This window comes from Stegostoma tigrinum, unplaced genomic scaffold (genome assembly GCF_030684315.1).
Source record: "Stegostoma tigrinum isolate sSteTig4 unplaced genomic scaffold, sSteTig4.hap1 scaffold_307, whole genome shotgun sequence".
Lineage (NCBI taxonomy): Eukaryota > Metazoa > Chordata > Chondrichthyes > Orectolobiformes > Stegostomatidae > Stegostoma > Stegostoma tigrinum.
The window spans coordinates 71,360-126,159 of NW_026728235.1; the positions used below are offsets into that span (position 1 = coordinate 71,360).

Genomic DNA, 54,800 nt, shown 5'->3' on the forward strand with positions numbered 1-54,800 from the left:
GTCTGAACTAGCCCACGGTGTTTTAGAGTGATTTCATGATCGATCTGATTCATGAGGTGTCCAGACCCACCCCTCTGGAGCATGTGGGGCTCGAACCCAGGGCCTCCTGGCCTGGAGGTAGGGGCACTACCACAAGGGCGCACACCACCGCCCCCCCCCCCCCCCCCGCCCCCACCTCACAGTTTTACCAGGGTGGTGGGAATCTCGTCCAGCGAGGACGAGAGGGCGGATTTGCTCACAGACCGGCTCCACGGCCCACACAGCGGGGACAGGCTGCACATCGGGCCTGTGTCCGTCATCGCCCACGTCTGCCTGGTGACCACAAGCTACCTGGGGAATGGGGCTTTCCCGAAGAAACCGAAGACTTAAAACTCAAACTGTTTTCTCCATTCCCCTTCCTTAGTGAAAAAAAAACCTGTAGTGGCCTAGAACACGCCTCGAAGGCCCCATAGTTAAGGTTCAGTTCACCTCCAGGAGCTCGGAATTATCTGGGACGCTGCTCCAGGTTAGACTGGCGTGTTGGAATGCCGGATTGATCTGACGCTAGAGCTGTGCGATCACACCAACCAGTTACCTGGCAGCAGAGAGTCTTTGAATGCCAATCTGGGGTGCCTAAGGCCACGGCCTGTCATCGAAAGGTGCCGGGGGTTGATCGCGACCCACACAGGCCTGACACCCGCCCCAACCTGGGGGGAGGCAGGAGTGGCACAACGGTTAGCACGACTGCCTCACGGCGCTAGCGGCCGCGGTTCGATTCCACCCTCGGGCAAATGTCTGTGCGGGGTTTGTGCGTTCTCCCCCACTCCCCCCCACCGTCTGCGTGGGTTTCCTCCCACAGTCCAAAGCCGCTACATTGACCCTAGTGACAAGGGACATGCAGGCTAGTTGTGTTAGCCGTGGGAAATACAGGACTACCGGGGGGGGGGGTGGGAATGCTCTTTGGAGGGTCAGTAAGGACTTGACAGGCTGAATGGCCACTTCCCACACTCAAGGGATTCTGTAATTCAAAGGAGGTGAAGGAGAGCTCAAAAGATCAGAATAGGCCCCTGCCCAGTTGCCCAGCCAGGCTTTTCTCTCAGCTGAGCTGATACTTCAGGCTAAGTTGCAGGATATGCACATTCTCTATGTGAACAAGCTTCACGTGCCTGGGAGCCGTTGTGATACACAACACGAAACAGGCCATTTGACCCAACTGATCCATGTTGGTGCTTCCTGTCTTCAAAAACCATTCTTCCGCTGCATCAAAACATCCCTGTATTCAATTCCTGCCAAATATGCTTATTGGGTTACAGTGTACCCCAGTGAGTATAAACCCCGCACAGACATTTGCAAAGCCCACCACACACAAGGAAAGTCTCTGCATCTACCCCGTCAGGCACCTTTGAAATTATATTTTAAAATAAAATGTTCGTCTGGTCACCCCCACAGCCTTCTGCTCCTGAGGGGCAAGAAATCAGTGATAATGGGAACTGCAGATGCTGGAGAATCCAAGATAATAAAATGTGAGGCTGGATGAACACAGCAGGCCAAGCAGCATCTCAGGAGCACAAAAGCTGACGTTTCGGGCCTAGACCCTTCATCAGAGACAAGAAATCAATCCTGGTATGGAGGTGCACAGCCCAGATAAAGGCCCTTCAGCCCATCGGTTCTGTGCCTGTTTGTATCAATTGCCTCCTACTCTGACGCTGTTTCCCTGCACTCGCCCCATAATCTTTAAATGGCGAGCGCACATCTAAATCCTCACAGCACACAAACAAAGCCTTCGGTCCATGCCGACTAGATACCCTAAGTTAATCCAGTCCCATTTGCCAGCATTTGGCCCCTATCCCTCTAAACCCTTCCTATTCATGTCCCCATCCAGATGCCTTTTAAATGCTGTCCCTGTACCAGCCCCCACCCCTTCCTCTGGCAGCTCGTTCCACACACGCACCACCCTCTGTGTGAAAACGTTACCCCTCAGGTCCCTTTTAAACGTTTGCCTTAAACTTGGGTCATTTGGTTTTGGGTTCCCCTACCCTGGGGAAAAGCTATCCCCTCTCATGATTGTATAAACCTCATTCTCCTACACTTCATCGGGATAAAAGTCCCAGCCCACGCAGCTTCTCCTTATAACTCCAACCCTCCAGCCCCACCAACAGTCTGCTGGATCATTTCTGCACTGTTCCTAGTTCAGTAACATCTTTTCTGTAGCAGGGCGAGCAGAAGCACACGCAGCATCCCAAACATGGCCTCAGCAGTGACCACCGTTTGAACATAATTAAATACTCAGAAATCAGGAGACCGTCTCCTGCCCTATCACGGGTTAGTCCAGAGAAGGAAGGGGAGAACGAACGCTAGCTTTGTTGAGAACTCAAAACACCAGACACTGAAAGTTTATAAAAAAGGAGTTTATTTTGGTCAGGAGTCAAATTATCAAACGCGTCCCAAGCAGCTCAGTTAATTTTGTTCTTACATTCATTCGATGCACACATTATAATGCACTCAAGGAAAAAAAAAATCAAACTGGAGAGAAAGAATGGTATTGCTATTTTCATACTTTATGTGCAGGAAAACCGCATAAATCAAATGGTCACACAGAAATCGCTAAACAGCCTGCACCAGTCTCCCCAGCAATGCCAGCCAACATCCGCCAGAGGCTTTTAAAAACAGAAATAAACTTGTGCAAAGGTTCCTCATCGCAGGAAACAGTCGAGCCAGTCCCTGCAGCATTGCTCCTCATAAGGGCAGGAGTCAGGCCCCGAGCCGAACAGAGTGGTTGGGAGGGGGGGGGGGGTTCTACGCCAGTATTTGACCCGAAAAGCCAGCAGCACACATGACATTGGAATGAGGTACCCCCCCCCCCCCCCGCCCTCGAGATACAGGCTGGGGGAAGCGGGGGGTCAGCTGGCCCCTCTGTAGCGAGCTGCAACAGGGTTTTGGCTGCATGACAACACATCGGGGGGAGACCGCACCCAGAACCAACTGGGCATTAGCTCTCAGCGTTCCCTGTTACCCCAAATAATAGTGTTCTAGCAAAAAACAAACTTGAAATGAGGCACTCAACTGCACCAGCCTTCGGTGCCACCCTCCCCAAAATTCTCGGAAGGAATGGGGAAGGGTCTCGTCTGCGTGTGACAGGAAGGACCAAGTCAAAAGGTCTTAGTGTGAGAGTCAAGCATCATATGGGGTTAATCCCATACAGAGGCAACAACGAGGATGAGGCCATGTCCCCCATTCCCTGTCCTTTTGGCGTTGCTGGGAAGAAAGCCGCATTTACATCAAAGTCCCTTAGCTTGCCACGAGGCCCACTCCATGGCTCCTTCCTCACTGGCAACATCTCAAGCTGGTCACAGCCAAGGTGCCCGCTTTGAAACTGAAAGCGAGGTCTGGCAGTTAACTGCCGGTCATCAGCCTACTGGTGCGCTTGGCAGGGGTGACACCTCTCGCCCAGCCCATTTGGCAACCAGCTGGCACACCTCCTCTGGGACAGCACAAGAACTTCTATCCCAGCCCCTGCCCAGCAGCAAACAGGGAGAGAGCATTGCAGGCACCGGCTGTTCAGAAGTTACAGTAGGAATCTTTCCCTCTCTCCCAGCTCCTGTAACAAGCATCTGCATTGCTAAAGCACTTGACCTCTACCGCATGAGCGTTTTCACGAGGCCTCCTTCCTGTGCATCTGATTCTCTCCCCACCCCCCCAAACCTCGGATCACTTGGTGGAAAGCAGGAACGCAGTGAGGAGGGACAACTTTGGAAGAGGATGGGAGAAGTCAGGCGTGAGAAACAGTTCACGCCCCCAAACTGAGTGCCTAACCCAGGATGAGCTATCTCTCAGCACAGCGGGCTGAGGGTCACCAGGTGCCACCCGGAGCAGAATCGTTAAGGAGCTGATCCCAAGCAGCTCTTCGCACAGCGTGTACGAGGTGCTGTCCTGGTTCTTGCTCAGAGCCCACCGGGGCTGCGCCGGTCGCATCCACGCTGTTACCTTCAGTGCAGACGGAGGCGGGCATAGCGGGGGGCTTGGCCCGAAAGTCCCAACGTCGAGCAGGCAGGCCATCAGAGCCCTTGGCAAGCAAGTTTCGATGCCTCTCAAAAAAAAGTGTCAACACCGTTTTACCATCTGGCATCAGTGGGGATTCTGCAACTGCTTGTAAATCTCAATATATTAAAATTATGTAAAACAATGTACAGTCAATGTAATGTACAACAGCAGCCCTAAACTCTGTTGAAGGACCATCTGCCATTCACCAAAATGTAGTCTGGCCCGGAGAGGAGAAAGGTTGGATGAGTCCGGCATGCAGTTAAAGGCTGGGCATCCCAACCTCTTCTGTTCTGCTCAAAGTTTTTAAAAAATTTCAGTACCTTTTATAAAGGCTTTTCACAGTGACCGACCCCACACTTCTCCAAACTACAGCCTCAAATCCATTTGTATTACAGTGGAACGCTCCAAATTAGTTACCAGATCAATGAGGTTCGAAGGTCAATTTGTTCACATCAGGACTTCATAGTTGTCATCCCATCTGGGCATGGTCTGTACCATCATTATTCTTTTTCCCCCCAAAACATTCTTTCACAAGGTCTCCATTTTCTGCCCCATTCCCTCCGAATTGCCCCCTCCCCTTGAGAAGGTGGGGGTGAGCCGCTGCAGTCCCGTTTGCTGTAGGGACCCCCACATGGTGCCCTCAGGGAGGGAGTCCCAGGATTCTGACCCAGCGACGCTGAAGGAACGGCCGATATTTCCCAAGTCGGGGATGGTGAGGGGCTCGGAGGGTGAGCTTGCTGGGGGGGGGGGGGGGGGTGTTCCCATGTACCTGCTGCCCCTTGTCCTTCTGGATGGAAGTGGGTGGTGGGTTTGGAAGGTGCTGCCCGAGGGGCCTCAGACACTGCTGCGACTGGCTATCACAGCAAGTTAACTCTCTTCCCGACAGATACCTATAGAGACCCCTTTCAGACAGATCGGTGAACCACAAAGGTTAGTCAGCAAAATCTTAAAAATTGAGCATCCTCAAAAAATAAATTCAGGACAAAGACGTATTATTAAACACTGACCACTGCCCACTTGCCTTCATTTACAGAGAAAGACATCAGATTTGAAAAAGATCAGAGGGAAAAAGTGCCAAGAGATTCACAGTGGAGTAAAGTGGACACTAAAATCAGCTCTGAGGCAACCAATCAATACTCACCCATTTTAAAAATCAGACCTTTTAAAGACACACTCTTCTAAAAAAAAATGTTCACGTACAGAGTGTAAAATGCCCCTCTTGGCTCACAAAACCCCAGACCACTTCCCGAGATGCAGAAAGCTACAAAAGCTTTAGTATGCCACAGGAGTCAAAGGGTACAGGTCCAGTAAGAATTGTCAGGGTGGGGAGATAATTATTAGCAGCCCCACCACCCCCACAACCAACTCCGAATTTGAGTGTTTCTACAGGAGAACGATCCTTGTCTGATCCTAACCCCTCAGCTCCAGGATTGCAGGCGAGGAGGCTGTGTTGGGTCAGATAGAACAACTCGGGAGTGAGTGAGAGTGTTTGTTTCGGGTTGGGGGGGCGGGCTGCGGTAAGCTGTGCTTTCATCGGGAGACTGGAGGAGACTTGGACTGGGGAAGAGAGCAGGAGTTCATACCCCAATGCATTCGACACAGGTCAGGCAGCAGTATGGATAAAACTCAAACCACGCTCCAGCCCCAGGGTCTGTTAAAAAGGCAGGCTATGTAATCGATCAGGTAGCAGCACAGTTGGGATCAGCTCCCCCACCCCTCGGTCACACTCGCTCGGCCTTCCTGGGGGGTTGGTAGGACACCCTCAGGATGTTGGGCGTCTCCTCCATCACCCGCACCAGCAAGTTATCGATGTAGTTCTCCAGCTCCTGCACATGGCAGTCCTTCTTGGAGATTATCTCCTTCTGCTTCAGGACCAGCTGGATCAGCTCATCGTGGGTCAGCAGGGAGTAGGCAGCCGCTGGGTCGGACGGGTCACAGTCCTGCAGCCAGGGGGAGGGAGAGAGGGGGAGGGGGAGATAGAGAGAGAGAGAGAGAGAGAGAGAGAGAGAGAGAGAGAGAGAGAGAGAGAGAGAGAGAGAGAGAGAGAGAGAGAGCGCACGAGAGAGAGCGCGTGCGAGAGAGAGAGAGAAAGAGAGAAAGAAAGAAAGAGAAGAAAGAAAGAAAGAGAGAAAGAAAGAAAGAAAGAAAGAAAGAAAGAGAGAGAGAGAGAGAGAGAGAGAGGAAACAGGGCGAAAGATGGGAGAGCATGAAAGAGGGGGAGCGAGAGAGAGGGTAGGTATGCATGGGGGGAGAGACAGGTGGGAAGAGAGGAGGAGAGGGGGCAGAGGGAGTTGAAAGAGGGAGAGGAGGAGAGGGAGAGAGGAAAGAAAGATGTCAAACTAAAAAAACACACAATTTGCTTTTTTAAATATCAGAGAATTGTCGCACTGCAGAGGGTCTTTGAACTTGCTGTTAAACACCTGCCTTCTCCCCTTAACTCTGCACATTTTCATTTTTCTCCCAAAGATGGAGAAAAATACTTAGTAACAAGGTTTAAAACTGAATTCTGTAATTTATTACCAGGGTCAGAATGACTTTCAGATGAAGACTTTTACCAAGATGTAGCAGGAGATGGCTATTCAGCACACTGAGTCTGCTGTGCAATTCAAAGGCTGACTTAAATCATCCCCAAGTATCACCTCCTTGCCCTTTCCCCCTAACTCTTCATTCCCGGCCGGACTAAAACACCCGGATCTCAGCCTCGACTATACTGGACAACCCAAGCTCTGCAGCTCTCTCTCCAGGGAACAGCTGCTCACGTTCGTGAGGGGAGATACATTTGTGATCTATGCACAAGGACTCCCCAGTCCCTCTGTGTCGTTATCTTTCTGTGGTCTCCACCATTAAACAAAATGCAGCTCCTCTCCTCTTCCTGCCACCATTAAACAAGACGCGGCTCCTCTCCTCTTCCTGCCACCGTTAAACAACATGCAGCTCCTCTCCTCTTCCTGCCAAAGTTCAGCACCTCATTTCCCTGTATTCTGCCAAGTTTCTGCCCACCCAGGTACAGCCAGTGACACCTTCACTGTATTCTCCCGTCTATTTTGGTCTCATCAATATACATTATAAATAACTCTAGCCCCAGCTCTGATCCCTGTGGCCCTCCACCAGTTACCGGTTTAATCCTGAACATACCCTCCTTACCCCATTAGTTCACCAATCCTCTATCCTTACCAATCTATAATCGCCAACACCACAGGCATCTTACCATCCTGAGTCACTTAATGCATGGGACCTCATTCAGTGTGAAAAAACCAAATGTATCATTCTAACGGCTCTCCTTTAATTTCCTGCTGGTTACCTCTTCGAAAGAATGATTATGTATTTTAACGGACATGAACTCCCCTTCGAGAATTCGTGCTGTTTATTTGATTTAGATTATGTATTTGTAAGAGCCATATCACAGAGTCGTGCAGCACCAAAGGATGTTGTTAAACTTGAAAGGGTTCAGAGAAGAATTTGCCCTTACTGACCAGATATCCTGAATTAATCTAGTCCCATTTGCCATCATTTGGCCCCTATTGTTTAAATTCTATTCATGTCCCCATCCAGAGGACCCCACCACATCCTCTGGCAGCTCATTCCACATGCACACCACACTCTGTGCGAAAGCGCTGCCCCTTAGCTCCCTTGTCCCTCTCACCTTAAACCTACACCACCTGGTTTTGGACTCCCCTACCCTGGGGAAAAAGACTTCGGCTATTTACCCTATCCACACCCCTCATGATTTTGTAAAAACTCTATAAAGGTCACCCCTCCGACGCTCCAGGGAAAATAGCCTCTCCCGTCCTGGCAACAACCTTGTAAATCTGTTCCGAGCCCTTTCAAGTTTAACAACATCCTTCCTGTAGCAGGGAGACCAGATTTGGACGCGGTACATTTTAAAATAGACTCTAACATCAACCCTTCATTGACAGGCATTAACGTAACTCACCGGGAGTTACTAGGAACGTGGCCAAGTGGAGACTTGGGGGATCTATTAAGAAATTACATTTTTTTTGAGAGAGGAAGAACACAGCAGGATTGTAGAGAGGTGGTGTGGAAGAATTGTGGGTGTAGAGAGCCGGCAAAAACATGATAGTATAGAAAGAGGCCATTTGGCTTGCCCCACAGCTTTGGTGACGTAAACCAGCTCTGCACAGCAAGCTCCCACAAACAGCAACCCGATGGCGACCAGGTAAGTCGATTTCATCGTCACGTTGACCCAGAGCTAAACGCTGGCGCCAAAACTGGGGAGAGCTCTCCTGCTCTTCAACAAAATAATGCCATTATACCTTTCACAATTAGTCCAGCAGAGTGCTGAGTATTTCAAAACAGTGCCAGAGACTAGCCACACTGTACAAGACTTACCACTGTATTTTTTTTGTAACAAGATTCACGGGATAATGAACTAATCAAGTCGAGCACTGGTCTCCCTATTTAAGGAAGGATGCAGGCAAATTGGGAGCGGTCCAGAGACATTTTAGTAGACTAATCCCTGGAACGAGTGGATTGCCATGTCAGGAAAGGCTAGGATGAGGAGTCTCCGGAGTTTAGAAGAGTCGGAGGCGATGGAAATGAAACATAAAGGATCCGGAGGCCAGGTATGGGGAAAGATGCTTCCCACTGCAAGAGAATCGAGAACTAGGGGTCACTGTTTAAAAAGAAAAAGACAGGGGCTGGGGGTCCTCTTGTAGCACAGTGGTAGCACCCCTAAGCCTGGGCCGGGAGACCTGGGTTAAAGTCCAAACTGCTCCAGAGGCATGTAGCATCATCTCTGAACAGGTTAATTTGGAAAAGTAGGGTGAATAAAAAAAAAGAACAAGAGGGCCATCTTGTGACACATTGATAGAGAGGAGACTCGGGTTCAAGTCCCACCTGCACCAGGGGTGTGGAGTACCATCTCTGAACAAATTGATGACAGGGGTGTGGAGTACCATCTCTGAACAAATTGATGACAGAAATAGGTTAAAATAGACAGGGATGAGAAGAGAGATGACAAGGTGTACAGTTGGATGAACAGAGCAGGCCAAGCAGCAGAGGAGCAGGAAGGCTGGTGTTTCGGGCCTAGCCCTTTTTTCAGAAAACTGAAGACTTCAGCTTCAGACCTTTTTTCTTCAAAAAGAGGACCAAGCTCCTTTGTAACTTCCTTCTTGGGAAAATGTGGAGGAAGCAGTCTCTGAAAATATTTAAGACCAAGTTGGGTAAATTCTTGTGTTGGGGGGGGGGGGGGGGGGTTGGTTAGGTGGGGTGAAGGGAAAGGTTACGAGGGGAGGCAGGAGCTCGGAAGGGGTCATATCAGTCATGATACGGTCGGACTGATAGAAGCAGAGTTGAGGGTGCTGAATGGCCTCTGCCTGCCCCTGGACTTGACCAATGTTGCCCACTGCTCCCCCACCATCACCGCGCCCCCCCCCACCCCACCACCCAGAGTTGGTCGCTGTCAAGGGGCCTTCACTGATTCAGGAGACTTTGCTGAAGCAGACAGGGTCGGGAAGTTAGCGTCTCCCACAGGGACTGACTGCGACCTTCCGAAAGCACGGGATCCAGGCCCACGTTGGGAATGTTAACACTGAGAAAAATGAACCTTCCTTTAAAAAGGGGAAGACTGTGAAAGATTTCATAGAGGATCCTCTGGCAGTGTGCCTACTGCATGTCTGATCTATCCATGGGGTAGACAATACACAATAGATGCAGGAGTAGGCCATTCGGCCCTTCGAGCCAGCATGACCATTCATTATGATCATGGCTGATCATTCACAATCAGTATCCTGTTCCTGCCTTATCCCCATAACCCTTGATTCCATTTATCTTTAAGAGCTCTGTCTATCTCTTTCTTGAAAGCATCCAGAGAGTTGGCCTCCACTGTCCTCTGGGGCAGAGCATTCCATATATCCACCACTCTCTGGGTGAAGAAGTTTCTCCTCAACTCTGTTCTAAATGGCCTACCCCTTTTTTTTTAAAACGGTGTCCTCTGGTTCTGGGCTCACCCATCAGCAGAAACATGCTTCCTGCCTCCAGATTGTCCAATCCCTTAATAATCTTATACGTCTCAATCAGATCCCCTCTCATCCTTCTAAACTCAAGGGTATACGAGCCCAGTTGCTCCAATCTTTCAACATATGACAGTCCCGCCATTCCGGGAATTGACCTCGTGAACCTACGCTGCACTCCCTCAATAGCAAGAATGTCCTTCCTCAAATTTGAAGGCCAAAACTGCACACAATACTCCAGGTGCAGTCTCATCAGGGCCCTGTACAGCTGCAGAAGGACCTCTTTGCTCCTATACTCAATTCCTCGTTATGAAGGCCAGAATGCCATTAGCTTTCTTCAGTGCCTGCTGTACCTGCATGCTTTCTTTCATTGACTGATGTACAAGAACACCTAGATCTCGTTGTGCTTCCCCTTTACTTAACTTGACTCCATCGAGATAGTAATCTGCCTTCCTGTTCTTGCCACCAAAGTGGATAACCACACATTTATCCACATTAAACTGCATCTGCTATGCATCCGTCCACTCACCTAGCCTGTCTGAGTCACACTGTATTCTCATAACATCCTCCTCACATTTCACACTGCCACCCAGCTTTGTGTCATCAGCAAATTTGCTAATATTACTTTTAATGCCTTTGTCTATATCATTAATGTATATCATAAACAGCTGCGGTCCCAGCACCGAACCTTGTGGTAACCCACTGGTCACCGCCTGCCATTCTGAAAGGGACCCGTTTATCAATACTCTTTGCTTCCTGTCAGCCAGCCAATTTTCAATCCAACTCAGTATTTTGCCCCCATTACCATGTGCTCTAATTTTGTTCACCATAGGTACATAGAAGACAGGATCAGGTGTAGGCCATTCGGCCCCTCGAACCTGCTTTGCCGTTCGATGAGGCAACACCTGCCTGTCCTGCCCTCCTCAAAAATCTGAGAGAACTTGAGGCGAAAATCAATGATGACACAGTCCCACGCAGACCACCCCCAACCCCCTCTAGGAAGGGGTGTAATCATTGCTCCTCCTCCCCCCCCCCAATCTACGATCAGACGGCCCCGCATTCGGAGACCAGAGGGAACATCCTCTCACTCGCTGCCCGCCCCCCACCCCCCACCAACCCTCTTTCCTGAAGGCCCTTCCCAGGGTCTTGCCGCTCTCAATAGTGGAGAAAAATGGAAAACTCTGGATCTTAGGTGTGCCCAAAGCCCACGCCCCAGGGAACGGGCAGGGGATTCTGCAAAGGACGTCCCGGCCTCACCTTCGGAGAGGTCAGCCTTTCGCCGAAGGTCACCGCCTGCCCAGTTGCAGGTCTGGTCACGACGGTGTCCACCACCTTGAGGCGGGCCTTGAGGTTCTCCTCCGAGCTCACATCGTGGATCTTGGGCTCGGCCGCGGTCATGGGTTTCACAGGATGGGGCCTGGGAGGGGCGATTCAAAACCAACAGGGTGTTTAGGAGAAAACCCGCACAGCGCTCAGTGATTCAGCCTGTTCCACTGGCCATCCAAGTTTGGTGCTCCAAATCCCCTCCCTCGCTCCCCCACCCCCACCACCTCCCCACCACCATCCATCTGGGCTACAACTCACCTAAGGGCGCGTTTTATTCCCATCGCTTTGGAAGCATGCGGCAACGCGATAAAAAAATGAAAGGGTGACCCCACCCAGCGCAGGACTGACGGAATCCAACATTGCCACGGCACTTCATGCGAGATGTTAAAATTGGACCTCAGCTCACTCAATCCGGGCAGAAAGGGACTTTTCTTAAATGGAAAAAGCAACTCACGGTGGCTGCCTCACGGCGCCAGAGGCCCGGGTTCGATTCCACCCTCAGGGCGACTGGCTTTGAGGGGAGTTTGCACATTCTGTCCCAGTGTCTGCGTGGGTTTTCTTCAGGTGCTCTGATTTCCTCCCACAGTCCAAAGATGGGCAGGTTAGGGTGGATTGGCCTTGCTAAATTACCCATAGTGCCCAGGGATGTGCGAGTTAGTCTGGACTGGCCGTGCTAAATTACCCATAGTGCCCAGGGATGTGCAGGTTAGGGCGGATTGGCCGTGCTAAATTACCCATAGTGCCCAGGGATGTGCGGGGTTAGGGTGGGTTGGCCGTGCTAAATTACCCATAGTGCCCAGGGATGTGCTGGTTAGGGTGGATTGGCCGTGCTAAATTACCCATAGTGCCCCAGGGATGTGCGGGTTAGGGTGGATTGGCCGCGCTAATTACCCATAGTGCCCAGGGATGTGCAGGTTCGGGTGGGATGATCCAAGGTTCGGTGTGGGCGTGTTGGGCCGAAAGGCCTGTTTCCACACTGTCAGGATTCTATGATTTCTACGACATGGCGGCACTGAAGGTATGCCCCAGCTGATACTCGGCCCTAAATCCTTGTCGCAGACCACTCAGTATCTGGCCGCCACGGTGCGCAACACTCGAGAGCTTTCTGCGTGAAAACTGGCTGTCAGGCTTTATGCGCCGAAAAGCCTGACAAAATATTTTGCGTTGTTCTGAGGCTGAGCGAGACCGCAGTAACATGCGTGTGGGGTGTTTTGTGTTTGAAACAGCAAAAAAAAAAAGGGGATGCTGGCAGAGATCTCAGTTTGGCAGAAACAAAAAAACAATACTTTCCACTGTACTGTGGCACAGAACAAATCAAATCAAGTCAGTTTCGCGCTTGCTAAGAGCTTGTCTTCCTGTTCGCCCACCCCACCAACACCTTGCGAGGCTCAACATTACATGAACGGGAGACATTTAAACACCTAACATCTACAAATTTCCCAGCCCACAGACTCGGAATCCTAACTTTGATTGAAGAATGCAATGCCCGCTCTGTGGGAGAGACGATAGTGGAATGGCTCTGAGGGAGGAGTTAATATTTGCCGGCCAGGTGACTGAGGCTTTGTGTAAGGTGTTGAGCCCCCAAGGAAGAGTCAGTACCACTTCTGGGGCCCTCCTGCAGTGCAGAGGTAGAGTCACTATTCTGGATCAGAAAGGCCCAGGTTCATGTCCCACGTGCTCCAGAGCTGTGGTGCAATATCTCTGAACAGGCTGATTTGAAAAATAGGTTAATTTTTTTTTTAAGAAAAAGCAGCAGACTGCTGCCTCACAGCGGCAGGGACCTGGGTTTGATTCCACCCTCGGGCGACTGTGTGAAGTTTGTATGGTGTCCCTGGGCCTGTGTGGGCACACTCTGGGTGCTCCAGTCTCCTCCCACAACTGTATAAATAATTTGGATGTGAACATAGGAGGTGCGGTTAGTAGGTTTGCAGATGACGCTGAAATTGGAGGCTGTAGTGGGTAGTGAAGAAGGTTACCTCAGAGTACAACGGGACCTCAATCCGATGGGCCATGGGCCGAGGGGCGGAGGATGGAGTTTGATTGAGATAAATGTGAGGGGCTGCGTTTTGGAAAGGCACATCAGGGCAGGACTTATACACTTAATGGTAAGGTCCTGGGGAGTGTTACTGAACAGAGAGACCTGAGGCGGGGTGGGGGGGGGGGGGGGGGGGGGGGGGGGGGGGGGGGGGGGGCGCAGGGCAGGTATATAGTTCCCTGAAAGTGGAGTTGCAGGTAGACAGGGCGGTGAGGAAGGTGTTCGGTACGTTCGCCTTTATTGGTCAGTGCATTGAGTATAGGGAGTTGGGAGGGTCATGTTGCAGCTCTACAGCACATTGGTTAGGGCCCCCTTTTGGAATAAATTCTGGTCTCTCCGCTGTAAGGGAGGATGTTGGAAAACTTGGAAGGACGCAGAAAAGATTTACGAGCATGTTGCCATGGAGCTGTAGGGGGAGGCTAAATACGCTGGAATGTCACAGGATGAGGGGGGTTGACCTTGTAGAGGTTTGTAACATCATGAGGAGCATGGACAGGGCGAATAGTCAAGGTCTTTTCACTGGAGTTGGGGGGTGGGGTCCCAAACTGGAGGGCATAGCCCCTCATTGTCTTTTTTAAAAACTTTCTCCCCTCATCGTACACATATACCCCATGGTCTCGAAATCCCACACCCCAGGGAAAAGGCACTTAGCATTCACCTCATCCAAGCCCCTCAAGATTATGTAGACCTCTGTAAGGTCACCCCATACACTCCAGGGAAAAGTCCCAGCCTATCGCTGGTCAGGGGATTTCCCGCCCACACCACCACCCACCCCCCCCCCCCCCACCACCGCCCCCACCAACATGGACGGACGACGTTTTGGGAGAATGAAGCTCGCTTTCACACGACGCCCAGACTAACCTGACCTCACCTGCGCCTGGAAGGTACTGCTGATTCACTGCTCTGGGGCTCGATTGGCTGTGTCTCCGTGGGCAAGACATTAGCCTGAGGCAGCCTCTTCCGGTCAGAGATTCCTGGCCCAGAAGGATTCACCGAGTGAGCAGCGCTGATCATGGGGGAGAGGACGGGGAGAGGAGAGGAGGGGACGGGGCCGGAGGCGAAGGAGGACGAGACGACTGGAGGAGGGTGGGAGCGCGCCTGGGTGGGGGTCTGCTCTGGGGGAGGCCTGGGCACGGGCACGGGCTCGGGCTCCGGGGCTGCGGGGGTCTCGGGAAAGCCAACCCCCAGCCCCGGCTCCTCCACTGTCCCAGTCGCCATCTTGTCCCCATGGGCGTCGCTGGCCGGCAGCTGGGGTGGATCACCATCCCGGGGCACGGGAGCTTCCTGTTGGACATGAGGCTCCTCGGGAATACCGGGAAGCTCCAAGGCGTCCGGAGGCTCCCCTGCCCGTTCTGAGCTCTCCAGGGACACAGGCAAGCCCAGGCCTAGATGTGGAGGGCTAGGGGGAGGGGAAGGGCCCGTTTGGGGCACACCCCTGGGCGCCGGGTAGGGAGCCCCAATTTGGAAGCCCCACCCCTCGGCAGCACTGTAGGGGGCGCCCTGGGGGAGGAGGAGGGCGGGGGGAACTCCGGGGCTCCAGGGAGCTGGTTGGACTGGGATCGCGGCACGGGACCTGGGCTCCCCCACCCTCCAAGCCCTCTCCTGCTGCCCCCGGGCTCCCGGGTGACCCTTGCCCTCCCCTCGTCCCCTGGTGCCCCTCCCAAGGGGTCCCTTGCGTCAGGTCCTTGAAGGTGTCACAAATGGGTGCCCTCTGCCTGCTGAGCTCGTTCGATGCCTCAAGGTCTCGGAAGGGCAGGAGGAGGAGGAGTTGGGAAGAGGGGATAGAGAAGAGCCCCATGCCATTGTCCCCATGTCTGGGGAAGGGGATCGCGGAGACAGGGCTTCCCGGAGTGCCAAGTCCCCAAGGCTGGCCGAGCTGGGGCCCCTTGATCCCACAGGAGGAGCCAAATGGAAGGGGTCAGCCTGAGTTGTGTGGAAGGGGGGAGGGGACGACGAGGTTCCAGCTCTGGCTTCGGCCTTCGGAGACACCTCCAATCTGCTGAGAGAGACACAGAGAGAGAGAGAGAGAGAGAGAGAGAGAGAGAGAGAGAGAGAGAGAGAGAGAGAGATGGAAAGAGAGAGAGAGAGAGAGAGATGGAAAGAGAGAGAGAGAGAGAGAGATGGAAAGAGAGAGAGAGAGAGAGAAGAGAGAGAGAGAGAGAGAGAGAGAGAGAGATGGAAAGAGAGAGAGAGAGATGGAAATAGAGAGAGAGATGGAAAGAGAGAGAGAGATGGAAAGAGAGAGAGAGATGGAAAGAGAGAGAGAGAGAGATGGAAAGAGAGAGAGAGAGAGAGAGAGAGAGATGGAAAGAGAGAGAGAGAGAGAGAGAGAGAGAGATGGAAAGAGAGAGAGAGATGGAAAGAGAGAGAGAGAGAGAGAGAGAGAGAGAGAGATGGAAAGAGAGAGAGAGATGGAAAGAGAGAGAGAGAGAGAGAGATGGAAAGAGAGAGAGAGAGAGAGAGATGGAAAGAGAGAGAGAGAGAGAGAGAGAGAGAGAGAGAGAGAGAGAGAGAGATGGAAAGAGAGAGAGAGATGGAAAGAGAGAGAGAGATGGAAAGAGAGAGAGAGATGGAAAGAGAGAGAGAGAGAGATGGAAAGAGAGAGAGAGAGAGAGATGGAAAGAGAGAGAGAGAGAGAGAGAGAGAGAGAGAGAGAGATGGAAAGAGAGAGAGAGATGAGAAAGAGAGAGAGAGAGATGGAAAGAGAGAGAGATGGAAAGAGAGAGAGATGGAAAGAGAGAGAGATGGAAAGAGAGAGAGAGATGGAAAGAGAGAGAGAGATGGAAAGAGAGAGAGAGAGAGAGAGAGATGGAAAGAGAGAGAGAGATGGAAAGAGAGAGAGAGATGGAAGAGAGAGAGAGAGAGAGAGAGATGGAAAAGAGAGAGAGAGAGATGGAAAGAGAGAGAGATGGAAAGAGAGAGAGATGGAAAGAGAGAGAGATGGAAAGAGAGAGAGAGATGGAAAGAGAGAGAGAGATGGAAAGAGAGAGAGAGATGGAAAGAGAGAGAGAGAGAGATGGAAAGAGAGAGAGAGAGATGGAAAGAGAGAGAGAGAGATGGAAAGAGAGAGAGAGATGGAAAGAGAGAGAGATGGAAAGAGAGAGAGATGGAAAGAGAGAGAGAGATGGAAAGAGAGAGAGATGGAAAGAGAGAGAGAGATGGAAAGAGAGAGAGAGATGGAAAGAGAGAGAGAGAGAGATGGAAAGAGAGAGAGAGAGAGAGAGAGAGAGAGAGAGAGAGAGAGAGAGAGAGAGAGAGATGGAAAGAGAGAGAGAGATGGAAAGAGAGAGAGAGAGATGGAAAGAGAGAGAGAGAGAGAGATGGAAAGAGAGAGAGAGAGAGAGATGGAAAGAGAGAGAGAGAGATGGAAAGAGAGAGAGAGAGATGGAAAGAGAGAGAGAGAGATGGAAAGAGAGAGAGAGAGGACAGAAAACTCATCAGAGTGTAGCCTGCTTCTCCCAGGAGCGTCCCTGCCTCAAGGGGACAAACAAAAGTGCAGGGGATCAGAACGAAGGGAATGGGAGGGAAAAGGAAGAAAAACCACTAAATAGCATCTTGCACTACCCCCAGAGCAGGAACTGGGGTGGTTTTGTTCTGTCAATCCCAGGCGGCATGGCGAATTAGAGAGAGAAAAGAGGGGAGAGAGAGAGAGAGAGAGAGAGAGAGAGAGAGAGAGAGAGAGAGAGAGAGAGAGAGAGAGAGAGAGAGAGAGAGATACAGATGAGAGAGAGAAGTGAGAAGAGCGGAGAGAGAGGGAGAGAGAGGACTGAGACGCGGAGGAATGTGGTTGACATGTACGTGACTCGTACATTGTGGGCAGCTGCGGCAAGTGGCTAGGAAGGCTAATGGAATATTATCCTTCATCAAGAGGTGGGGTGAGGTCATTAAAGAGAAGGGACATCTTGTCACATCTTCACAGGAACTTAGGACAGCTGTGGTCTCCTTGGGGTGGGAGAAAGGATGGGAGGGCACCAGGAGCAGTTCAGATACAGTTCATGGATATGATGGGAAGGGATTCTGTTTTCACTGCTCCAAGGAGGCAACTTAGTGAACCACTCCTCCACTCCCCCCAACCTGACACTGGGAGGGTGCCTTCCGTTGTGCTCCATCGACCAGCCCACCGCTCCACCCCCATCCCAAACCGCCCAACAGCAGAAAGGGGTAGGTGGATGGAGCTTGAGATCACGAGAATACAAATAACCAAGATGCGAACCGCAGGAGGATTAAATTCCGACTATTGCCGGGCCCTTGGACTGGGCGGGAAATGGGCATCAATATTCGCCCCCAAATTGGCAAAGCTTACTTGGGTTTGATGGCCGCCATCCTGTTTGCCCACACCGAGGTGCTCGCTGGCTTCTTCACCTCCCCCCGGCCCTCCTCTGAGGTCCTGCGGAGCTCCTTCCCCTCGAGGGCTTTGGGGGCCTCCGTTTTCTTGGGGAAGAGGGACATCAGGCCCCCTCTGCCGGCCTCCTCCTTCTTGGCCTGGGGCCTGGGCTCCTCTGGCATCGCCTCCCCGCTGCCCACCTGCTCCTCTTCTTCTTCGTTGGCCTCGAAGGGGTTCAGCGACTGCACGCGCTCCTCGGGAGCGGGGGCCTGCCCTCCCGACGCCGGGGTCCGGGCTGCCCACGCCTCTCTCAGCCGAGGCAGGGCCTGGGGTGTCAGCTGTGGCCCGGGGAGGGGTCTCCGGCCTCGGGTCCTCTTCGGGGGACGGGGCGTAGAAGCGGCTCCGGGGCTCGGGCCTTGGCTTGGACGGCACAGCCTGGCTTGGCTCCTCCGTGTAGACGTGGGAGCCGTTGATGCAGAGGTTGGACTGGGACACAGGGTCGCTCTTGGGCCTCAGACCCCCGAAGAGTGACAGAGGCTCCTTCCTCGGGTTCCCGGGCAACGCCAGGTCCAGTTGCGTGTTGTCGGTGCTGGCCGCCCGCTTGTGGCTCACAATCGTGGGGACCTGCAAGCCCTTGCCTGAACTCTCCTCTGCAGAACAATGTTCAACAACAACAGGAAAAAAAAAGGACAAGATTTAATCCCTTCTCAGTAACAGAACACAACCAAAAGGCTGTGGGAGATGGCCACATTCTGGTTAACTCAGTGGAGGGTAATGTTGTGCTTTCACCCAAGGCTCACTATGTCTTAGAGGAGGAGAGTTCTTCATGACCACCTTAGCCAGTGATGGAAAATGAACCCAACACCCGCAGTGGCCAGAACTGTACGCAGTCCTCCAAATGCAACCTCACCAATATCCCTCCCATTCTTTAGATGACATGTCCATCCTGGGCCTCCTGCTGTGCCACAGCGATGCCACCCGAAGGTTGCAGAAACAGCAACTCATACTCCGCTTGGGAACCCTGCAGCCCAATGGTGTCAATGTGGATTTCACAAGCTTCAAAATCACCCCCTCCCCCACTGCATCGCAAAACCAGCCCAGCTCGTCCCTGCCTCCTTGACCTGTCCGTCTTCTCTCCCACCTCTCTGCTCCTCCCACCTCGCTGACCAACCTCCACCCCCACCTCCTACCTACCAGCCTCACCCCTGCCTTCTTGACCTGTCCATGTTTCCTCAACTGTCCAACCCCCATCTTAACTCCCCTCCTACAATCACCTTTACTGGCTCCATCCCCGCCTCCTTGACCTGTCCGTCTCCTCTCCACCTATCTGCTCCTCTATCCACCTTCCATCATCGCCTTGCACTCCCCCCCCACTCTATTTATTTCAGAGTCCCCTTCCCCTCCCCTATTTCTGAAGAAGGGTCCAGACCCAAAACATCAGCTTTCCTGCTCCTCTGATGCTGCTCAGCCTGCTGTGTTCATCCAGCTCTACACCTTGTTATCTCAGACTCTCCAGCACTTGCAGTTCCTACTATCTCTCACCGAGATCCTGTACAGCCGCATGATATCCAAGCTTCTATACTTACTGACCTGGCTGATGAAGGCAAGTGTGCCAAATATCACCTTCACCACTCTGTCTGCCTGCAGCTCCAGTAAGGAGCTGTGTATGTGCACCCCAATGCACTCCCCAGGTCCTTACCATTGACTGTGTGCAAGCCCTGCCCTGGTTTAAAAGCAACACCTCACCTCATTTATCTGAATTAAACGCCACCCGCCAAACCTCAGTTAACATTCTGTCGACCTCTGGTCATCTGAATCCCTGCTGCCCCCCATCTCCCTTCACCAAACTCATACCCAGCTCTGTCCACCCACTGTGCCCTGCCAACGCTTGATAACAGAAAGGGGGCAAGATTTCTAAAAAAAAATAAAGGTTTTAAAGAAAAAATCCAGCACACTGCACCCTCACACCCTTTCCCCCACCTCGCCTCCAGGAACCGCCTGACATCTCCGGCCAAGCAGCAAATTATTTTCCACTGTAAAAGCGAAACAAGAAAAGGCACCACGCCAACGCACCTCCCGCCGAGTCGTCCAGGCGTATCTCCGTGAAGCCCCCAGGGCTGGCGTTGCCAGGTGGCGAGGATGGGGCGGTGGGGATGACGGACATGGACTGGGAGAGAGAGGTGCGCTGCAGGGTCGACTTGGGCAGGAGCTTCCTGAGCCTGGAGGTGGTGGCAGCCCTGGCCGCCTCTTCGTCCTCCTCGTCGCTGTCCCCGACGGCGCCAAGGCTGGGCACAATGGCGGACGCAGAGTCCGAGAAGCCGTCTCTCTTCTTTCCCTTGAGCCTGTCCTTCAGTTTCCCCAGGGCGGACCGGGACTTGTCCTTGGCCGACAGGTCGAACATGCTGGCCGTCATGTTGTTGCGCACAAACTGGATGTCCGCCTCGATCTCGCCCCTCTCCTTGTCCACCTTCCCGGTTTTGGAGTGGAGTCTGTACCACCTGGACGGGAGAGGGCACGCAGACAGAGAGAAACCCGTCAGAACGAACCAGCGCACCCCCCCCACCCAGGATGGAAAACAAATAAAACAATCGCCCACGGTTACGGGATCACGCGGCGCAGAGACAGACCCTTCGGCCCGAATCTCCCGTGCTGACCAGCTTTCCCAAAGTCCCATTTGTCTCCGCTTGGCCCACATCCCCCCTAAACCCTTCCCATCCGCGTACCTGTGCAAGTGTTGCACGTGGGCAGATCTCTAGGGGAGCAAACAAAACAGGAGGATGCAGATACAGACGCTGTCAGGGCACGTGAGAAGACATTTGGATCGGTACGTGAATTAGGAAAGGTTTAGAGGGACAAAACTAGCAAATGGGGCTGGTTTAGCTAGGGAAACCTGGACAGCACAGATGTAGTGGGCCAAAGGGTTGGTTTCCCTGCTGTACAACGCAATGACTGAGAGCCACAATGACGCCGCACACAAACTGGAAGAGCTATATCTCACATTCCACCTCAGGGGCTGACAGCCCGGAGGCTTCAACATAGAATTCATCAGTTATAAAATCTCCCCGCCCCCAGGCCTCACCCCCACGTCCAACCCTCCCTCTCATACCCTCCTCCTCGACCTGACACAACCTGTTCACACCTATCAGCCCCACCCTACACACCGACCAATTCCCCACCCACTTTCGCCAGCCCCACCCCTCCTCTTTCTCTGTTTATTTCAGAGCCCCCTTCCCACTCCCCCATTTCCGGAGAAGGGTCCCAAACCGGACCGTCAGCTTTCCTGCTCCTCTGAAGCTGCCTGGCCTGCTGCGTTCCTGTAGCTCCACACTGTGTTACCTCAGACTCCAGCCTCGGCAGTTCTTGCTGTCTCCACTATGGGCAGATCGCCTCATGAGGAAAGCCTGGGCCATATCCTTGGGAATTCAGAGAAATCAGAGGTGACTGAACAAACAAGATCCTGAGGTTGGAATGGAAAAGGATGCTCCCTCTTGGAGGACAGAGCTGTACAGCACCAGAACATGCCCTTCGGCCCACCATGTCTGTGCTAACCATGATGCCATTCTCAACTAATCCCATCTGCCTGCACCTGGTCCATATCTCTCTAGTCCCCGCCCGTCCACGCGTCTGTCAAGTTGCCTCTTCCTATTGTATCCTGCTTCTACCGTCCCCTTCTGGCAGCTTGTTTCAGGCACCTATCACCCTCTGTGTTAAAAAACACTTGCCTCGCACATCTCCTATAAACCTCTCCCCCCGGCTCACCCGAAACCTTTGCTCCCTAGTGTTTGACGTTTCTACTCTGGGGAAGAGACTCTGACAAGCCGTGCCCCTCGCAATTCGAAAGATTCCTTTCACATCTCCCCTCGACTTGCTGTACACCTCCTTTCCCACCTTATCCGCTCGTGTTGTCACTTACAGGGGGCTAGGGACATCCGCCCCAAAATCCCGCTGTGCATCAGCGCTCCTAAGGGTCCTACCATTTACAGTATACTTTCCTCTTGAATTTGGCCTCTTGTGGAATTAGGGGTCGCTGTTTAAAAATAAACGGGGTGCCCATTTATTACAGAAACGAGGAAACATTTATTTTCTCTCAGATGGTTGCATTTTTGGAATTCCTGTCCTCAAACACTAATATAGATGCAGAATCTGTAAATATTTAAGGGGATGAAAGATTATCTTTGAAGGAAGGTAGAGTGGAGGTTGAAACTCAGCAATCTTATTGAATGGGACAGCAGGCATGAAGAGCCATTCCACCTACCCTAACCGCCTATCCCAGTGCAGTGAGCCCACGGCACTGCTCCGCCAGGATTCAAACCAGCAACCTCAGGATTCAGAGCTCGAGTGCTACCCAATGAACGTGCGAGAGAGGGAGAGAAGGAGGGAGGGAGAGAGACGGGGAGAGGAAGCGGGAGCGGGACGGGTAGCGGGAGGGAGAAAACGCATGCCATGTTATGGACAGCATCTATAATTGAGTAGGTTTACAGAGGAACCAAGCCTTGGAGGTACACGCCTCGACAAGGTTTTGTAGAAAGCCGTTTTCGGTGCACTCCTAAAAGCCACACACACACACAGACCAGGCATTGAACTCCAACACTAACCATCCTAGCACTCACAAACGAAGCTGCGTGCCAACACTATTTAAAAAAGGGCAACAACACACTTCAGCAACATGGAACTATGCCAAGAGGAGGAGGAATACCTCTTCCAAGTGTTCAAGGATAATGGATATCCAAAGAACTGGGTCAGGAGATGCCTACAGGAACAATATCAGAAAGATTCTACACGCCCCCAACACACTACCCTACATCAGGGATACCTCCGAACTCACCACAAGACTCCTATGACTGCTGGGCATCAGAGTGGCACACAAGCCCACATCAACTCTATGACAAGTGCTCACCCGAACTAAAGACCCACTCCCCAATGGACAGGACCAACGTCATCTACAAGATGCCCTGCAGAGAATGTGAGAAACGTCGGACAAACAAGAAGGAAACTAACAATAAGAATACGTGAACACCAACTGGCACCAAAAGACACGGCCACACGCACTCATCTCAATCCACGTGGACAAAGAGACCTATGACTTCAACTGGGACAACACCAAGATCCTGGGACAGGCTAGGCAGAGACAAGCACAAGAATTCCTGCAAGCATGGCACTCCACGAAGCATGTTATTAATAAACACATTGAACTCGACCCCATATACATTCCACTACGGAGGAAACCCAGAAGTGAGGCAATCCATTGGAATGGACCCCAGAGTTTAAAAACCAGGCGGGAAAACACACTGACGCTTCATCAGAGGCTGCACTGAGGATGTTACCAAGCACAGTACCGAAACATCTGTGGAAATACAAACCATCTTAGCGAGCCAACCAACCTGAGCACCCACAACCCAAGCTACAGATCTACTCCAAAACCTTAGGAATCTCAGGATCTGATACTGTGATGGGTCAGGAATTCCTCCAACACTGTTTGCTCCCTCCCTTGGTTGAAAAGATACAGCAGAGTTCACTGCACCTCATTCTTTTCTAACTCCATGGCAGAATTCAATTTTCTAGTAACCAGTCCAGTGAACCTTCATTGCACTGTCTCTCCAGGGCAAGACGTTTTCTTTAAATTCATCCAGGGGTGTGGGTATCACTGGTAAAAGTGGTGTTTATTGCTTGTCCCTATTTGCCCAGAGGGCTGTTGAGAGTCAACCACGCTGCTGTGGGTCTGGAGTCACGCATAAACTGACCAGGTAAGGATGGCAACTTCGGTCGCTGAAAGACATCTGTGCATCAGATGGGTCTGTCCGACAAATCTGCACAGCCATCTCAAATTCAAATTTTCACCATTTGCTGCGGCAGGATTCAAACCCAGGTCCCCAGAACATTACTTGGGTCTCTGCTGCATCACAAAAACAAAGTTGCTGGAAAAGCTCAGCAGATCTGGCAGCATCTGTGAAGGAGGAAACAGAGTTAACATTGCGGGTCCGGCGACCCTTCCTCAGAACGTCAGCAGTCTGGCAATCGCAGCAGTAGGCCTCCACCTCCCCTAATTTCCTTCTTTGGATCAAGAGGCCAACACTCCTCAGCGATGGTGATCAAAGCTGCCGAACAGGACAGTATGTGACCTGGCATTTGTCATTAACTCTCTCTACCTCGTGAGTGGTGTAAACGCGGAACTCGCCATCACAGAGCAACTGCACAACGGCACGCCTTTTTTAAAACAAAATTGGCAAAGGGAATGAAGAATTAAGAGGATACAAAAATTCCAGGAGAAGTGGGGACCAAGTTGCTGAAGTTTGTTACTCTCCATGACTCAGGACAAACAGCAGGGGGAGCCCTGGCCCAGTGATATTATCACGAGACTGGTAATCCAGAGACTCGGGTAATGCCCTGGGGACCCAGGTTCGAATCCTGGCAGGGTAGGTGGTGGAATCCGAATTCAATTTTAAAAAATCTGGAATCAAGAGTCTAAATGATGACCATGAATCCATTGCCAATTGTTGGAAAAACCCATCGGGTTCACTAATGCCCTTCAGGGAACGGTCCTTACCTGGACTGGCCTACATGTGACTCCAGACCCACAGCAATGTGGCTGGCTCTTAAACTGGGTAATTAATGCTGCCCCACATCCACACAAGAAACGGTTGAGGTTGTACAGGACATCGGTGAGGCCTCTTCTGGAGCACTGTGTCCCGTTCTGGTCCCTGCCCACTTACACAAAGGATATTATTAAACTGGAAAGGGTTCAGAAGAGATTTACCAGGATGTTGCTGGGAATGGAGAGTTTGAGATATAGGGGTAGGCTGGGATTTTATTTTCACTGGAGCGTAGGACCTTATAGAGGTTTATAAAATCACGAGGGATACTGATAAGGTGAATGGTAGATGTCTTTTCTCAAGGCTGGGGGGATTTTAAGACTAGGGCACATATTTTTAAGGCGAGAGGAGGAAGATTTAAAAAGGACCTGGGGAACAACTGTTATTTTTTACACACAGAGAGCGGTCTGCATGTAGAATGAGCTTCCAGAGGAAGCGGTGGACGGGGTACAGTTATAACATATAAAAGTCATTTGGATAAGTACATGGATAGGAAAGGTTTGGGGGGATATGGGCCGGGGGCAGGCAGGTGGAACTAGATTAGTTTGGGATTGTGGTCAGCACGGACTGGATGGACCGAAGGGTCTGTTTCCGTGCTGTGTGACTCTATGACTCCAATTCCAAAGGCACAATGTGTGAAATGGTTGATTTAATACTTCAGCCGGAGGTCAGCTGTCAAGCAGCCTACATCCTATGCTGGTTAAATTGTTGCGGGAGTCTGAAAATGTGGAATTCTCTTATTTTGTCCTGGTGAGGGTGGGCTGAAAAGATTGGAAAAGCTCTGAGCTGCCCAGCGACTGTAATACATAAGTAGCGAGGGCAGAGACAGAGTGACACAGCGCGACACAGAGCGCAAAAGACATCAAATCTCCACAGTAACGTTCACTGGGTTCTGCTCAAGAGGGGTGTTCTCCTCCAGTCAAGGGTACCTGCCTACTTTCTCCAAGATGGCAGAACTGGCATCAAACGATTGGGGGAAGGAAATTGACACTGCTGTTGAGAAATCAGAATGGAGAGTCGCATTCCACAATGTCAATCCTCAAAATGAAAATGTACCACAGTTTACAGGAGTGAAGCTGGGAACAAGCTGCCAACTCATCGAGGCCAACGACTGCATACACTGACAGACAGACCGAGGTCCCTGCAGGTGAAATGTTAGCTCTCTTACAATACCGTGGCTATCTTATCCTTCTGCTTTCGAGAAGGGACCGAGTGTCTCACATTACCAGGGTGCGAGGCACAAACTTGCAGCAAATCTCCCCGTGCCCCCTGCCTCGCTCTCTCTCTCCCTCGCCAGCAATCCCCAACCCACACCCACCTCTCGAAAGGTGGTGCCTAGAATGCACACCCTTGCCTTGGGGTGGAGTCTGCATTTCCTGCTGCACATTCCAGGCAATTCTCACATTTCAGACCAGGTTCAGTTATCAGCAGATCACAAACTCTCCTTTGTTAACTCGGCTCCACAGAAACTGAAGCACAGAGGTGGAGCTGTAAACAAAATACCACTTCATCGCCAAGAGATTATAATCACACAAACTATTCAGCTCACAACCTGATCACAGGAATGGATAGAGGCCATTCAACTCCTCTAACCTGTACCAACATTCAGATCAATTGTGGTTGACCCGTCCCCTAACCTCAAACTGAGATATACTTTTAAATTTATTATTTTTGTGTGAGTAAACATCAGATTCATAGCCAAAACCAAATCTGTAGTAACCAATGGTGGTATCATCACCGAATCCCTCACTACCAACATCCTGGGGGTTACCACTGACCACAAACTGAACAGGACCAGCCCCACAGAAACACAGCGGCTACAGGAGCGGGTCAGAGGCTGGGAATCCTGCAGCGGGTAGCTCCCCTCCTGACTCTCCGCACCCCCCCCCCCCGAACCCTGTCCCACCATCGACAAGTCAGGAGGGAGATGGGATACCCCCCCACTTGCCCCGGATGGGGGCAGCTCCAACGACACTCGAGAAGCTCAACACCATCCAGGGACAAAGCAGCCCACCCCCGTTCGATCGGCCCCACATCCACAAACGTCCCACTCCGACTCCCCTCCACTGACGCTTAGTCGCAGCAGTGTGTACCGTCTACAAGGTGCCCTGCAGTGACTCACCGAGGGCCCTCAGGCAGCACCTTCCAAACCCACCACCCACTTCCATCCAGAAGGACAAGGGGCAGCAGGTACATGGGAACACCCCCCACCCCCCCGCAAGCTCACCCTCCGAGCCCCTCACCGTCCCCGACTTGGGAAATATATCGGCCGTTCCTACAGCATCACTGGGTCAGAATCCTGGGACTCCCTCCCTGAGGGCACCGTGTGGGGGTCCCTACACCACACGGGACTGCAGTGGCTCACCCCCACCTTCTCAAGGGGTGGGGGGGGGGGCAATAAATGCTGATCTTGCCAACGACACCCATGGCCTGAGCGAATTTGAGAGAATGATTTTAAAAATAATAAAGACTGCCAACAGATGGATTCCGGAAACCAAACCACACACCTGAAACATTCTGTCTCTGTGTGTCATTTCTGGTCCCCAGGATAGTCTCCTACACACCCAAACAGCAAGAGGTAATGAAGGGAACGACTGTGCCACCTCCCCCCCCACCCCGGTCTGGGTAGAGGTGTGCCGAGAGACGGTGGTGCTCAGTGGAGAACACCTCTAGCTCTTCTTCCGAGGGCTTGGTCTCAGTGTTCAGTACACACTGGCCATCACCAACACCCCTCTGCCTGCTCGTGACCCAGGTCCGACGGTGTTTCATCAGCAAGCAATCTTTGGAGGAATGCACTCTGCCCATGTGACAAACCAAGCTTGGCCGGGGGGGGGGGGCGCAGGGTAAACAGCAGGTGGTTCCTAAACAAAGGAAGGTCGCAACTAGCTCTCGTGTTCGCATGTAACCTGTCTCATCCCAACAACGGAGGTACTGACGCTGTCTCTCAGCCTATCTCCCCTCTGCCGCAAACATAAACCAATATCGCACGGGTGAACAGAACCAAAAAAAGCTCTGAAGAGGCCTCACCAGGCCCGAAACTCTGATTTTATTTCTCTCGCTCCAGAGATGCCCGCTTGGCCTGCTGAGCTTTTGCAGCAACTTCTGTTCTTAGTCCCGATTTACAGCATCTGCAGTTCTTTCGGTTTTTAATGGTACGGGTGAACCCCTGTGCCGCAGACATTAAGCGGAAGGCACATACCACTCTCCCCGGGGGCGGGGGATCCCTTTTCAAGAAAAGGGGGACACACACACACAGGGGTCCTTTACATCTACCTGGTACAGGAGTCAGTAGTTTGGAGTGGGGGGGGGGGGGGGGGTGTGGGAGAAAGGGAACAGACAACACACTTTTTTGCTGAGACAAGACCAGCACAAGGAAACTCTAGCGTCTCCTCAGGCTTCCCAGCTCTTGAAATAAAACAGGAGGAGACCAAAGATCTGGAGAATAGGGAGTCGCTCATTTAAAACTTAGAATGTAGTGAAATTTCTTCTCCCAGAGGGTAAGCACCGCCAGGGACCCCTTACCTCAGAATTATGGAGGCCAGATCACTGGAAGTCTTCAAAAGACGAAGGAGGTAGATTTTTCGGGACTTGAAAATTAATTCATTTGTTGGATGTGGGCGGCACTGGCTGGGCCCAGCATTTCTTGCCCATCCCTAGTTGCCCCCCTAGAGAAGGTGGGGGTAAGCCGCTGCAGTCCCGTGTGGTGTAGGGACCCTGACGTGGTGCCCTCAGGAAGGGAATCCCAGGATTCTGACCCAGTTACACTGAAGGAATCGTTGATGTATTTCCCAAGTCGGGGACGGTGAGGTGCTCAGAGGATGAGCTTGCCGGGGGGGGGGGGGGTGGGGGGGGGGGGGTGGAGGAAACGGTGGTGGAGGTGTTCCCATGTACCTGCTGCCCCTTGTCCTTCTGGATGGAAGTGGGTAGTGGGTCGTGGGTTTGGAAGGTCCTGCCTGAGAGGTCTTGGTAAGTCGCTGCAGTGCATCATGTAGATGGTATACACTGCTGTGACTGAGCCTCGGGGGGGGCGGGGGGGGGGGTGCTGGTAGTGGGATGTTTGTGGATGTGGGGCCAATTGAGCGGCGGGGGTGGGGGGCTGCTCTGTCCCTGGATGGTGTTGAGTGTTGTTGGAAGCTGCCCCCATCCAGGGCAAGTGGGGGGCATTCCATCACCCTCCTGACTTGTGCTTTGTCAATGGTGGGGCAGGCTTTGGGGAGTGAAGGGTGAAGAGAGGCGTGAGCCTCGTAAGGCAGTGCGGACCTAACAGGCCCAAAAGCACATTTCTGTTTTTGTTTCTTAAATACAAAGGCACATACTTTTGAAACAGGATCGGCAGCTCTTCACGTTCAGGGACACAGTAGCCATTGACGTCACCCAGAGATGGTATTTCAGTGATGAGAGGTCGCTCTATCTTTCTGTACTGCCCCCTCCAATGCAAACGGAGGCAACACTGCTCACATCTCAAGGCGCGTGTGAGCACCGGGCAAAGTAACCTGGATGTGTAACTCTCCCACAAGTGGGAGTTTAACGAAACCAGCAACGGACAACACCCAGAGGCTAAGGCACCGAGACTAGACACCAAGCCGAAACCAGGACTAACAGGGAAGAGAAGGGTTTGCCTTTTGGAGGAGGGCATTAGAAAGGGGAGCCGAGACAGCTGAAGACCGAATCAGAGGATCCCAGAATCTGGAAAATCCCAGTCACAGCGAACAGTACGAATGCAGCCCTGCGCTGAAGGAGGGAGTGCAAGATGTCAGCTGGAAGGCGCTGCCAGCGTGCACACCTGAGAGAGTGACAGTGTGTACGTACACATATACACACACAGACAGACACACTTTCTTGTTGCTCCTTAGTATTCAGTACAGGGTCAGTCCCTTCCCCTAGGTGCTGATCTGGATCGGTGTGCAGAACAGCAGAACAAAGTGAGCTGCGTTTTATTACATGTGTTGTTTGGTATGCGAGACGCCTGTGTGGGGCCCTCGTATTTGTTTATACAGCAAGGCCTTCGCACAGTTTTCCACTGTGCGAGAGAGGGAGAGAGAGAGGGAGGGAGAGACACAAAAAAAAACACACGAACAGCAGATTGCTGCGGCACAGGGCCAGTACCCTGACAAAGCACATGCAACGCTTTCATTACTCATTACAACATTCGGGAAGAATTCTTACGAGTCAGCTGTGTGGAAGAGGGGCTCAGGCTCGGGCAGGTTTACAACAGCAGATCCTGGCCCCCAAACCCGTCCCCTCTATACCTGTCCCAGGATGCTCACAATGGTTTGTTTTTCCAGCATGGTCTACCTGGCCAGGGACAAAAAGGTATTCTGGATCAGTAAAAAAAAACAAGACAGGTCACTCAGCGAAGGAAGCGAACAGAGTGCTGCAAAACTGAATTACAACTCATTCCTCAACTGGTGACCTTTAAATCTTTCACAAAAATACAAAACTTGTGGTTACGCACCCTTCGTTTCAGTTTGACTGTAGGGTGATGGATCATTCTGTGGAGATCACTCACATCCGGAAACAGGCCACTCTGCCCATCTAGTCAATGCCGACCAGCAATCCTCCTCCTATCCACCTCTTCCCTCATCCTAGGATACACCACTGTTTCTCCCCTCCACCCTGCTGCAGAGAGAGCTCCATGCCCACCATCTCGGACTGAGGCTTAGGAGAGACTGCTTCATGCTTATTGCAAGCCTCATCAAAGGGTCTCACTTCCCAGCCTTATCCCACCAACTCCAACATGGTTCACACCTCTACCCTAATCCAGAACCAGGGGTCATCTTCTACGGATGCACGAGGTCATCTTCAGACTGAGGAAGGAGAAGAAACATCTTGCTTGAGACAGCGGTGAACCTGTGGAATTCTCTGACACAGAAGACAGCGGAGGCCATTTGAAGCGTTAGCCTAGCGGTATTAATCGCTGGCCTGTCAATCCAGAGACCCAGATCATGTTCTGGGGGCCTGGGTTCGAATCCCGCTGCGGCAGATGGTGGATTTGAATTCAATGAAATATCTGGAATTAACCATCTAATGATGATCATGAATCCAGAGGCAATTGTTGGAAAAAAAACCCATCTGGTTCACCAATGCCCTTTAGGGAAGGAAACTGCCATCCTTACCTGGTCTGGTCTACATGTGACTCCAGACCCACAGCAATGTGGGAGACTCTTAACTACCCTCTGGGCAATTAGGGATGGGCACTAAATGCTGGCTAGGCTGGGCGATGCCCTCATCCCATGAATGTTTACTTGTTTAATTAATTGTACAATTTTAGGAGAATGAATTGGATATAGCACTTGCTGTTAAAGGGGTGAAAGGACATAGGGGAAGGCAGGAACAGGTTACCGAGCTGGATGATCACCATGCTCATTGTGAATGTTGGAGTAGGCCCCAGAAGGCCAAATCCCGCTTCTATTTCCTCTGTTTAACAACATTAGAAACTTCCAGCAGCTTACTTGAAACAGACTTAGCAAAAATCTGTTGCAGTGCTGAAAATCCAAACCTTCAGCCCCTCCATTACTGATTTTTGACTGTTCTCACGACAACGGCAGATGGAACATCGAGCAGCTACATCCATCCTGTTCCAGGATTATGACCCACAAAGAACAGCCGATATATTTCCCAAGTCGGGGACGGTGAGGGGCTCGGAGGGTGAATCCGCAGGGAGACGTGTTCCCATGTACCTGCTGCCCCTTGTCCTTCTGGATGGAAGTGGGTGGTGGGTTTGGAAGGTGCTGCCTGAGGGGCCTCGGTGAGTCGCTGCAGTCCATCTTGTAGACGGTACACACTGTTGTGACTGAGCATTGGTGGTGGAGGGGTCAAGTGGGATGTTTGTAGACGTGGGGCCAATCGAGCGGGGGGGGTGCTGCTTTTCCCCTGGATGGTGTTGAGCTTCGAGTGTTGCTGGAGCTGCCCCCATCCGGGGCAAGTGGGGGGTATTCCATCGCCCTCCTGACTTATGCCTTGCCGATGGTGGGACAGGCTTTGGGGATCCCGAAGGCAGTGAGCGCTGACCCATGACGTTGAAGCAGAGATTTCAACACGAACCAGAATCGCTGGCAAACGACTGACTGGAAGGAGGAGGGAAGTGGTCTCCAATTCAGGATGGCCATTGGCTTGAAGCAGGAAGTGCTCCCACCTATCTGTTGCCCGTGACCTTCTAGATAGATCGTGGAACGTACTGGCGAAGGAACCTTGGTGCGTTTCTTTGGTGGAACACGCTATGCGACTGAGCACTGGTGTGGGGGTGAACTTGTATGTCCTTAGGAGGCTCCAAGTCAAGTTTTGAGATGTTCCTGTCAAGAACCTTGGGCTGTTTCACTACCTTAAAAAAGCACTAACTACTCTCACTTTAGTCTGGTGTGACCTTGAGGAGTGGTACACTGGGTGCTAGGACTATGATCGACACCGACGTTGGGTCACTGCTCCTCAAGCAGAAGCTGAAAAGCCTTGGAGAAGAGTTCATTCTGCAGCCCACAAAGAAGCATTACGTCAGCCACGTCCACACTGCTCATTGCAAACGTGGTGTTAATTATAAACTCCAGGCTCTGTTTGCCTTTCGGGGAGGTTCCTGTTTACAATCGACCAGCAAACACACACTTATATCCAGCACACTGCGTTTCCACAACAAAAGCAGGCAGCCCAGCCTGCTATCAGGGATTGCGGAGACCTTGTGGAACACACAGAAAAATGCAACTGGCTAGAACTATCAATGCGCATCCAACTACTTCCCCCTGAGTTGTTCTTAAACTACCCCCCACCACCACCCTGGTTTGAAGGGATGCAAAAGCTGCCTCCCTGTGGCTGGAAGTGTTGTGGGAAATGCCACCCCCCGCACCCCAAGAAACACAGACAATCGATATTCACAGCTTGTCACCATGTCCCATCCCTGACACCCACTCCAGGTGGGAGTGAATTCTGTTGAGCTGAAGGCTGCAAAATTTAACAGGACCGGGGGCCGATCTCAATGCTACTTCCTTGGCAACTTCGCCTCGATGTCTTTAAAATTTACAAAGCTATTAATCTCTGCAATGATTGGAACGCCACTGCATTCCTGGGGTAGGGAACATCACAGCTGCCCACCCTCAGAGTAAAGAAATTCATCCTCATCTCAGTCCCGAGGGGCTTCCCCATACACTTGGGCCGTAACCAGTGGTTCTTGATTCACCTTTTTCAGCACCCCCCAGTTCTAAAGCGCTTGAAATCAAGGAGGAAAGGGCCAAGTGGTATTATTGCTGGACTATTAATCCAGAGACCCAGATAACATTCTGGGGACCCAGGTTTGAATCCCACCATGGCAGACGGTAGAATTTGAAATCAATAAAAATATCTGGAATTAAGAATCTAATGATGGCCATGAATCCATTGTTGACTGTCTGAAAATCCCATCTGGTTCACTAATGTCCTTTAGGGGAGAAAACTGCCATCCTTACCTGGTCTGGTTGACATGTGACTCCAGACCCACAGCAATGTGGTTGACTCTGAACTGCCCTCTGGGAAATCAGGGATGGGCAATAAATGCTGCCAGGCCAGCGATGCCCTCATCCCGTGAATAAGTAAAGGAGAAAAAAAGTGCCTCCAAGGAATCCTACCAGAATTGTAGCCAATGGAAATCAGGAGGTTGGAGTCAGAACAGGGAGGTCAGTTATCTCAGCTCCAGGACATCTCTGCAGGAGTTCCTCAGGGTAGTGTCCGAGGCCCCAACCATCTTAAGCTGCTGCAATGACCCACCCTCCATCGGGAAGGTCAGATTTTCGCTAATAATGACCCAATGTTCAGCCCCATCCAGAAGGACAAGGGGCAGCAGGTGCATGGGAACACCACCCCCTGCGAGTTCCCCCTCCGAGCCCCTCACCATCTCCGACTTTGGAAATATATCGGCCGTTCCTTCAGTGTCGCTAGGTCAGAATCCTGGGACTCCTGGAGCAACCTCCCCCCACCCTCTTCTCAAGGACAAATGCGTGTGCGTGAGGTGAGAGGACATTAGTCATAAGACACCTGATCTAGAATGTCACAGCAGGCTCGAGGAGCTGAACTGGCCTGCTCCTCCTCCAAATTTAACTGGAGCATAAAATTTAGTTTAATATCATGGGGCACACACTTCATCAGCACGGAATCCTCTACAAATCTTCAGGCAGTGCCATCTCCCACCCCAGGCCAGCTCGGCATCACTGGCTGTGAATCTCACATTACCAGCCCCAAGCAAAGGTTCCCTGTTCCAACAAAAATAAAACATAAATAGGTCAAACATCAAACACTGCAGCCCTTCCGCAAGGCAAGGGACCAGAGCTGACCAAAGCATTCCTAAAAATAACCACGCACATGCAGTTTGCTGCAACTTCCTGTGTTCAGTGCATTTTTACTGCCTCAAAGGCCACACTGGTGATCATCTTTTGCGAACATGGGGCAGAAGAAGTGTTCCAAACCTCAACGGTAAGGTCAAAGAGATTAAATGCTTCCATTTCACCTAATCCCAGGTAGAGAAAAACTGCTCAGACTGGTGTTGTTTCTCCCCTGTCTCTTTGTGAGAGATGTGCGAAGATCGACCAGATCGCATGGCACCGCAGGGTTTTCTCCAGACATGATCCAACCGGCTCTCACCACATCAAAACAAGGACCATGTGGCTGAACCTGCAAACGTTAGGAGTCGCACTCTGTATGGGGTATCTGACAGGACGATGACTGCTCCCTGCGCGCTCACTGACCACTTGGCAACATCAGAACGTACATTCCACTGACCTCACAGCTCACCAACGCTCCTGCCAAACCCACCGTCATTCCCATCCAGAAGGACAAGGGGCAGGAGGTACACGGGAACACCCCCCACCACCTGCAAGTTCAACCTCCGAGCCCCTCACCATCCCTGACTTGGGGAATATATCGGCCGTTCCTTCAGCGTCGCTGGGTCAGAATCCTGGGACTCCCTCCCTAATGGCACCGTGTGGGGGTCCCCACACCACACGGGACTGCAGCGGTTGAAGAAGGGAGATCACCAACACTTTCTTTGGGGGGGGGGGGGGGGGGGGGCGAGGAGCGGAATGGGGCAATAAATGCCGGGCCCAGCCAGCGACCCCCACATTTCATGAAGGAACAGAAAAAAAGAGAATTCTACACAAAGCGTTCTGTCCCGACAACATGGACCAGTTGGAGGATGGGATCATTTATACCGCATGCACTGAAAGGTGGCACAAGTCAAGGAATCACACTCCAGGTGAGGGAGTCCACCAGCAAATTCAAACATATTCATAACTTCCTACCCACTTAGAATAGGAACGCAGCAAGCAGGCAAGAGAGTAGACCATGCAGCCCTTCAGACCCATTCTATTATTCAATTAGATTGGGATTGGTGTTCAATCTCTACCTGTTGCCACTCTTCCCTATACCATACAGCATGGAAACAGGCCCTTGCCTGTTTCTAAACTGAACTGCCTGCATTTGGTCTAAACCCTTCTAAACCCTTCCTATCCATATCCTCCAAAATGTTCTCATTGTACATGCCTCCACCACTTCCTCTGGCAGCTCGCTCCATACATGCACGATCCACCCTCTGCGCGAAAACGTACCTTTTTTAAATTTAATACCTAGAAATCTGTCAATTTCTGACTTGAACATATTCTGTTACTGCACCTCCAAAGCCCTCTAAAAGGTACAGAATAGTGAATAAACCCAAAAGAACTGTAGACATTGTAAATCAGAAACAGCTGGAAAAGCTCAGCAGGTCTAGCAGCATCTGTGCGTAGAGATCAGACTTTATGTTATCAGGCTGAGTGGACCTTCCTCAGAATTCCAAAGACTGCCCAGCTTTTGAGTGGCAAAATTTCTCCTTGTTTCAGTCTGAAATGACTGATCCCCTCATCCTGAGACTGTGCTCCCTGGTTCTGGACTTGGCCAGCTAAGGGGAAGGCAGCATCTAACTCATCAAAACTTGTAAGCGTTGTATCTGCTTCAACATGATCATCTCTGACTCTTAGGGACCCGGGTTCGATTCTACCTTCAGGCGACCATCTGTGTCAGTTTACACATTCTCCCCACGTCTATGTGGGTTTCCCCCAGGTACTCCGGTTTCCTCCCGCAGGCTAGGGTAGATTGGCTGTGCTAAATTGCCTGCAGTGTCCAGGAACATGCAGGCTCGGTGGGTTGGCCATGGGAAATGCAGGGTGACAGGCATCCACACCAACTTCTACAAGTACACCATTGAAAGTGCTGTGTCTGGGTGCGTAACAGCCTGGTATGGCAACTGTTCTGCCCAGGACCGTGAAGAGACTACAGAAGATGGTGTGCATAGCCCAGACCTTCAGAGAAGGCAATCTTCCCTCCATGGCCTCCATTTACATGGCTCCCTGCATCAAAAACCCATCACGCCCTGGTAATGATCTCCTACAACCTCTTCCATCAGGCAGAAGATACAGAAGCCTGAACACACACACACACAGACAGGTTCTGGAACAGCTTCTTCCCTGCTGTTATTAGACTGATGAATGAACTGTCCAGCCACAAACAACGAGTGGTCTTGCTAACATGATCTCGCTTAGTGCATGCCCCGTGCAAAGTAACCTGCACCTCTGCCTAAGTCGTTTTGAGATGTACATCCTTGCTTACTGTGATCTGTCTGTTCTGCTCGCAAACAAAGCTTTTCACTGTACTTAGGTACACATGACAATAAATCTATCAATGCAGTGGGTCTGGGTGGGATGTTCTTTGGAGGGTCAGTTAGACTCGAAGGGCCAAATGCAAATGCTTGCACACAGTAGAGGTTCCATAATTCTAAACATTGGAGAACACCAGCCCTGTCCAACACTAACACGCCCTTCTTCTCCCCCACCCACCAAATCTCTCAAACACAGGAGCCACAGCTAGAAATGCATGACGTCCAGCTCCAGGGCATTTACAGGCCAAGCACTGGCAGAGTTTTGGCCACCACACCCACCTCAAGCCGGCACCGCGGGGAGGTTTACTCCCACTGCTCCCCACCGCCGCCCCCCCCCCGCCAAAAACCTCGGCACAGAACTCACACTCCCCCCAACCCCGGCGAGACAGGAGAGCCAGCCACTCACCCGACCTTGCTCCGGGTTTTCTTTGCATACAGCTCGCTCAGGCTGATGGCTGCCTGGCCCAGGAACTTGTCCAGCCCCACCAGCGCCCGATGCATGACGGTGAGGCGCAGGGTGCTCTTGTCGGCCCGGCCCGGCTGCAGCGGGGGCATCTCGAACTCCGCCTCCTCCCGCCACTGGGGGGCGGTGGTCTTCTCCGCCACCGAGCTGGAGTACTGCTCCTTACCCAGCTGCATGATGGCGTAGGCGTCATTGGTGCCATCCTTGCCCTTGGTCCGCAGGCCCCGAGCCCGGATCACCACCACCTTGACATGGGTCGGGTACCACTGCTGGCTCTGCGCCAGCAAAGACATGCTGGCACTGCCCCGAGCAACAGACGCTGCGAAACCTTCTCACCCCCACCACTGCATCACAGAAAAAAAATGAAGACAGAAGAAATGTTAGAATTGCAAAGCAAAAAAAACTCTTTCGAACGTGACCTCGCGGGAGAGGTTTATAAAATCACGCGGGTCACAGATGTCTCTGTTCCCGAGGGTTTTGTGGGGGGGTGGGGAGGGGGGGGGGCGCAGTGGGAGTTCAAAACCAAGCGGCACATGTCGTAACAGAAACAGAAATTGCTGCAAAAGCTCAGCAGGTCTGGCAGCATCCGTGGAGAGAAATCAGAGTTAACCTCATCGACTGCTTTTGAGCCAAAGACCGACAGCGATTTTTGAACCGTGAAGGTATTCGGGATCATGGCGAGCGGGTCGGCAAGTGGATCATATTGAATGACAGAGCAGGCTCCGGGGCGCCAGACTGCCGATGTCTTGCATCTATTTCTTAGGTTCTTACGAAACGCTAGTTTTGCTTTCTCTCCACTGATGCCGCCAGACCCGCTGAGCTTTTCCAGCAACCTCTGTTTTTGTTTCTGACTTCCAGCATCCACAGTTTGTTCAGTTTTTGTTTGCCGTATTTTTAAGGTGAGCGGAGGAAGTTTTTAAAAAGGACACGATGGGCAACTTGTTGTTTTAAACACACAGCGTCGGTCCTGACTGGAATGAACTGCCAGAGGAATTGGTGAATACAGGCACAGTTACAACATTTCAAAGACATTTGGATAAGTACATGAATAAGAAAAGTAGGAGGGATAATGGACCAGGAACAGTCAGTTTGGGAACATGGTCAGCTTGGACTAGTTGGACTGAAGGGTCTGTTTCTGTGCTGTGTGACTCTTAAGTATTTGAGATCCCCTCCAGCCCAAAACAATTTGAAACTATCATACATATATTTTCGTATTTTATTCACCATGTTTATAAGGCAGAAAGGAATTTGGAATTTGGCCCAGAAAGAAAACAATATTACAGACAGAAGTTTAGAATTAGTTGACATCAATAAATTTTTTTTAAAAAAAAGGCAGAACTAGATGCAGATGCTGGAAATCCGAAACACAAACAGAATGTGCTGGAAGAACACATCAACTCGATGGGCTGAAAGGCCTTCTTCTCTGTTTCTAGGGCAGCATCCGGGAAAGAGGGAAACATGGCCATACACAGAAGATACTGGACTCTGAATTTTAACTGTCTCCCACTCTACAGACGCTGCCAGTGCTTTTCCAGCATTTTCCATGAATAAAGGTGACCAAAAAAAAGCAGATACAAAAATAACAGAGCTGAGCCAAATCAACTCAGATTTCAGAAAAACACAAAATTAAGTAGTTGAGAGAAAGCCAAAAAAAAATTAATTAGCTGAGACAAAAACATTAATAAAATCCAAATATTTGCCATTCAAACTGGGATGACAAAACAGATCCAGGTGTCACGGGAAGTAATTCTAGAAATTTATGAGGGGTATAGATACGGGTAGATGGGAATAAACATTTTCCCAACGATGGGAAATGGGAACATATTTGAGGGAAGGGGTAGGAGGTTGAGAGGGGGATGCGAGGAAACAGAAGCTGGAGGAGAATCTGGAACTCACTGCCTGTTAAGGGTGGGAGACGCAGAAGCCCTCATCGCATTGAAGAAAGATATACATGGGCACTCACCGTACCAAGGCTTTGGGGCTGGGAAATGGGGATTGGAATTATTTAAATTTTTGTCTTACAAAGTTAAAAGTTATTTGCTGTTTCAAAACAGCAGAGTGGGCTTTGCTCCGTGCTCCACCCCGGGGCTACTTGTCCTTGCCCAGGGAGTGTCTGATGGGAGCAGTGTCGGGGGTAGGATGGGACGGGTCTTGGTTATGTTCCCCGTATAAAGAGGGGAAACAGTTCGGGCGCTTACTGTTGACCAGCACCGACGCGACGGGCCGAAGGGCCTTCATCTGCGCTGTCGAAATCCGAGATAAACAAGGTTCGGAATCAACAGCCAAAGCAAAGCTGGAAGCGAAAGACGAAACCGGTAGACGGGAAGGGGTGTGTTGTTAAAATAATTTCTTTTCAAAAAAAATAAAAACAGAACGAAATTGCCAGAATGAGGCGAGAGAACTGTTTTCTTCTAATCCGATTTGAGTTGTGGTGAACTGGAGACTTTCCAAGTCCTGCGGTAAAGCGCAGAACGCTCGACTTTCGGCTGGTGGCCCGTCAGCTTCTTAAAAAAATAACTTTTAAAATATAAGATTTTTTAAAATCCAATTATTTTGTTCCGTACGTATTTATGTGTGTAAGAGTTAAAGACTCACCTGAGTACTTAATACCACTCCCCACCGATTGTTACTCTCCAACAGCTTGGCTACTTTTGGTCTGCACTCGCTACATTGAATACACTTGACTTCACAAGGAGGTGGGACCGGCCGTCAGGCCCCGCCCCCTGCGCGCGCCCTCTAGCCAATCAACACCCAAACTCCGCAGTAAATCCTGCCCCTCCTCCCTTCTCACTGGTCACTCTATCTGCCACTCACCTGCTCAGTCCCGCCCCCTTCACCTCCCCCGCCCCCGCCGCCCGACGCTCACCGCGCAGTGAGTCCCGCTTCCCCCTTCCGTCCTCACTGGCCCAGCCGCCTGCCACTCACCCCTCACGCCCGTCTCTCCCCGATAGCACCCACCGCGCGCCGAGTCCCGCCTCCTGACGGGTCGGATTGCTCCACATGCCTGCCACTCACCGCGCGCTGTCCCGCCTCTCCTCTCTCCTCAGTGGTCCCGCCGCCTGCCACTCTCTCCGCGCCGTGGTTGCGAGTCTTTCATTGGCTCGTCGGGCCAGCGGGGCGGCAAGCAGCTGACGTACTTCACCCCGCCCACCTCACCTCACCTGTTTGTGTCAGGTGAGGTGGGGGGGCGGGGTTATCAGCTCCATAGCAACCAGGTTGAGGTGACTGGGAATGGCGGAGGGTTGGTCCTTGTGGGAGGGAATGGGCCGTTCAGCCCGTCGAGTGGCTCTGAGGACAACACTGAGTAGCACTCTGGAGAAGGTTGAGGGCTCTGGGTCCGTTGCCCCTGGAGTCTAGAAGGATGAGAGAGGGGATCTGACTGAAGCATAGAGAAAACTGAGAATCCTGGTTGAGGAGAAGATGGTTCCACTTGTGGGACCCGATAGCACAGCCTCAGGCCAAAGGGACCACCCCTCAGAAGTGAGATGAGGAGGAATTTCTCTAGCTGGAGAGTGCCGAATCTGTGGAACTCATTGCTGCACAGGCTAGGGAGGGGAAGTCAAATATTTGTGACTAGGGTTGTGGGGAGAAGGCATGAGAATGGGGTTGGGAAACATATCAGCCATGATCGAATGGCAAAACAGATTTAATAGAATAGACCTTTCAGAGAATCCCTACAGTGTGGAAGCAGGCCATTCGGCCTATCGAGTCCTCACCAAACCCCTGTAGAGCATCACACCCAGATCCACATCCCCATCCCTGTATTTCCCATGGCTAACCCACCTAACCTACACGACCCTGGACACTGACGGACAATTTTCTATGGCCAGTGAATCCTGACATGCACATCTTTGGACTGTGGGAGGAAACGGGAGAGCACTAGCAGAATGTGTAAACTACACACAGACAGTTGCCTGAGGGTGGAATCGAACCCAGGTCTCTGGTGCTGTGAGGCACCGTGCAGCCTGTGGATGGGCCAAATGGCCAAATTCTGCTCCTGTGGTCTTATGGAGATGTTAGCATGTGGATACATCAGTAGGGTGTAAGTTGAGGCTCCCATTCTGAAGGAAGTATCAGGCCAATATTTGTACTGAAATCAAAAACTACTGGAAATATTGTCAGATCGGGCAGCATCCAGATGGCCCAGACCAATACAAGAAATCCAGATAAGACCTCTGCAGAGCCATCCCAAGAGGCAGTACCGGACCAGGTTAGAGGCCCAGACCTATGAACTAGACTCCTGTCGTCTATAGCAAGGCTGGAAACAACATTACAGGATACAAAATGAAGCAGAGCAAGATAGCAAACAAAGACACATCCCTCCCTGATGCACCCAATGCTCTGTTTCAGCAGAATGCCAGTGGCACGGTGATTCCTGCCTGGACTGCCCCTAGACTACCTCTTCCCTCTGTCACCGCTTCAGAAGTCAGATCAGTCTTCCTGGGAGCCAACCCAGTGAAAGCAACAGGCCCGGACAGTGTCCCTGGCCAAGCACTGGGATCCTGTCCAGACCAAATGGCAGAGGTATTCGCTGGTATCTTCAACCTGTCCCTCCTACAAGCTCAAGTCCATGTCTGCTTCAAGAAAACCACCATCATCCCCATACCCAAGAAAACGCATGCAGTGTGCCTTAATGACTACTGCCCATTGGCTCTGACTTCAATAATCGTCAAGTGCTTCAAGAAGCCGGTTATGGCCCACATCAACTCCAGCCTCCCAACCTGCCTTGATCGCCTACTGTTTGCCTACCAAAATAATAACACCACAGCAGATACCATATCCCTAGCCCTGCGCTCATCCCTGGAACAAAGACACCAACATCAGATTCCTACTCAGTGACTACAGCCCCACCTTCAGCACCATTATCCCCTCCAGACTGATCACAAAACTGCCTGACCTTGGTTTCAGCTCTGGCCTCTGCAACCAGATCCTTAGCTTTCTGACCCAAAGGCCACAATCAGTGAGAATAGGTAACTGCACCTCCCCCACAATAAGACTCAACATTGAAGCCGCCCCAAGGATATGTCCTCAGACCCCTACTGTACTCCTTGTACACCTACCACTGTGGTGCCAAATTCTGAATGAATGCCATCCACAATTTTGCTGATGACACCACTGTAGTAGGATGGATATCTAACAACAATGAGTCAAACTGTAGGAGGGAAATAGAGGGCTTGGTGACGTGGTGCAATGATAACAATCTGTCTCTCAACATCAGCAAAACTAAAGAACTGATCATCAATTTCAGAAAGAAAGGAGGAGACCACCTCCCCATCTACATCAATGGAACTGAGGTTGGAGAGTGCCAAGTTCCTCAGAGACGATAACCGACAAGAACGCCTCTTCTTCCTCAGGCGGCTCTGGAAATTTGGCATGTCCAAAAGGATCCCCCACCAACTTCGACAGATTCACCATTGAAAGCATACTGTCCGGTTGCATAATGGCCTGGTACGGCAACTGCTCTGCCCAGGACTGTAAGAAACTACAGAAGGTGATGCGCACAGCCCAGACTATCGTAGAAGCCAACCTTCCACCCTTGGACTCCATGGAAAGGTGGCCAACATCATCAAAGAGCCATTGTACCCTGGCAATGATCTTCTACAACCTCTTATGTCAGGCAGAAGATACAGAAGCCTGAGGATGCATGTAAGCAGGTTCAGAAACAGCTTCTACTCAGCCATTATCAGACTGATGAACGGACCCTCTAGCGACAAATAATGCTGACGTTGACCTTGCCTTGCGCACGCCCTGTGTGATGTAACTTGTGTCTAAGCTTTTGATCTATACGTCCTTGCTTACTATGATCTGCCTGTACTGGTCGTAAACAAAGCTTTTCACTGTATTTCAGTGTACTTGACAATAAATCAATCAATTAACAAACCTCGGAGAGACAGCAAGCAAACATTTCGAGTCTGGAAGACTTATTCAGAGCAACATTTGTAAATTGGATACGAACTTTGCTCCATTTCAACACTGGTCATCTCTTGAGACCGCTTTGTGCGCTGTAAAGAGCTTTGAAGTGGGCTGTGGAAGTGGTGCTGAGTTACCACAAGACCTTCTGTTCTGCTCAACCTGGCAGCTGTACAGCCCCCAGAACCCACTGACCTAGCAATGATACTGCTGTCAGCTGCATCCAGCTGATTCTGAGAGCAACACTGTGGATCCCAGTGATTCATGCTGCAGAATGAGTGTAATGAGTTTATTATGCTACACAAAAAAGAAAGACACATGGACATACGACACAGGACTGCTGAATGATACACAACAGCAAGAATAGGGCAGAATGAAAGTCAGCAATGAGTTGGGCAATGATGTGCTGGTCCTTTTACAGTGAGTCTGAAAACAAAAGATTTTTGCCCTCCTCTCAAATCGACAATTCTTGACTGATCCAGTGCAACAAGTAGTGACAACGGGAGAAAACAGCATCATTGCATGTTCGAGAAGGCACCTTCTCCTCCAGCTTCTCTGGGACAGTGAGGGTTGGAGCTTGAAATGTGCTCCGGGCTCACGGATTGAGTGTATCAAGCGGAAGGCTTCGATTAAAGAGCTCTGGAAAAAGGAAGCAACTTTTTCAGAGATGGTGAGTGGAGCTCCACAAACTGTTAATGAGCTTGCGTGATGGTGTAGTCGGTTTGCCCAGATTCATCCCAATTTGTATGGACATTTTTATTTTAAATCTTGCTGTCATTTTCGCACCATCTAGACCATGGCAGTGGTGCAAAGCAAATATGGTTTCAAATTAATCACATCCGCCCTGTGTAAGAATGCACAGAACAACCGCTGGCTGACCAGCGGTCTGTGTGCCGCAGCTATAATGATCCAATTATGAACCCTCCATCTGGGCCTCAAGCCTAAATCCCTCACATATATTTTTGTGAGGGAGGACACTAAGGGCGGGTCGCTGACATTCTCAATGATGTTTTGCTGCCTCACCTTGTCAGATGTTTACTCAAGGAGCTCGGGCTGGCAAATGCTGAATTCAGACTGAGTCATAGGATTCCTACTGCTTCGAAGCAGGCTATTGCGTCTGCAATGACCCTCCGAAGAGCATCCCCCCCCAACCCCCCACCAAACCCCATCCCTTGTAACCCTACATTTCCCATGGCCAATCCACCCTAACCTGCACATCCCTGGGCACTATAGGTAATTTAGCACGGCCAGTCCACCCTAACCCCCACATCCCTGGGCACTATGGGTAATTTAGCACAGACCATCCACCCTAACCCACACATCCCTGGGCACTATCGGTAATTTAGCACGGCCAACCCACCCTAACCCGCACATCCCTGGGCACGATGGGTAATATAGCACAGCCAAACCCCCTAACCTGCACATCCCTGGGCACTATGAGTAATTTAGTACAGCCAATCCCCCCTAGCCTGCACATCCCTGGGCACTATGGGTAATTGAGCACGGCCAATCCACCCTAACCTGCACATCCCTGGGTACTATGGGTAATTTAGCACGGCCAATGTACCCTAACCTGCGCATCCCTAGGCACTATGGGTAATTGAGCACGGCCAATCCACCCTAACCTGCACATCCCTGGGCACTATGGGTAATTTAGCACGGCCAATCCACCCTAACCTGCACATCCCTGGGTACTATGGGTAATTTAGCACGGCCAATCCACCCTAACCTGCACATCCCTGGGCACTAAGGGACAATTTAGCACGGCCAACCCACCCTAACCAGCACATCTTTGGACTGTGGGTGGAAACCCACTGGGAGAACATGCAAACTCCACATGGCTAGCCGCCTGAGGGTGGAATTCAACGCAGGCACTGTGAGGCAGCAGTGCCAACCTCTGAGCCGCCATGCCATTTGAAATCTGTCACATTAAACATGGCTGACATAGAGAATGCACGGTGTGGAGCTGGAGGAGCCAGGCAGCATCAGAGGAGCAGGAAAGCTGATGTTTCGGGTCAGGACCCTTCCTGGTCCTCTGCTGCCCGGCCCACTGTCCTGCTCCAGCTCTACACTGTGTTATCTCTGATTCCAGCATCTGCAGTTCTTACTGTCATAGACAAAGAGAATGACCGATTCTGTAGCCAGGTCAGGTTCTGAGCCCCTCCGTTCTGAGCACCAGTGCCTGAGGTTTTCATTTGCTGAGCCTGTGTCACTATTATTTTTCGCACTTTTTCCAGAGCCCCAGCATGGGTGGTGTCATGTCACTGCGCAGGTTAAGCCTGAGCCCCAGGCTAAACACTCTGGAGGGAATGCAGCCTCAACCCTTCACCACAGGCGCAGTGGAATTTAAATTCAACGTTTTAAAATCTGGGGTTGTGAGCCATTCTCAGCGATGGGAACTCCGTCAACTATTTTTTTGCCAAAAATCCTGATGTCCTTTCATCGAAGGGGGCTTAGGTTGAAGGTGAGAGGGGGAAAAGTTTAATGGACAAGTGAGCGGAAAGTTTTTTTTCCCACAGTGAAGGTGGTAGGTGCCGGGAATGTGCTGCCAGGGAAGGTGTTAGAAGCAGATACAGTAGCAAGGTTCGCGAGGCATTGAGACAGACTCATGAGCAAGAGGGGATATGGGGAATGTTGCAGGCGGATGGGACTAGTTTATAACAGCATCAAACATGGTGAGCTGAATGCCCTTGTCCTTTCCTGTACTGTTCAATGCTTTACGCTAAATCTGCCATTCTTATCTGGATTGGGACTATGTGTGACTCCAGGCACACACAAACAACCCCACCTCTCTCCCACTACCACAGTCCACAGGTCTACTCTCAACTGTCCTCCTTGTGAACCCTTTAAAGACACAGAAGTTTGAACACAGACACACCAACAGATTCAAGAACAGCTTCTTCCCTGCTGTTTTTAGACAGCTGCTCAGACCTCTCTAACTTTAAAGAATGTTAATCTTGCTTTGTGCACCTCCTGTGCAGCAGTAACCGTGCATACCTTTCTCTGTCTAAGCACCCTATGGTCTGTATGTCCTTTTTTTCCGCTATATATTGCTGACAAAATAAAGCTTTCCACTGTACTCAGGTACATGTGACTACAAGAAATCAAATCGAAGAGGCACTTGGGGAATGGGCTTTGAATGAAGGAACGTGCAGCAGCTCAGCCAGTTGGAGGCCAGGTTCAAAGTTGCACTTTGAGGCCAAAACGGGCAATTGGATCCTGATTTGGATCTTGTCTAAAGGGGTTTTCAACTTTTGGTTTGGGCCGTGCCGATGAGGTGACAGATTTTGTGTGTTTGCAAACACACATCCATCAGCAATAAAAGGGGACATTGTACTTCCCGTAAGTGAGTCCCACTTGAGGAGGCTGTCGGGGTATAGGCAGTAAAATCTGTACTATTGTTGTCACAGCGCTGGTATCACTTCCTCCTTTAATCGCTGAGTCACCGTGCAGTTTCCAAAACCAGTTTCTCCTGAAACCTGAGTGCCGTCACTAAGCCAACGGGAGATAGATGACGCCCTTTGAGTGCTGGACAGCAAGGGGCTGTCCCGTTCACAGAATCCCAATAGCGTGGAAAGACGCTGTTCAGCCCATCGACTTTACACCGGCTCTCCAAAGAGCATCCCATTCCCCCTAGCTCCCACGACTAACCCACCCAGTCTACACACCCCTGGACACTGGGCCATTTAGCATGGCCAATATACTCTAACCCGCATGCCTTTGGACTGGGGGAGAAAACCGGAGCACCTGGAGGAAACTCACACAGATACGGGAGAGAATATGTTCACTTGAAAAAGAGAACAAAGCAGCACTAGAGATAGCATGGATTCATGCAAGAGACGCCCCCTCCCCATCACCCAAAGTTGCATTGGCAAACACCGGTAGCCAGCAAGCTGAAGGGGAGAGGAAAATGAAAGGATCTGCATTTGTATGGTGCCTCTTGCACCCTTGAGATGCCCTGAAGGCCAGTTAAATACTTTTGGTGTGTCACGTGGTAGCGCAGAACATGCAGCACCCAATCTGCCCACGGCAGAATAGTAATGAGCAGAGCATCTATTTATGACAGAGTCAATTGAGGACAAATGTTGGTCAGGTCACCCTGACTTTCTGAGAATTGGTGTCATGGGATCTTTGCTGCTAGACAGCACGGATGCAGTCTTGGCGTGACGTCTCATCTAGGCAGCACCACCTAAAACTGCTCTGCTCCAATCACTCCCAAATGTATCTGAGTGTTGCACCAGGCATGGTTGACAGTTTCAGGGACTACAGCCTGACTGCAGGGACGCAACTGAGGGCACAGCAGTCCATGGTGCTCTGTGCAGGGTGACAGACCGGGGGGAACCCAGAGATGGTAGACCATTGCACGGCCTGGGGAAGTTACAGCAACCGAGAAGGAAGCCTGATGGTTGAGGAAAGTCCCTGAACGAGTTCTGATTTCAGACGCCACAACTGTATATCTCATTTCACCGTTGAAAGCTTGAAGGAGGGAGGATGCACTGGAAAATGTTTTGAATATTGTGTTTCCACTCATGTGGAATCAGAGCCGAATGTGGCCAGTAAAGGTTACGACACGGAAATTGAACCTAACATAGTAATGCAGCAAAGGACATTGTGGGGGGTGACCCTGGGAGTGAAAATGACTCGGGAGTGCCAGTGACTACGGGAGTGACAGTCACACTGGGAGTGATCATGACTCTGACACTGGCAGTGACCCCGGGGATGACGGTGATGCTGGAAGTGAAAGCGACCATGGGAGTTAGTGACTCGGGGGGTGACAATGAACCTGGGGGTGACAGAGACTGCAGGACTGACGCTGGGGGTGACAGAGACAATGGGAGTGAGGCTAGGAGTGACAGTGACGCTGGGGGTGACAGTGATGCTGGGGGTGACAGCGACACCAGAAGTGACAGCGAACCCGGGGTGACAGTGACGCCAGAAGTGACAGTGACGCTGGGGGTGACAGAGACAATGGGAGTGAGGCTAGGAGTGACAGTGATGCTGGGGGTGACAGCAACGCCAGAAGTGACAGCGAACCCGGGGTGACAGTGACGCCAGAAGTGACAGTGAACCCGGGGGTGACAGTGACGCTGGGTGTGACAGAGACCGCAGGAGTGACAGTGACGCTGGGGGTGACAGAGACCACGGGAGTGACACTGGGAGTGACAGCGACCCCGGAAGTAACAGTGACGCTGGAGAGACAGCATGCATAAGTCTGTCATGCCTGACAACTTTTACCAGCCTCTCCCTCCGAAAACAGCTCCGTCTCTGACTGCACTGGTGGTGTGCCCACCCTGAGTGGATTGCAAGTTCAGTGTCTCGCCATCACCCACACTAAGGAACATCGGGAAAGGGTAGTATATGCTGATCTCCCCATCCTGTCCTGTGAGTGAATAGATAAGGGGCCCAGATGCATATGAAGCCTTTTGCACCATCCCTGGTTGACGAGGAATGGTGAGACAGTTGCTGATCTTCCTGTGCTGGGAATCTATCCGTGGGTTTTCTCTGGCCTGTCCCTGTGCTGCAGGATGCTTAGCAGTTACCATGGGCCTCCCGTTCTGGAGATGACTCTGACACTGAGGGTGGGTCTCATTCTTGACTTCAGGAAGGTTAGGGAGGGTGGTTTCATGGGGGAGTGGAGTGGGAAGGGGACATGGGTGCAGTTAGAGAGAGAGGGTGATGTCCTGACAGAGAACAATGATCCCTCAGGTTTTAGGAATGAATGAACTGCTCACACAAAACTCTTAAAATGAGTTATTGTGCTTGGGACTGCTTTATCTCACACTTGGGCTTTTATTCAATGTGGATGTGAGTTTGCTCGCTGAGCTGGAAAGTTTGTTTTCAGATGTTTCGTCACCATTCTAGGTAACATCATCAGTGAGCCTCCGACGAAGCGCTGGTGTTATGTCCCGCTTTCTATTTATCTGGTTAGGTTTCCTTGGGTTGGTGATGTCATTTCCTGCGTTGGTGATGTATCACTGATGATGTTACCTAGAATGGTGACGAAACGTCTGAAAACGAACCTTCCAGCTCAGCGAGCAAACTCACATCCAGAACCTCAACCTGAGCTACAAATCTTCTCAAAACTCACTTTATTCAATGTACTCACTGGAACAGCTCCACAAAGATTGATATAAATACTTAACAGTTTCTGGAGTGATCAGGGCTATTGTTGCATTGTCATAGGTTAAGGCTGGTCCTCAAGCCATTTCAATGTGTTTCTGTTTGAGATCACTCAGATATATAGCCCACACAAGCTGCCAGTAGCCAAGATCATTGTCTGATTCTCAAAGCTGGCATCTCCAATTTGAAGTGGAGCTTGGATCTGTCTGACTGTATCTATACATTCTTATTGACACACAATACTTCTGTGCTGTATGTGTCTGACTGACAGCACCTCTACACTATGTCTGTCTGTTCTGTGTGACAGCACCTCTACACTGTGTCTGTCTAACTGACAGCACCATCATGCTGTATCTGTCTCACTGCTCTTGTCCTTCTGGATGGGTTTCATGGGTTTGGAAGGTGCTGTCTGAGGGGCCTCGGTGAGTTGCTGCAGTGCATCTTGTAGACGGTACACACTGCTGTTACTCTGTGTGCTGGGGGTGGGGGGAGTGGGACGTTTGTGGATGTGGGGCCAATCGAGCGGGGCTGCTTTGTCCCTGGATGGTGTCGAGCTTCTCCAGTGTTGTTGGAGTTGGCCCCATCCGGGGCAAGTGGGGAGTACTCCATCATATTCCTGTCTTGATGTCATGAAACAAATGGTGCAAAAGACAGTAATGACGCCATTCAAAAAAAAAGAACTGTTTGCAACTTTATTTCATCGTAACAAGAAAGTTGATTTTTTTCTGATGTGGTTGACTTGTCATCTTGCAAATGGCGAAGGTCTGAAATTCAACAATTTTTTCTCCTTTGACACAACATCCATGCACATTAAATTGCAAGGTCTTGTAACCTTAGCTTAGGCCATGTTAATTTTTAAAAAAGTGGATAAACTTTGACTCTATTTCTGAAGAAAGGTCTGGACGCAAAGTGTGAGCTTTCCCGCTCCTCTGATGCTGCTGTGTGCATCCAGCTCTACACCTTTTTATCTCAGATACACTTTGACACTGAGGTTGCTTCAGCCATTAACTGAACTCTGTCCAACGTCATGGTAATCTTTATGGGATACTTAGAAATGCTTTATGTTTGAAATGACGTGAAGCCCAGCTGGGAGTGGGAAGGTGAGTCACCTCGCAACTTGTGTTGTAACTCATTGTCTAACACACTGAGTGAGTGAGACAGAGGGAGAGAGAGAAAGAGAGACAGAGGGCAGAAATACTTCTCAAGTAACTTGGAAACATTCAAAGGCTTCACATCGCACTTTGAAAACACTTCGGTTTAGGAATTCGACACTGCATTTGGCTTCACATCTACAACACAATTCAATTCAATGTAGCACAGGAACTGGTCCTTCAGCCCACCAAGCCTGCACTGATACTAGTCCTTATTTTGACCCGCTACTTATGGCCCATTCGCGGTTTCTATCCCTCTATTCGTCTCCTGGTGATATGTCTATCAAGACATGCCTTAAATGTTGCTAATGTGCCTGCTTCCACTGCCCCCAATGACAGTGCGTACCATGCATCCATCACCCTCTGGGTAAAAAGTTTTCCCCGCACTTCCCCCCCTAAGCTTTCCCCTCTCACCTTGAACTTTTTGTAGCTGACCTTTCCACCCTGGGAAAAAAAGCCTCTGACGATCCATCCTGTTTATACCTCTATCCTGTTGCCCCTCAGCCTCCGTCTTTCCAGAGTAAACAATCCGAGTTACAGCCGGCTAACATCTAGCCACTAAGGATAAGCTATGTCAGGCATTGTTTAAGTTCTGTTTCAGTTACTTGAGGCACTGGGAACACACAGTGACATAATTCCACAGAGGCCGGTGTCCTGCCACCTAGTCACCCTTTATTAAGACATAATCCTTGAATATAGTACTGCCTCACTCAGAGTTAGGCATTGGAGTGTCGGTATCCCTGACCCTCCTGTTTATATCTGTCAGCCAGGGCTCACTGATTCAACCAGGTTAACAGCCCCAAACAGGGAACTCCTATTCTTGGAGGGCCCTGACCTTGTTACGATCACAACAGGAGGGGAGGTGATTCCACTGACGAGGAAAGTCCAAAACCCAGGGGCCACAAAAGTAAGACAATTCCTCTTAAAACCAACAGGGAAATTCAGGAGAAACCTCTTTGTCCAGAATGCAGTTATGAACGCTACCCAGTGATAAGACGCAGTTCAGGGGGAGAAAGGATTAGAAGGATATGTTGAGAAGGTGGGATTGAGAGTGGAGGCTGGTGTACAGGATGAACATGAGGTATAAACCTGTTGGCTCTGATTCTGAGCTGTGGGTACAATCCAATTTAGTTTCACCTTCATGCCAACAAGGAATTTTCATAATTCCTTACAAAGTGCCCACATTATTTCATTCGAATTGTTGAGAGGATTTGCCTAATGAGGAAATTGTGACCAGCTTTCCTGATGGCAGGGGGTTGGGGGAAGACAGGGTGAAGCAAAGAAAATTCAGTGCTCATGATCGCTGCCTAGTGACTGGTTCTGAGAACTGCGCTGGAGCACAGAAACAGGCAGAGCAGTGGGATTCGGCGTCCAGTTCGCTCTGTCCCCTGTCAATCACGGCCACGGTGTCACCATTGCCACCCACCCCACCAGAGGACCTCCTGGGGCGTGCCGTGGGACGACTTGGGCCAACTCGGTGCACAGCTAGATCCTGCAAACAGCAGAATGGCAGTGAGGGTGGGGCGGGTATGTTGGAAGGGTGAGGTGGAATGGAAGGTTCAGAATATGGACTGGCACCCACCTATTTTCCTCTTGCACATTTTTGTGCGATGAGCTTCACTGACGAGACAAGAATCTATGCAACTAGCTGTCCCCTGCTGTTATTGGCCTGGGGTTGGGGAATGGAACGAGAATTTTACCCCTTCAACCAAACAAGCCTCCAAGATCTCTCTGCTCCTTCCAATCCTTGAACATCCCCACTTTTATTCGCTGTGTTTTTGGAGGCTGTACCTTCAGCTGCTTGAGCCTTAAGCTCCCGGATTTCTCTTCTTCAACCTCTGCCTCCTCCTTAAAAAACCACACTCCTTGACACCTCCCCCTATGTCCCTGAAGTATTAGCTCACTCACAGAATCCCTACGGAGTGGAAGCAGGCAATTCAGTCCATTGAGTTCATACTGACCCTCCAAAGAGCATCCCACCCCAACTCTATCCCGGTAACCCTGCACTTTCCATGGTGAACCGACCCAGCCTGCACATCCCTGGACACTACGAAGCGATCTAGCTTGGCCAATCCACCCGAACCTGCACACCTTTGGACCATGAGAGGAAACCCACGCAGACACAGGGAGAATGTGCAAACTCCACACAAACAGTCGCCCGAGGCTGGAATCAAACCAGGATATCTCTCGCTGTGAGGCAGCAGTGCTAACCACTGAGTCGCTGTGCCATCACGAGGGAGAAGACGACATTGCTCAGTTTCATTCCCTCTGTCCTGGGCTGTGGCTGCCATTGATAATGTGGTGTTGTCAGGTTGGCAAGGTGCAGCGAATGATGTCCCACAGATATCAGTGCTACGCCCTCAACATTTTGCAATTTGTTTCGAGTACTTGGCTGAAGGTACAGTAGCTAAATTTGCTGATGACACAAAGGAAAATAGGAATGTACATTTTAAAGGGCGACATAAGGATGGGGTATATATAGGTTAATGCTGGAATATTACTGGGATTGGAGGGTTTGAGATACAAAGAAAGGCTGGATAAGTTGGAACCGTAGGAGGGTGAGTGTAGACTGGGCGACCACTTGGCAGAACATCCATGTTCTGCTCGTAAAATAGACCCTGAACTACCCGTTGCCTGCCACTTTAACGCACCACCCTGTTCCCTGGCCAACATCTCAGTCTCTGGCTTGCTGCAGTGTTCTAGCAAAGCCCAACGCAAGCTGGAAGAACAACAACTCATTTTCCGCATGGGGACTCTACAGCCCTCCAGACTCAACATCATGTTTGATAATTTTAGGGCCTAAACCCTCCCGTGTCCTAGTCCCCTACACCACACACCAGGCCTTGTTACCAATAGCCTGCCATTACACACCCCCTGTTATTAGTCACTAATAGTTCCTATTAATAACAATTCACCCTCCTAGCCTGATTGTTATAAACGCTTTGTCTGTCCAATTGCTGTTCTGTCCCTTAGGTTCTATCCTATCATTTACTCCCTACCCCACCACCTCCCTATTTTCTGAATATAAACTGTTGTTTTCCCAACTACCATCAGTTTTGAGGAAGGGTCACTGGACCCAAAATGTTAACTCTTTTTTTTTCTTCACAGATGCTGCCAGACCTGCTGAGCTTTTCCAGCAACTTTGTTTTTGTTCCTGATTTACAGCACCCACAGTTCTCACGGTTTTTATTTTGTATGTTCATGTGCTCTCCACCTGCCATAGACACAGAAACCAGGCAACGGCCTAGTGATAGCAAGGTGTAAAGCTGGATGAGCACAGCAGGCCAAGTAGCATCGGAGGAGCAGGAAGGGCCGAGACCCTTCTTCAGAAAAAAAGCTTATTTTTATTGGACACAGCTTTATTGGACACAAATCTGAACCCACAATTCTACTCAGTTTTACTGGACACAAATCATCCCCAATGGCCTAGTGCTGTTATCACTGGACTATTAATCCAGAGAACCAGATAACATCCCAGGGACCTGGGTTTGAATTCCGTCACAGCAGATGGTGGAATTTGAATTCAATAAATATCTGGAGATTAAGAATCTAATGACAACCGTGAATCCATTGTCGATTGTTGGAAAAATCCCATCTGGTTCACTGATGTCCTTTAGGGAAGGAAACTGCTGTCCTTACCTGGTCTGGCCTATGTGTGACTCAGACCCACAGCAATGTGGTTGACTGTTAAACTGTCCTCTAGGCAATTAGGGCTGGGCAATAAATGCTGGGCCTGGCCAGCGACATCCCGTGAATGAATAAAGGTAAAAAAACATAAAAGGAGAAATAACCTCCAGGAGCTGGCCTCAGTATCCAGCGATTGACAAGCAACGTATTTGCTTCTTGCACCCTCTAGAGGCAAGCAACTGAACTGCTGTGATAAAAAAATGACTTGAATGTTGTTTCTGTCCTCCTGAGCCTTCACAAACTGAGCTGTTTAATGACAAAGTGTGAGGCTGGATGAACACAGCAGGCCGAGATACCATTTGGCATGTGGACTTCACCAGTTTCAAAATCTCCCCTTCCCCCACTGCATCCCTAAACCAGCCCAGTTTGTCCCCCCCCCACTGCACCACACAACCAGCCCAGCTCTTCCCCTCCACCCACTGCATCCCAAAACCAGTCCAACCTGTCTCTGCCTCCCTAACCGGTTCTTCCTCTCCCCCATCCCTTCCTCCCACCCCAAGCCGCACCCCCATCTACCTACTAACCTCATCCCACCTCCTTGTCCTGTCCGTCTTCCCTGGACTGACCAATCCCCTCCCTACCTCCCCACCTACACTCTCTCCACCTATCTTCTTTTCTCTCCATCTTCGGTCCGCCTCCCACTCTCTCCCTATTTATTTCAGAACCCTCTCCCCATCCCCCTCTCTGATGAAGGGTCTAGGCCCGAAATGTCAGCTTTTGTGCTCCTGAGATGCTGCTTGGCCTGCTGTGTTCATCCAGCCTCACATTGTATCATCTTGGATTCTCCAGCATCTGCAGTTCCCATCATCTCTGTTTAATGATAAAGCCGTGAGCTTGCAGAACGCCCTGCCTACAGTGCACTGCAAGTCACGGATTGTATGCGGGTATTTACAATACAGAAGCAGGCTGTTCAGACCATTGGCAGTGGTGATGCTGTACACAAGTCAGCCCCTCTCCATTCAACCCCATCACGCGAATCCTGCCCCTCCCTCTCCCGTCTTTTTGAGTCCCCACCCCAACCCCGACCTCCCCTTGATGTCTGACCAATAAAAGCAGCACCCGCTCAGCCTGGCACCATGCACTTAAATCACCGACTTTTCCACCCTTCCCCTTTGACGCTGAGGGGCGGCCTGGTGTCTTAGTGGTTAGCACTGCTACCTCACAGCATCAGGGACCCGAGTTCAATTCCACCCTTGGGTGACTGTGTGGAGTTTGCATGTTCTCCCCCGTGTCTGCGTGGGAATTTCTCTGGGTGCTCCAGTTTCCTTCCACAGTCCAAAGTTGTGCAGGTTACAGTGGATTGGCCGAGCTAAACTGTCCCATTGTGTTCAGGGATGTGCAGGTTAAAGTGGGTTATATGGGGTGGGTGGGATGCTCTGAGGATCAGTGTGGACTTGTTGGGCCGAAGGGCCTGTTTCCATACTGTAGGGGTTCTGTGATGATTTCTATGGTCAAGGCAACATGTGACATCGAGTGACATAGACTGAGACGCAGGTGACACAGACTGAGATGCAGGCGACACGAAATGTTCCGTGCCTCGGGGAGGCAGAAGGGTTGG

The 54,800-nt window shown here is 51.0% G+C and overlaps 1 protein-coding gene across 1 annotated transcript; it reads right to left on the bottom strand.

The window, feature by feature from the left end:
* Positions 1 to 2,371: 2,371 nt before the first annotated feature.
* LOC125448035 (rab11 family-interacting protein 1-like) lies at positions 2,372 to 39,039 on the bottom strand. Its single transcript, XM_059643877.1, is given in 9 exon segments — positions 2,372 to 5,960; positions 11,250 to 11,409; positions 14,225 to 15,030; positions 15,154 to 15,349; positions 17,657 to 17,842; positions 17,844 to 18,327; positions 19,751 to 20,175; positions 36,318 to 36,718; positions 38,970 to 39,039. Coding segments are annotated over 8 exon segments (2,826 nt in total). The 5' UTR covers positions 36,668 to 36,718; positions 38,970 to 39,039; the 3' UTR covers positions 2,372 to 5,741.
* Between the last annotated feature and the right edge of the window lie 15,761 nt (positions 39,040 to 54,800).